The sequence below is a fragment of the Phyllobates terribilis genome, unplaced genomic scaffold, assembly GCF_046119375.1.
Source record: "Phyllobates terribilis strain yellow unplaced genomic scaffold, ASM4611937v1 Scaffold_3__8_contigs__length_932513732, whole genome shotgun sequence".
In the NCBI taxonomy this organism is placed as follows: Eukaryota; Metazoa; Chordata; class Amphibia; order Anura; family Dendrobatidae; genus Phyllobates; species Phyllobates terribilis.
In genome coordinates, this window is record NW_027362763.1 from 712,862,140 (window position 1) to 712,934,228 (window position 72,089).

Below are 72,089 nucleotides of genomic sequence, written 5' to 3' on the forward strand. Positions count from 1 at the left end.
GCACTCACTGCAATAACAGTATAGGAGACCCACTCTTTAGTAATGGGAACAATAAAACATAGCCGGCTGCTGGCCCTTTAAGAATAGTAAAGGCCACCTGATGGCCCTATAAAAATAGGCTTTGTGACTTTCGGAGTCCCTCCTTCATAAATGAAACACGATGTGTCTGAGGATATCTCACACACCACATGACCAGATAAAGTTGTAAAATGTGAAAAATGACATTTCCCATTTGTCATGGTTGAAAGCAATGCAAAAGTGAAAAAACGCATCAAAAACGCTACGTGCGAACATAGCCCAAGGTGTGGAGGAGCATTTTTGTTTTTGATTATTTATTTTGCGTAATATACAAGTTATTACCCTGGAAAGGATGTTCCTTAACATATTTCCCAGGAAAATGCTTTTTGGTTTCGTTTTGGTATGTTTTATTGTGAGTTCGTGAAAGTGGCATAATACCTCTGACAACATTGTTGACAGAATTGACCTGGGAGTCAGAAATGCTTCCAGGGGTCTTCCCCATGCTGTCCCCATGTCATTTGTGGACTGTTCTTACTGATCTGGGCAATTTTTAGGCCTTCTGCAGACCGCCAGGGGGAATCGGATGAAAAATGCTCGAGTTTCCCATAGACTTACATTGGGTTCGTTGTTTGGGTCGAGCATCCCAGTATTCCAATGTGCTCGACCCGAGTAACGAGTACCGGAGCATTTTAGTGCTCGCTCATCACTAGAGAGTACTGTCTTCCTGATGTATCTAACCTGAGCAGGTTAAAGGTCTGTTACCCGTTCAGAGATTTTGGTCGATTCCTGCAGGGCTATTGTTAAGGCTTTGAATTGTTCTTTCAATTCCTGTAGTTCAGTGTGTGGACGGAAATTCACGCTTTTGGTGATTGGTGCCGTCCCCCCATCCTCCAACTTTAACCTGGTTAGAAACTGTGTTAGCTCCTGGAAGAACGTCGTCATCACGTCTTCAGCTTCTTTCTCCCCCAGCTCATCCATTTTTGCTTTAATGGCAGCTAACAGTTGCCTGCGGTTGTGGTCTTTAGAAATCTGTTCTTTTGACATCTTTATATGTTCTGCTACTATTCTCAATTCTTCACAGGTTAACTGAAGAAATAGTTCACTAATTCTGTCCATTTGTATTTCCACATTCATTGCTATTAGTGAGTTTTCTTTAGGGCTGGTCCCCTTTAACTGGTGTAGCAGAGTTGAGTTGAGGTGCTGTGCTGCTGTGTTTTTCCCAGACACTTTTTCACTTCTCCCTCTACATGCTAATTCCCGCTCAGGACTCCCTGTACGGGTCACCAATGTTACACGCACGCTGCTAGGTACAGATAGAGCGAGATAGGTTTCATGAATTCGTTGGAATCCTGGGGGAACCGTTACTCAGGGCGACCATAGGCTACAGCTTCTCTCAGGCACATGATAGATTCAATTGCTGACCAGACACATCTGACAAGAGTCTTTTTCAACCGTTTAACAGTGGAATTTAATCTGAAGCACGGCCAGTGCCATTCAGGGATATTACAGCAACAATCTTCATTATAGTGCAGTCTACTAAAGCAGGCACAGTAACGTCAGTCTGTTCAGTAGCATAATTCAGCACAGATTAGATCTCTTAGCAGCACACTTCTATGCATACACAACCACAGGCTTTTCCTTCACATAGTACACGGCATCCTTTATCCTGCATGGAGATGGAGGTGGGGAAGGTTTGATGAGGGAGATGATCCCTATGACACGATTTCTTCCAGTCCTTTTCTTTCTGCCTTTTTTTTCTGCCCAACAAAGGCACTGATAGCTCAGGGAGTGTAGCTGACCTGTGTTTAGCTTCCCTCCTGACATGAATTCTGTTCCCTTGCCTTCTGTGAGATACAGATCACACACCACCTTTCTCTTTGGCTCCAGCCAGGCAGTAAACAACTTCCCCACATCCCCCTGGGGCTCTGCTAAACACTTCTTTTCTCCTGTGACTGTGTTAACCCCTCTAGTTGCTGGATGCTTCTGGAGCACAACAATTCCTGACTCCTCTGCTTGTGTTACTTCTAATAGTTGCTGGATGCTTTTGAAGCAACAGCACTACTTCTGTATGTCACATATACTGTTTTCATGTATATTTGCACACCTGGCTCTGCTTCAACTGGTGCTTCCTGCAATACTTGTCTGCTGCTCACCCTAACCTGCAGCTTAGATAATTCACTTTACCAAGAGAGCAACAAACAGATTTTAGGGGCAAATAATGACAACAGAACTTCATGCAAAATTAACTTAAAAATCATTTAATGATGAAATACCCCTTAATTTTCAAATACTTTATTTGGAACCAAGACTGAGGTTGAGGAACTCAGTCTTGGAGGAGAGGGATTCACATGTTAACTATGGCTAATGCACTCCTGACAGTTACTCACACAAAAGAGAGGTTGATGGAAGAAGGCTGATCAGTCCCATGTGACAATGTGTCTACCATAGATCAAGTATGGTGGATTCTATTTATTGCTCACCATTGATTCAATTCCCTTGAGTCACAACTTTCCCTTTCTCTAGTTCTTCTTAGTGCCATTTGTTCCTTCCACACACTAAACTACTTTCTGTCCCATCCCTCCACCTTCTTATTTTGCCCATCCCCTTGACTGCAATACACCATGCTTAATAAGGCTTCTAATCAGCCCTTGTTTCTTGTCTCCGCTGGTTGCTGTATACAAGACCTGAAAGGGTCTTACCCTGCATTTTTCCTAATTTACAGTGATAAGGCCATCAATCTGATACCAATAAGCATGTAAAATGGTTGCTTCCACAAACTTTGCATAAATCAGTAATACCAAAGAAATGTTGTCATATAACTTATGAAAGAAATCAGCTATTTCTCCACTTATGAGCCACTTCTTCCCTTTCCTCCTGCCTCCTGAACCTCTCATAGCATATCCACAATAAAAAAACAGCTCAAATTAATCATGATAAAGCGAGATGGACTGCCAACTCTCAGTGGCATGAGGTAACAGTTCTTAGGAAACTCTATGGAGAGAGGCGGGGATTGAAAGAGTGTGAAACCAGTTTTGACACCTTTTTTTGTGCTGTAGCTTCAAGCAACTATTTCACTGAAGGAGGACTTTTCACCACGGAAAAGTTGCCGTTTAGAGATATGGGCCTTATTTGTTAGTGCAAATTTTTATGGTCTTTCCAAGGGGCTGTGGCTCACAGGGTAATTATACAGTGCAACCTAATGATACACCCCAGAAAATTACTTGAGCTACAACTGACGCACCCCTGGGCCTGTGTCGCGCAGCGTTGCGCACGCGGGAGCTTACCCGGAGCCGGATCTCTTGAAGGTAGTAGTATCGTGGCGGTGACCCGGTCCGTGCCCAGGGGGTCAGACTAAGTGGCGCTGTTTTAGCGGTGATGTTGGACGACTACGCCACCCGTTGAGTGCAGCCAGGGAGCTGCTGCTGCAGGGCAGACCGCTGAGGCCGGTGGTAGGATTGTGCAGCGTGATAGTATAACCCCCAACGGGAGGGGTATGGCCTCAGGGCAGCCGACGTGGATGATGGGGGTAGCAGGAACCACTCGGAGACGGTACTGTGTAGTTCAGGGTCTTTACTGGTGACAAAGATAGACCCTCCCGGAGTACTGGCTAGCGATTGGGGCCTGGTCAGTCCTTGAGCAGATGGGATCTCCCCTGGCCAGGCGGAGTTGTAGGCCTCCCAAACTAACGATACTCTTCTGGCTACCTTGCTAGAGGCGGGTATAAGTAGCCCACGTCCCTGAGTGTACCGTGTGGTGCTCACCCGTATGGCCGGTGACTCGGGGCCTTCTAGTAGCTTCCGCTCCACGACGGTGGTGCTGGTCCCATGCGTGTGACCGTGCCTTCGGGTTTCTTGGCCAGAGGACCTGGAATCCCCTGCCTGACGGATTCTGCTGCTGGGTAGGAGTTAGTCCCCACAGCCTCGGACTCCAGGTCCGGTAAGAAATCTTCTCAGTCAGGGCGAGCTTTGCAGCTGCCAGCCCCTGACTCCTTGTAACACTGCTCCCACAGAGCTCCTGATGTTCTGTTCCTATATTTGCTTCTTTTCTCTGTCTCTACTTCTTCTCTACTCACTAACCCTGCCTCAGCCCTAGGTTTATATAGGGGAAGTTCTTCCCCTCCCAGGACTGGGCAGGAGGTGTGGCATGCATAGGATCCCTGACCAAGAGACCTCCCACCTGCTCTCAGACGTAATATCTCTATCACTGTGGCAACCAGACCCCTGGGGTGTCACATTCCCCCCTAGTGAAATTTAGTACTCCGGGACTAAACATATTTTTGGAAAAACATAACAAGGTATAACAATAACAATACAATAAAGAAACACATAAAGGTGGTCACGGCGTGTCCGCAACCGGGTGCAGTTTTTGAAGAAAAGCAAGGTGTCCATTTCACCAAAACAGGGAGACGTAACCAGGTAGGGGTCTGTCCTGCCCCGAGTCCTTAACAGTCTTTAGTCCGTCCTGGGTTACGCTCCAACTATGTACACAGGATTCCCGGTAAATCCACCAAAGACTCCTATAAACAACTAGAAACACATAATTATACACAAGCAACAAGAAAAACAGGTAACCACAAATAAAACAATTTATACATTTCAAATCCTCCAACGTGCGGGTAACTGGCCTCTAGTGGCCCTAGTGGACCTACGGAGCTGACTGTCTAGCCCTGAACTACAGGGTGTAGGAGCTGTCAAGGGTAAACTGGGCAGCTGTCTACCGGCTCTTTGGCTCACTAGGGGTACGGCAGGCTCACTATAAGCAGAGGGTTGATCCTCCTGTTCTGCTTGTGTGGAGTCTTCTGCCTCCTGGACCGGCTGCTCTTCCAGCTCTACCTGTCGCTCCGTAGGTGCTTGGGATGCTGGTTGGAGGAAGGTGAGTACGGGTACCACAACTGCGCCATTGACTTGAGTCCAAGACCAAGGGAAGTCTCCGAGCACAGTACTAACCATGTATTCCCTTTCCTCTACGGGTCGAGGGTCTTCTTGTTCCTCTTCAGGGTTCCGTAGCTGTTCGGGACACTTCTTCAGGTGATCCCGGGATACAATGGTTGTGGTTTCCCCTCCGCCTTTACTGATGGTACAGACCTTTGGGTTGTCGTGGCTTGAGGGCAGTACGGTGTACGGGTCCTTCTCCCACTGGTCGTCCAACTTGTGGAGCCGTCTTTTTGTCTTCAAGACCTGCTCTCCGGGTACCAGGGGAACAGCGGGAGCATACTGGTTGTAAGTTTTCTCTTGTCTTTCCCTAGCCTGACAGAGACTTCGCTCCACACTCTCCTGTACTCTCCAATACTGCTGCTGCCTCTCTGTGTCCCAGTCTGCTTCTGGTGAAGTGTCCTCGGGTGTCAGGACTCCCATTTCCAGGTCAACAGGTAACTTACCAGGTCTCGCCCTCATTAGGTAAGCCGGGGTACAGTTGGTGGAACCTACCGGGATGTGGTTGCATAGGTCCACCAGATCGGGCAGCTTCTCAGGCCACAGACTGCGTTCTTCCAGGGGCAACGTTTTCAGAAGATCCATTACCACCTGGTTCATTTTCTCACAAAGTCCATTAGTTTGCAGATGATAGGGTGTTGTCCTTATCTTCCGGCAGCCGTACAGAGTGCAGAATTCTTGGAAGACCTCCGCTTCAAAGGCAGGTCCCTGGTCTGTCAACACTTGGTCCGGGTACCCGTGTGGATGGCAGAAATGCTGCTGGAAGGCTCTAGCTGCTGTTCGAGCTGTTAAGTCCTTGACGGGGACGACAACCAAGAACCGGGAGTAGTGATCCACGATGGTTAGTGCGTAGACGTAGCCACTTCTGCTTGGGGTCAGTTTTACATGATCCAAGGCTACCAGTTCCAACGGCTGCCGGGTGACGATGGACTGCAGGGGAGTCTTCTGGCTGGCACGGTCCTTCCTTCTTAGGTTGCACGGGCCACAGTCTCTGCACCACCTCTTGATGGTTCCCCTCATGCCTACCCAGTGGAACCGCTCGCGCAGCAGGAACTCCAGCTTCTTCCATCCGAAGTGTCCAGCCCCGTCGTGGTATGCCTCCATCACCATGGCTGCGTCTCTTCGTGGCACCACTACTTGCCAGGTTAGTTCATGCGTCCGGGAGTTAACCATTCTGCGGCACAACTTCCCCTTGTAAAGGAACAGTCGACTCTTCTCAGCCCACAGTTGCTTGGCTTCCTCCGGAGCGTCTGGGTCAAGGCGAGCCTCTGGCCGAGTCAGCATCTCCTTCACCAGTCGGACGGCAGGGTCACTGTCTTGCGTTTAATCCCAGTTGTAGTGAGGCAAGGGGTTAAATGTAGCGGCTTGCTTACTCCCTACCCGGTGGGAATACTGGAGAGTCCCATGCCGGTGGAACGCGGGGAGTTCGACTTCTTCCAGTCCCTCTGGATCTTCTCCTACGTCCGGTAGGTTTGGCATCCTGGACAGGGCGTCCGCGTTGGTATTGGAGTGTCCTGCCCGGTATTTGATTGTGAACTCGTAGTTGGACAGACGGGCCATCCATCTCTGCTCTAGGGCACCGAGTCTTGCCGTGTCCAGGTGTGTCAACGGGTTGTTATCCGTGTACACGATGAACCGGGAAGAAGCGAGGTAGTGCTTAAAGCGTTCGGTGACTGCCCACACCACTGCCAGGAACTCTAGCTTAAATGAGCTGTAATTCTCAGGGTTTCTCTCGGTGGGTCGCAGTTTTCGGCTAGCGTAAGCGATTACTCGTTCTTTCCCCTGCTGGATCTGGGACAGCACGGCTCCTAGCCCGATGTTACTTGCGTCGGTGTAGAGGATAAAGGGCTGGCTGTAATCCGGGTACGCCAGGATTTCATCCCCCGTGAGGGCCATCTTCAGCTGGCGGAAGGACTCTTCTTCCAACTTCTCCCATCTGAAGGGCGGCTTCTGGTTCTTGGCCTTCCGGGACTGGCCTATCAGGAGGTCCTGCATAGGAGCTGCCTTTTTGGTGAAACCGGGGATGAACCTGCGGTAGTAGCCTACCAACCCGAGGAACTGCCGCACTTCCTTTACACTGGAGGGACTTGGCCATTCCTTAATTGCGGTGATCTTATCAGGGTCGCGAGCCACTCCGTCAGCGCTCACCACGTGTCCCAGGTACTGCACCTTTGGTTTCAGGAGGTGACACTTGGAGGGTTTCACCTTTAGGCCGTAGCTTGCCAGAGCTTCGAACACTTCCGCCAGATGTTTCAGGTGGTCCTCATAAGTCTTAGAATATACGATGACATCGTCCAGGTACAACAGGACCGTCTCGAAGTTTCTGTGGCCCAGACAGCACTCCATTAATCGTTGGAAGGTTCCTGGTGCGTTGCAGAGTCCGAACGGCATACAGGTAAACTCGCTAAGTCCCATCGGGGTGGTGAATGCGGTCTTCTCCCGGTCCGCCTCTGCTACAGGAACCTGCCAGTACCCACTAGTGAGATCCAAGGTAGAGAAGAAGTTAGCAGATCTTAAAGCAGCCAAAGACTCCTCTATCCTTGGTAAGGGGTACGCATCCTTGTGTGTGATACGGTTGATTTTCCGGTAATCTACACACATCCTCATGGTGTTGTCTTTCTTTTTGACTAAGACTAGTGGAGCTGCCCAGGGGCTACAGCTATCCCTGATCACCCCAGCCTCCTTCATGTCTCTAAGCATCCCCTTGGCGTGTTGGTAGTGTGCAGGGGGTACGGGTCGATACCTCTCTTTTATGGGAGGATGGTCTCCTGTGGGGATGTGGTGTTCTACCCCCTTGACTCGCCCGAAGTCTAACGGGTGTTTACTAAACACTCTCTCGTACTCTTGAACCACCCGATAGACTCCCTGTTTCTGGTGTGAGGGAGTGGAGTCAGTACCCAAATGTAGTTGCTGACACCAGTCCTCCATTGTTTTCTTAGAGCCGTTACCTTCCTCCGGGTGAGATGGAGGCAAGGGTTCCACAGATTGTATAGCATTTTGGTTAATGGTTTATAATTTGGCTAGCGTGGCATACCGGGGCAGGTACACTTCCCTCTTCCCGATATTCATTATGCGAACGGGCACCCTCCCATGGCGTACATTAACCACCCCCCGTGCTGTCAAGATGGTGGGCCTACTGTCTGAGTAAACTGGTTCTACCATTGCCTGGTAATCTCTACCTCTCAGACCAATAGCTGCCCGGCACCAAATCATCATTTCACTTTTTGGGGGCATGGCAATAGGGAAAGGGTCACACATTCTCACGCTACCAATCTCACCGCCGGAGAGTTCCACCTGTTGCCGTCGCATCAGTGCCCGGATCTCTTTTTGGAGCACTCGCTGCTCGCCGGAGCTGGCGTTCTTGGCAACCTGCTGTAAAAGGAAAATCACCTCTGCAAGACAATTTTCAATTACATTAGTTCCTAGAGTTATCTTTGGGTGACTCTCGTGTTTGTCAATGTCTACAATGATCAGTCCCTGTGCTGCCAGTTCAACTCTACCAATTTTAATGGTCACCTCTTTAAATCCGATCTGTGGCACGGGCTGACCATTGCTGGCGATGATACTCAAGTCGTCAGGGTAGCGGGTGATATCCGAGTCATTCCAGTACTGCTTGAAGAGCACGTACGGGATGGTGGTGACCTGTGACCCGGTGTCCAGCAGGGCACTCATAGGAATGCCATCCAGTACCACGGGTAAGACTGGACGTCCTCCCACATATTTGTCGCGCCAGTTCGATGGGCCTGGTGATCTTTTTCCTAGGGGTTGGCCCTCTACCCTAGGTTGTGCCAGTTTAAAGGACAGTACCTTGCCATATGTCCGGGTTGATTGCAGCGGCGGCAGATGGGTCGTCCGTCCTCGTTGTATCGGTCGCTGGGTCTTCCTCTGGCCGGTGGGGTCCTCCTTGGTCGACGCCACGGGATGTCCTCCGGTCCGGATGCCAGCTGGATCTTCCCTGGAGTAGAAACCTGTAAAGACTGCACAGTTCGGGTTAGCGCAGCAACGTTTTTAGCTAGCTCTTGGACCTGATGGTGCAGGTCTGGAGCCGGGTCATTGCTCAAAGCCTGCGCATCAGCTCCCACAGGCCCTGCCGACAAGGGCGCCGCCTCCTGGTGGTAAGTGGTAGTGGGGCGTCTGTGGGTCACAACGCCACCTGGTGCCGGTTCTCGGAGCACCCGGATGGCTCTGTCCTTGAACTGTGCAAATCCCAGATGAGGGTCCTGTAAGGCCATTGCCCGCAACTGGGTTCGGTGGGCATTGCAATATAAACCCTCTATAAAATGTTCAGTTAACAGCCTGTCCTCGTCTCCCACGCCGTCAGGGTCGGTCTGCTTAATGGCTCTCAGGGCCTCTTGTAGGTTCAGGGCATAGTCCCTTATACTCTCATGTGCCCGCTGTTTGCACCCGTAGAATCTAAGCTTGATCTCGGCTGAGGTGCGGGTATCAAAGGTGTCCCTCAGCCGGGTTAGTATCCCTGCGACAGTCCTCCCCCCAGGTGGCCAGGACTTTACCTCCCTTTGGGCTGCCCCGGTTAATTGGGCCACCAGGATGCTTACTTTTTGCTCTTCTGTGAGGGGGTACACCTGGAAGAGGCTATCCAGTTTTTCTCTAAAGTCCTGCAGGGTATGTGACTCCCCTGAGTACTGGGGTAGCCAGGCTGCCCCCGGGATATAGGGCATGGTGAAAGGCATGACCGCAACAGCGGTGGCGCTGGCGGGGGTTGGAGCGGTGAAGCTCTCCTCCGTATCCGACATCCTTCTCCCCCCTAGTGGACCGTGGCCTACCTTGCGATGATCCTCTTCCGTAGGCCGCGGCTCCGCAGTGGATCGTCAGGGTTGAGGACCTTCCGTCGCGCTCCTGTGACGTCGGCGTCTGCTGGGCTCCTTCCAGGACCTTACGCAACGTCCGGACGTGAGGCGGGGCTTCAGTTCTCGCGCGTTTTCGGAGTCCACGCCCCTCTTCTTCCCGCGCGGCGTCCTCAAGATGGCGTCCAATGGCGGGAAAACTCCACGGATGGCGGGAAGAAGGCCGAAGATGGCGCCGGATGGCGGGAAAACTCCACCGATGGCGGGAAGAAAGCGGAAGATGGCGCCGGATGGCGGGAATCTTCACCACGGGTAAGTTTTCACAGTATTTTTCAGGCACGCAGTACCCGGTGGTTGCGGGCACGAGATCCTGCCGACTACGCCAAAAGTTGACGCACCCCTGGGCCTGTGTCGCGCAGCGTTGCGCACGCGGGAGCTTACCCGGAGCCGGATCTCTTGAGGGTAGTAGTATCGTGGCGGTGACCCGGTCCATGCCCAGGGGGTCAGACTAAGTGGCGCTGTTTTAGCGGTGATGTTGGACGACTACGCCACCCGTTTAGTGCAGCCAGGGAGCTGCTGCTGCAGGGCAGACCGCTGAGGCCGGTGGTAGGATTGTGCAGCGTGATAGTGTAACCCCCAACGGGTGGGGTATGGCCTCAGGGCAGCCGACATGGATGATGGGGGTAGCAGGAACCACTCGGAGACGGTACTGTGTAGTTCAGGGTCTTTACTGGTGACAAAGATAGACCCTCCCGGAGTACTGGCTAGCTATTGGGGCCTGGTCAGTCCTTGAGCAGATGGGATCTCCCCTGGCCAGGCGGAGTTGTAGGCCTCCCAAACTAACGATACTCTTCTGGCTACCTTGCTAGAGGCGGGTATAAGTAGCCCACGTCCCTGAGTGTACCGTGTGGTGCTCACCCGTATGGCCGGTGACTCGGGGCCTTCTAGTAGCTTCCGCTCCACGACGGCGGTGCTGGTCCCACGCGTGTGACCGTGCCTTCGGGTTTCTTGGCCAGAGGACCTGGAATCCCCTGCCTGACGGATTCTGCTGCTGGGTAGGAGTTAGTCCCCACAGCCTCGGACTCCGGGTCCGGTAAGAAATCTTCTCAGTCAGGGCGAGCTTTGCAGCTGCCAGCCCCTGACTCCTTGTAACACTGCTCCCACAGAGCTCCTGATGTTCTGTTCCTATATTTGCTTCTTTTCTCTGTCTCTACTTCTTCTCTACTCACTAACCCTGCCTCAGCCCTAGGTTTATATAGGGGAAGTTCTTCCCCTCCCAGGACTGGGCAGGAGGTGTGGCATGCATAGGATCCCTGACCAAGAGACCTCCCACCTGCTCTCAGACGTAATATCTCTATCACTGTGGCAACCTGACCCCTGGGGTGTCACACAACCATTTGGAAAGACCATAAAAATTTGCTCCAAATAAAAATGCCAATATTTCCATATTTGTGGAACCATAGGGAGGAAGAAGCAGTGTGTTTCAGGTGTGCATTAAAATACATCCAAAGGTGTGTCTCTAATTAACTCAGATGTTGCCAAAAAAACTATCAGAAGCTTCCAAACACATGACATTATCATATGGGCAGTCCAGAACTGTTTAAAGGCATAGTAATCTTAGTGTGTGTAAACTTTTGACTTTGCAGTAAGTAATAAAAATGCCTTAAAACATTCTCTTTCTCTCATTATTCTGGCATTTGGCAAATATTAAAAATCATGGCAATCCTAATTGACCTACAATGGGAAAGGTTTATTCTGATTTCATGTCAGATATTGATAAAAACATGCATATGTGTCTTTTTATATTGTGTATGTAAACTTCTGGTTTCAACTGTATATGTATACAGTACAGAACAAAAGTTTGGACACACCTTCTCATTTAAAGATTTTTCTGTATTTTCATGACTGAAAATTCTACATTCACACTGAAGGCATCAAAGCTATGAATTAACACGTGTAATTATATACGTACAAAAAAATGTGAAACAACTGAAAATATGTCTTATATTCTAGGTTCTTCAAAGTAGCCACCTTTTGATTTGATGACTGCTTTGCACACTCTTGGCATTCTCTTGATGAGCTTCAAGAGGTAGTACTGTAAATATATTTACTGGTATATATGTTTATTATATCTGTAGCTTGATTGCCATAAAAGTAGGGTGAACCAAACACATTTCCTACACAGGAGCCAAAGCTGTCAGTGTCCACTCATACTGTATACAGGAAACTTTGTGGGGCCTCATACTGTTAACAGGGATGTGTGAGAGTGCTCATATTGTATATAGAGAGGTTATGTGGTGGCTCATACTATATATAGAGGGCTATATGAGGGCTGATACTGTTTACAGGAGGTTATGTGAAGGCTCATATTGTATATAGAAGACTATGTGGGGGCTCAAACTGTATATAGAGGCTATATGGGAGCTCATACTGTTTATAGGATGCTATGTAAGGACTCATATTGTATATAGGAGGCTATGTGGTGGCTCATAATGTATATAGAGAGGCTATGTGGGGGCTCATACTTTATATAGGGGACTGTATGTGGGCTCAAATGGCATATAGGAGGCTGTTTGCGGACTCATATGGTATGTAGGAGGATGTTAGCATACTTAATTATGTTGAATATTACTTGGTACAATTATTTTATATTAATACTAAATGTAATTAATATGTTAATATCAATATTGTACAGAATTATTTTCAGCCAGTTTGTTCAGCCCTCCACAACAGTCCCGGTCACTCATGTGGCCCCTCGGGAAAATTTATTACCCATCCCAGGTTTAGATCAAAGCATATTCATTTGTTTGAATGGCCCAGTCAAAGTCCAGACCTAAATCTCATTGAGAATCCGTGGCAAGACTTGGAAGTTGCCGTTCAGCAACGTCTCCACCCAATCTCACTGAGCGAGAGCGAGTATGCAAAGAAGAAGGGGCAAAAATGTCACTTCTAGATGTGGAAAGCTGCAGCGAAAGGTGGTCCTACAAAGTGTTAACTCGGGTGGGGCTGAAAACACATGTACGTCATGTCTGTAATTTTCAGCTTTATATTTTCAAAATTGAATATTCAAATGGCATGATTTTTTTACATTTTTAATAGTAGACCCTAAAAAAGAGAATATTTTAATTTCATTGGCTTCTTAAACTTCCACAGTGAATATTATCAATACAGTATTCCTGTGGTGCCACATATACATGAGATTTTGCAGAATTTTTCCAAGTCCTATTGGCTGTAGTGAACGATGAGCTCATAACCAGGTTCCCATGAAATGGCTGATGACATCACAGAGATTAGAATGTTAGGATCATGAGTGTTCCATAAGAGACATTAATCTGGTGAAGATAATCTGTGAAGACATCCTCAGGAACTTCTGCAAGTAACACCATGGACATTACCGCAAATAGTCTGAGTACTTGTGATGATCAAAAAGTTATCATCACTGACAGCTCGCGTCTATTAAAGGAGAATGCTGAATTGCGCAAACAGATGGGGTTAATGCAGGAGGACGTGGAACTTTGCATGATTTTAAAAAACCATGAGAAAACAGCACAAACCATGACTCCTGCACAACAACAAAAAGACGACCACAAGACTGGTAAGGCTGGGTTTAAGACTGGGTAAGAGTAAGACTGGGTTTACACATATGGATTTCCCCTAAATCAAAAATTGCAGTGTAATGTTTGACGTTTTCTAAAAGAATTGGTGTAATCTCAATGGTGCAGCCACACGTTGACAGGAAGGTATATATTCATTGCATGTGTTCCTATATAAGTACACATCCCTGGTAAAATTACACTATAGATTGGCTCATAAAATCAACCTGTGATCTGCAATAAATCAGAATGATGGAAATTAAAATGTAGGAGAACTTTCTTAATAAAACTGTCAAGAATTCTCCATGAAATCAGGTTTTGTAGGCCTACTATTAGTATTATAGATGACTTTTTTTTTTGCATATTCTAGACAGGAAACAACCGCATGAATTCAACTATGAATGCAAGTTATTTTTCCTACACCAGTATTTTCTTAATATGTGGTATTCCGATTATTACATTAGATGTACATCTATGTCTGTTTACTAGTATCCTTTCTCACGATGCCCTCAAAGCCATGGAGCTAGAAGTTATAGCCTTCATAATGCAGACATTCATAAAGAAACCTCTCGAGTTTAGAGAAATCTTAGTAATTTAGGATTTATGGAACAGATCATGCACCATTTATATTATTTTGTGGCAGAGGAACTTTTAGGAAGGGACCTAGCTCTGTCTCTCAGTGGTTCGCAATCACAGTGTAGTCTATATAGAGTAGAGATATGCCTTGTAACCAGTGGTCCAGGTATGCACCTTTCATGAGGCCAGGTGTGACCCTTCCCTCAGGAGGCAACCTTTTATGCATATAGGATTTGGACATTGATATATGGAAAACATTTTATTTGACTATTCCAGAAATCATAGACAGAAAACAAAAGTCAGACTCCTACTCACAGCTAGGTAAGTAGTTGGATATTATTATTACCCCCTAGGCACATGGTGCCAGTTTCAATTTGCATTGATTCAGCAATTTTTAAGCTTTTATGTGATTTTACTAATTCATTTTGAAAACCCAGAAGAAGTGAAGAAGTTTCAGCGCATTGTCGGAGAGATAGCCTTTCAGTTAGACCGCCGGATTCTATGTACCATCTTCCGGGATCAAGAACGACTGTACGGATACCGCGTGGCTGATATAGAGGAGAAGATTTTACAGGTGACAAACCTAAATTACTATTAAATACTTATTTATTTTAGAGAGAAGTTTATCAATGTGTGAGTTCCAGATAGATTGTACCAACTATGTTACAGAGGCGCTAGATATTAATATAATACTAGTTGTTACAAATAATATCCGCCTATGGAATTGAAGGGAATTGTCCAGGGAATAATTGATAATTAATATACCTACCCGTTAATTCCTCCACAGTCACAGCACCAGCTCTCCAAAGATCTCTGCTGGTCTTTGACGTGCCATAAATGCACTTTCTGCAGGAAATCGCTCTCTGTGACGATGCCTATATGTGCGACAGTTGGTCTTGTGCGCATGTACAGCACATGATCACTGCAAGACAAGTCAGCAGACCGGCGAGACCACCAAAAGTGATGGTGCTGGAATTCATAGGAGTTGAAGTTATGTTATTCTTTTACAACATTTATTGCTAATAGTAATTTGGCAAATTTTTAAGCTCTAGTGAAGTGAGAAAAATACAAATGAATGAAAAAGGGGAAATAAAAAATTCAAAAGGGCTATGCTAAATGTATATTGACTGTTGATTTCATGATTACAGGTGACCACATGTCCACGAACCGGCAAAGTTGATGAGAATTTAAGATCCGAGCTGCATATGCGCTACCATCATACAATGAGTCAGCTGAAGAAGTTGGGCTATGACCCCGCAGTGCATGTCCACTTAACGGAACACCTAGTAAACACTTACGGGATTGTGAAGGACTTACACGCCAGAATTGATGACCTTGCCTCAATTAATGATCCAGAATACCTGAGCAATATGGTAATGGAGTGCATGCCATGTGAGGCGAAAGCGAAGGACATCCTAATAATTCTCAACTGTCTGGCATATTTAGCCAAAGAGGATGGAAAGTCCCTGCTCATTTGGTAATTGTGACGCTGACTTTTACATGCATGGCCCAATCACAAATAAATGTTGCCAATGTCAACCGAATAATGAGTCTCGTTCATTGGGTTCTTTCTTTCTGCTGATTTATATTTGTTATCATTTTGGCTATGAGATCAGGAGATCTAATCCTTCCTTACAGGTTGACTGTACATTAGAAAGTTGTAGAGCTTGTGACTTAAAAAAACAATGATTACTAGTGATGAACGAGCGTGCTTGCTACTGCTCGGTACTCCCCCAAGCATCTCACAACTCCAGATTTCCGGGGTTGCTCGGCAGGAGCTCGGGTCCCCTCCCAGCATGTTTGGCACTCTTGAGAGCCAATAAACATGCAGGGATTGTCTGCCACACACTGTAACACATTGTAATGCCGTAGCCATGTTGGTTGTGGCATTACAATGATTGGCTGACTGCACAGCGTCATCAGGTCTATATCAGACCTGGCGCCACCATGCTCGTCACAGTCTACTCCGGAATCAGGCAATGTAGGGAGAGGTGCTGCTTAGCTAGAGAGAGAGACGCTCGTTAGTGTAGGTATACCAAACTACACTACTCAAAAAAATAAAGGGAACACTTAAACAACAGAATATAACTCCAAGTAAATCAAACTTCTGTGAAATCAAACTGTCCACTTAGGAAGCAACACTGACAATCAATTTCACATGCTGTTGTGCAAAGGGAATAGACAATAGATAGAAATTATTGGCAATTATCAAGACACACTCAATAAAGGAGTGGTTCTGCAGGTGGGGACCACAGACCACATCTCAGTACCAATGCTTTCTGGCTGATGTTTTGGTCACTTTTGAATGTTGCTTGTGCTTTCACACTCGTGATAGCATGAGACGGACTCTACAACCCACAGAAGTTGCTCAGGTTGTGCAGCTCATCCAGGGTGGCACATCAATGCGAGCTGTGGCAACAAGATTTGCTGTGTCTGTCAGCGTAGTGTCCAGAGGCTGGAGGCACTACCAGGAGACAGGCCAGTACACCAGGAGACGTGGAGGGGGTCGTAAGAGGGCAACAACCCAGCAGCAGGACCGCTACCTCCGCCTTTGTGCAAGGAGGAACAGGAGGAGCACTGCCAGAGCCCTGCAAATTGACCTCCAGCAGGCCATAAATGTGCATGTGTCTGCACAAACAGTAAGAAACCGACTCCATGAGGGTGGTATGAGGGCCCGACGTCTACAGATGGGGGTTGTGCTTACAGTGCAACACCGTGCAGGATGCTTGGCATTTGCCACAGAACACTAGGATTTGCAAAGTCGCCACTGGCGCCCTGTGTTCTTGACAGATGAAAGCAGGTTCACACAGAGCCCATGTGACAGATGTGACAGAGTCTGGAGATGCCGTGGAGGGTGATCTGCTGCCTGCAACATCCTTCAACATGACCGGTTTGGCAGTGGGTCAGTAATGGTGTGGGGTGGCATTTCTTTGGAGGGCCACACAGCCCTCCATGTGCTCACCAGAGGTAGCCTAACTGCCATTAGGTACCGAGATGACATCCTCAGACCCCTTGTGAGACCATATGCTGGTGCGGTTGGCCCTGGGTTCCTCCTAATGCAGGACAATGCCAGACCTCATGAAGCTGGAGTGTGTCTGCAGTACCTTCAAGATGAAGTCATTGAAGCTATGGACTGGCCCGCCAGTTCCCAGACCTGAATCCGATTGAGCACATCTGGGACATCATGTCTCGCTCCATCCACCGACGTCACGTTGCACCACAGACTGTTCACGAGGTGGCGGATGCTTTAGTTCAAGTCTGGGTGGAGATCCCACAGGAGACTATCCGCAACCTCATTAGGAGCATGGACAGGCATTGTAGGGAGGTCATACAGGCACGTAGAGGCCACACACTATACAGAGCCTCATTTTAACTTGTTTTAAGGACATTACATCAAAGTTGGATCAGCCTGTAGTGTGTTTTTCCACTTTAATTTTGGGGGTGGCTCCAAATCCAGGCCTCCATTGGTTAATAAATTTGATTTCCATTGATGATTTTTGTGTGATTTTGTTGTCAGCACATTCAACTTTGTACAGAACAAAGTATTCAATGAGAATATTTCATTCATTCAAATCTAGGATGTGTTATTTGAGTGTTCCCTTTATTTTTTTGAGCAGTGTATATTAGAGACACATATCAATCTCAACAAACAGTCCTTCTAAGGACTAATCAAGCTGCATAGATATCAGTGCTAGGCAGGCAGTGTAAGTGGCAGACTGCAGTGCATATAGTAAGAGGGTCCATTCCAGTTCTGTCTGCTGGTGCTTTTACAGATATTTCTAGAAATAGCCTCAGGTATCAGGGGCCAGGAATAATTTTTTTTGGATCTTAATCCTGATTATTTTCTTAAAAAGCAATCCAGAGAACACAGTTTTTCTGCTCCATTTGCTTGTTGACACTGAAGAATACAGCCAGATCCTTTCTATATTACAGCGCTAAAAATTCATCTATTGAAAACTGTGGTTTGTCCATCACACGGATCACATATAAGTGTGCTGAAAATTCTGCCATTTCTGGCCTCCATTACAATTTTATTGCAGTGTGTTAGCTAAGTTATTGACACCAGTTCAAACTAAAAATACTAAAACTAAAAATAGTTACCTACAGGCCAGCTATTTAAAACTGTGATTTGTTCGTCACACTGATCACATATTAGTGTGCTGAAAATATTTCCATTTCAGGCCTCCATTAAAATTTTATTTCAGTGTGTCAGTGAAGTTATTGACACCGGCTTGCTGTTAAAAATAGTTACCTACAGGCCAGCTATTTAAAACTGTGATTTGACACAGATCACATATAAGTTCGCTCCAAGTTCAGCCATTTGTAGTGAGCGTGGAAGATATTTAAAATGGGTAAGGCACGTGGCAAAGGACAGGGAACTGGACGTGATGGTGATGGCGCATGCTGAGGCCGAGGCCATGGGCAAGCTGAAATTGTGCCACAACAAACACCCACATATTCTCACTCGACCTTCCTGTCCCAATTAATAGGGGACTGCAGAACACCACTATTGAACACAGAGCAGTGTCAAAAGGTTATTGTTTGAATAGCAGATAATGCTTCTAGTCACTTAGCCACCACCACCACACCCACCACCTTGTCTTCCACATGGTCAAGTCTCAGTAGCCGAGAGTCTGGACCTCATATTCCTCACCCTGATCCTCCTTCCTCCCACCATGCACAGTGCCCAGAGACAACTGATCCCACATTTGGAAACTCCGAAGTGCTGTTCACTTTTCCATTTATAGATTCGGGCCTCTCTCCTGGTCCACTTGAAGTGGAGCAAGAGGAGATCGCATGTAGTGAGGCTTAAATATTTGAGCAGCCACGGTCACACAAAGGCGATGGTGGGAAAGTGTCAAAAGAGGTGGACGATCATGAGACACAATTGCCAGAAAGTCAGGAGGAGGACCATGGTGTGGAAGTGGAAAACGAGGTGGTGGATGATATAGTAACTGACTCAACCTGGCAGGAGGACATGCAGAGCAAGGACCGCAGTACACTGGGGGAGGGAGGCAGAGCACCCCAACAGGCAGGAAGAAGCAGTGAGGTGGCCGTAGACAGAAGGCTGGCAACCATCCCCGTAACACCAACACGACGGACGTTGCCAGTAGAACTGTAAGATCTTCTCGAGTCTGGTTGTTTTTTAAAGACTCTACCGATAACCCCAAAAAGGCCATTTGCACTACCTGCCAGGCCAGCATCAGCAGGGGTAGCAAAACTAGCAGCCTGACCACCACCAGCATGATCAGGCACATGGCAGCAAAGCATCCGACTTTGTGGGCCGAACCCCAGAGTCCAGGAGTCCAGGAACAGTGTCTGCGGGTGATACCACTGCTTTTTCCGCTGTTGTTCATGCAAGACAATCCCCTGTCCATAGTGCATGCGAAGATGCCTCCTACCCTGTACCTGTCATTGCACACTCTCAAATAGCACCATCAGCAAGCATGTCCTTGTCACAGCGCAGTGTTCAGTTGTCCATACCCCAGTCCTTGGAACTGCTTGAGCTCGAAATTTTGCTTTTTAGGCTCTTGGAGACAGAAGTTGTCCGCAACCTGATGGCGGTGGCCGTCCCTCGGTACTCGGTCCCCAGTCGCCACTATTTCTCCCGGTGTGCCGTCCCCGCATTACACAAGCATGTGTCCCACGAAAATTAACCGTGTCCTCAACAATGCAATTACAGGGAAAGTCCACCTAACCACGGACACGTGGACAAGTGCTTGAGGGCAGGGATGGTACATCTCGCTGATGGCACACTGGGTTAACCTAGTGAAAGCCGGGACCCAGTCAGATCTTGGGACAGAACACATCCTCCCGACGCTGAGGATTGCGGGCCCTAGGTCAATCAAGGTTGCCCCCAAAGTCTACAGCTCCTGCACCTCATCTTCCTCAGCATCTTCCTCCTCTTCAGCCTCCATCTCCGAAATGACCACATCAGTCACAAGCTGGAAGCACTGAAGCACTGCCTCGGCCAAGCATCAACAGGCTGTGCTGAAGCTAATATGCTTAGGAGAGAAACTGCACAATGCTGAAGAGTTGTGGACAGCTCTGAAAGAGCAGTCAGATCTGTGGCTGACACCGCTGAACCTGGTCGTGTATGACAATGGCAAGAACCTGTTGGTGGCTTTGATGCGAGCTCACAGATGTACCATGCCTGTCCCATGTGCTTAATCTCGTGGTTCCACAGTTTCTCAAAAGCTACCCATAGCTGTCGGATCTACTTGTCAAAGTACGCCGCCTGTGTGCCCTTTTTAGAAAGTCAGCTACAGCTTCCGCCACCCTTGCCGTGCTTCAGCAGCGTTTGCACCTTTCGGCTCACCGACTGGTGTGTAATGTCCCTATAAGTTGGGACTCTACACTGCAAATGTTGGGAAGGATTTGTGAGCAGAAGAGGGCAATTGTTGACTACCAGCATCAACAAGGCCGTCGGTATACAGTTCAGACTCCACACTAGACCTCAGGAGTGGACATGGATGTCAGACATATGTAACATCATACAAAACTTTGAGGACTCCACCAAGATGGTGAGCGGAGATGACGCCATAATTAGCATCACCATCCCACTTCTCTGTCTTCTGAAACACTCTCTGCTCACAATCAAAGAGGATGCATTGGAGGTGGAGCACGATGAGATGGAGCAAGGAACAATACAGGGTGATTACCCACAGGCCAGCCTCATCTCATCCCAACGTGGATTGGGTGACAATGAGGAAGATGAGAAGGAAGAACAGGAGCTAGTTTCATGCGCTATAGACTGTACTACCTTCACAATTGTCATACTGTCTGTTCAGTGTGGATGGCCTGAGGACAGGGAGCAGGAGGAGAGCATGATCAGTCGTTCTCTTGGTGAGGACACGGAAGTCTTGCCTGTTAGCAGTCTGGCATGCATGGCTGAGTTTATGTTAAGCTGCCTTTCCCGTGACCCTCGCGTTCTCAAAATTTTGGGTGACAGTCATTACTGGTTGGTGACACTTCTAGACCCACGCTACAAGGAGAACTTTATATCTCTTATTCCTGAGGCGGACAGGTCTGCAAAAATGGGGCAGTACCAGAAGGCCCTTGTTGCGGAACTATTAAAAAAATTCCCATCTGAAAACGCTGGCGGCAGAGGTCACAGTTCATTGGACAACCAAGGAGTACAGCCGAGAGAGACACAACTTCAATCCAGCAGAGGCAGGGGAACACTTTCAAAGTTCTGGGAGAGTTTTCTCAGCCCCTTTAATCCCACATGCCCTGAGGAGTGGGGTACTCTCACAAGGAGGGCAATGTTTGAGAAGATACTGAGGGAGTACCTTGCCAACCATACCAACGTCCTCCATGATTCCTCTGTGCCTTATAATTATTGAGTATCCAAGCTGGACACGTGGAATGAACTGGCTCTCTACACCTTGGAGGTCTTGGCCTGCCCTGCCGCTAGTGTTTTATCAGAGCAGGTTTTTAGTGCCGCTGGTGGAATTATAACTGATAAGCGCGTCCGCCTATAAACTGAAAATGCTGACAGGCTGACTCTTATAAAAATGAACAAGGGCTGGATTATGCCAGACTTATCAACACCACCGAATGATAACAGCATAACATAAACTCAAATCCAGTCTCTTTTTTTGGGAGGTTTATTCCCATGCACCTTTCCACACCCAGACATCGGTATACGCTTCCTGATTTTGGCTATTTGTTCTTGTCCTCAGCCTTCTCCTCATCCTCATCCTCCACCACCATATCACCAGGGTGACCATGGTCAGTGATGCAACACCCTCATAATTATTTTAAAGGGTGTTTATGATGCCCATAAAAATTTTTTTTTTTTACAGTACGTTCATGTATATCCCCCAGGGGTAAATGTTTGTCAGCCCATATACTAAGTGCATGGGCATTACAAGTATAGGAGACACGCTCCTTTCTAATGGGAGCATTTTTTATGAGTCCCTCCTCCACGTCTCTTCCAAGGGGCATTGGAGTGCCTCCAAATTTTTGGCAACCCTTGCATTCACTGCATAGGCAAACACTATGGGAGACCCACTTCCTAATAATGGGAACATTGATTTCAGGAGGCCCTCTGACCTCCATGTCTCTTCCAAGGGGCATTGGAGTGCTTCCAAATTTTTGGCAACCCTTGCATTCACTGCATAGGCAAACACAATGGGAGACCCACTTCCTAATAATGGGAACATTGTTTTCAGGAGGCCCTCTGACCTCCACGTCCCTTCCAAGGGGCATTGGAGTGCCTCCAAATTTTTGGCAACCCTTGCATTCACCCCCCAGCAGGGCAGGCCAGGACCTCCAAGTCATGGAGAGCCAGTTCATTCCACGTATCCAGCTTGGATGGCCAATAATTATAAGGCACAGAGGAATCACGGATGACATTGGTGTGGTCGGCAAGGTACTCCCTCAGCATCTTCCCAAATTTTGCACTCCTTGTGAGAGTACCCCATGCCTCAGGGCTTGCGCGATAGGAGGGACTGAGAAAATTCTCCCAGAACTTTGACAGTGTTCCCCTGCCTCTGTTGGATTGAAGTTGTGTCTCTCTCGCTTGTACTCCTTGGTTGTCCAATGAAGTGTGACCTCCGTAAAAGGCGCCAGTTCTGTGCATTTTTAATGGAAATGGAATAAAAGAAGATTTTTTTTTACATTGGTTTGCCACCTCGCTTTCTTCATGTATGAAGTGTGACCTCTGCCGCCAGCGTTTTCAGATAGGAATTTTTTTAATAGTTCCGCAACAAGGGCCTTATGGTACTGCCCCATTTTTGTAGACCTGTCCGCCTCAGGAATAAGAGATATAAAGTTCTCCTTGTAGCCTGGGTCTAGAAGCGTCACCAAGCAATAATGACTGTCACACAAAATTTTGAGAATGCAAGGGTCATGGGAAAGGCAGCATAGCATAAACTCAGCCTTGCGTGCCAGACTACTAACAGACAAGACTTCCATGTTCTCACCAAGAGGATAACTGACCATTCGCTCCTACTCCTCCTCTCTGTCCTCTGGCCATCCACGCTGAACAGACGGTATGACAGCTGTGCAGGTAGTACCATCTATAGCGCATGAAACTAGCTCCTGTTCTTCCTCCTCCTCTTCCTCAATGTCACCCAATCCACGATGGGATGAGATGAGGTCGGGCTGTGTGTAATCACCCTGTATGGTTCCTTGCTCCATCTTATTGTGCTCCGCCTGCAATGCATCCTCTTTGATTGTGAGCAGAGAGCATTTCAGAAGACAGAGAAGCGGGATGGTGTTGCTAATTATGGCGTCATCACCGCTCATAATCTTGGTGGAGTCCTCAAAGTTTTGGAGGATGGTACATATCTCAGACATCCATGACCACTCCTGAGGTCTTATGTGTGGAGTCTGAACTGAATACCTTATGGCCTTGTTGATGCTGGTACTCAACAACTGCCCTCTTCTGCTCACAAATCCTTTCCAACATCTGCAGTGTAGAGTTCCAATGTGTGGGGACATCACACACCAGTCAGTGAGCCGGAAGCTGCAAACGCTGCTGAAACACGGCAAGGGCGGCGGAAGCTGTAGGTGACTTTCTAAAATGGGCACACAGGCGGCGTACTTTAACAAGCAGAACTGGCAGCTTCGGATAGGATTTTATAAACTGCTGAACCATGAGGTTAAGCACATGGGCCAGGCCACGGACGTGTGTGTGCTCGCCTCGCCTCAGAGCCCGCACCAGGTTCCGGCCATTGTCACACATGACCATGCCTGGCTGTAGGTTCAGCGGTGTGAGCCACAGATCTGCCTGCTCTTTCAGAGCTGTCCACAACTCTTCAGCATTGTGTGGTTTGTCACCTAAGCGTATTAGCTTCAGCACAGACTGTTGCCGCTTGGCCAAGGCAGTGCTGCATTGCTTCCAGCTTGTGACTGATGTGGTCATTTCGGAGATGGAGGCTGAAGAGAAGGAGGAGGCTGAGGAGGATGAGGTGCAGGAACTGTAGACTGTGGGGGCAACCCTGATTGACCTAGGGCCCGCAATCCTTGGCCTCGGTAGGTCTGAAGGTCCGACTGGGTCCCGGCTTCCACTATGTTAACCCAGTGTGCCGTCAGCGAGATTGTCCCTGCCCACAAGCACTTGTGCACGTGTTCGTGGTTAGGTGGACTTTCCCGGTAACTGTGTTGAGGGCACAGCTAATGTTTTGGGACACGTGCTTGTGTAATGGGGGAACGGCACACCAGGAGAAATAGTGGCGACTGGGGACCGAGTACCGAGGGATGGCCACCACCATCAGGTTGCAGAATGCTTCCGTCTCCGCGAGCCTAAAAGCCAACATTTCGAGCACAAGCAGTCGTGAAATGTGAGAATTTAGTAGTGTGGCCTGTGGGGCGTTTACTGCATATTTGCGCTTGCGTTCCAAGGACTGGGGTATGGACAACTGAACGTTGCACTGGGACAAGGGCGTAGACGTGCTTCCTGATGCTGCTACCTGGGAGTGTGCAACGACAGATGCAGGGCAGGAGGCATCTTCGCATGCACCATGGACAGGGGATTGGCTTGCATGCCCAATAGCGGAAGAAGCAGTGGTGCCACCTCAGACACTGTTCCTGGACCCTGGGGTTTGGCCCACAAAGTCAGGTGCTTTGCTGCCATGTGCCTGATCATGCTGGTGGTGGTCAGGCTGGTCGTTTTGCCACCCCTGCTGATGCTGGCCAGGCAGGTGGTGCAAATGGGCTTTTTGGGGTTATCGGCAGAGTCTTTAAAAAACAACCAGACTCGAGAAGAGCTAACAGTTGTACTGGCAACTTCCTTCGTGTTGGTGTTACGGGGAACGGTTGCCTGCCTTCTGTCTGCGGCCACCACACTGCTTCTTCCTGCCTGTTAGCGTGCTCTGCCTCCCTCCCCCTGTGTGCTGCTCTACTCGCTCTGCACGTCCTCCTGCCAGGTTGGGTCAGTTACTATATCATCCACCACCTCGTCTTCCACTTCCGCACCCTGCTCCTCCTCCTGACTTTCTGGTAATTGTGTCTCATCATCGTCCACCTCTTGTGACGCTTTCCCACTGTTGCCTTCATGTGACCATGGCTGCTCAAATATTTGGGCATCGCTACATGCGATCTCCTCTTGCCCAGCTTCAAGTGGACCAGGCGAGAGGCCCGAATCTATAAATGGAACAGTGAAAAGCTCTTCAGAGTGTCCAAGTGTGGGATCATTTTTCTCTGGGAACTCGGCATGGTGGGAGGAAGGAGGATCAGGTTGAGGAATATGCGTTCCTGACTCACGGCTACTGAGACTTGACCGTGTGGAAGACATGGTGGTGGTGGTGGCTAAGTGACTGGAAGCATTATCCGCTATCCAACCAACAACCTTTGGACACTGCTCTGTGTTCAATAGTGGTATGCTGCGGTCCCCTAGGATTTGGGACAGGAAGGTCAGGCGAGAAGTTGTGGGTGTTTGTTGTGGCAAAATTTCAGCTAGCCCACGGCCTTGGCCTCTGCATGCACCATCACCATCACGTCCACTTCCCCGGCCCTTGCCACGTGCCTTGCCCACTTTAAATGGAGGACAATATCTTCCACGCTCACTACAAATGACTGAATTTGGAGTGAACTTATATCTGATCCGTGTGATGGAGAAACCACAGTTTTAAATATCTGGCCTGTAGGTAACTATTTTAAACAGCAAGCCGGTGTCAAAAACTTCGCTGATACAGTGAAAAAAAAATTGAATGTAGGCCAAAAATGGCAGTATTTTCTGAAAACGTATATGTGATCCGTGTGACGGAGAAAACACAGTTTTACATAGCTGGATTTTTAGCGCTGTAATATGGAAAGGACCTGGCTGTATTCTGCAGTGCCAACAAGCAAATGGCACAGAAAAAGAGGGTTCTCTGGATTGCTTTTTAAACAAATAATGAGGATTAAGATCCAAAAAAAATTATTTCTGGCCCCTGAGACCTGGGCCTATTTCTAGAAATATCTAACAGCAGCAGAAGGCAGAACTGGAATGGAGCCTCTTGTGCTATATGCACTGCAGTCTGCTATATACACTGCCTGCCTGCCTATATACACTGCCTGTATATAGGCAGGCAGGCTGAGGGGCGGTACCGCATGGTGCCATTCACAAAGCTGGACCAATAATGCAGGTATTAAATTATTTTTTGTTACTGGTTATAATGTCATGGACCTAATATAGGTATTAACATCCATACATATGGAGCATACCTGTCATTTACCTGTTCTTCAATTTTTGCTATAATTTTCCTTTGATGTTGAGTCCAGCACAAGGATTGTAGTGTGATAGTTACAATAATGTATGTTTTGCATTTTGTTTTTGGCCCTACAGTGCGGTCATGCTTGTGCATATAGTGTCACTTAACCATTACTTCAGAATAAAGTTTTTTTTACGAAAAATTAATTTGTCTCTTTTGGACCTATCATTCGGTGGTTCTCTTCTTGTCATCTATATACACTGCCTGCCTGATATCTCTGCAGATGAATTAGTCCTCAGAATGACTGTTTGTTGAGATGGATATGTGTAATTGTGGCACCCTGCTACACACAGGTACTACAGGATCCAAAAGGGTACATGAACGGACTTCTCCACAAGAGGCCCTTACTACACACAGACACCTCCACCCTTCCACCTCATACCACCAGAGGGAGCCCTGTTAGGGATATATATATACTGGAGGATGGAGTTAGGTAGGGAGAGTGTGCTGGCACATGAGATCAGTGAAGAGGCAGCATCTGTTGAGCTGCTGTGCTGAGGGCAAACCAAGGCCTAAAGCACATGCTGAAGCCTGAGAGCCGAGAGTGTGGCCGGAGGCAAGGAGAGGAGAGAGGAGTTAAGGGGGCAGAGGAGCATCTTAGCTCACCCCAGAACACAAGCCGGACACCGGGTCCTCTACGCCCAGTAGGAATAACCGGTATACCAGGAGGATTCCAGACCCCTGGTCAACCTGAAGATACAAACATCTACAGAACTAGGAACCACGAAGGCCCCAGCGTCCAGGGATAGTGGTAGCCAGAGAAAAGTTCTTACTACCAAGCAGACAGGTGAGAGAGTGAAACAGTACAGAAGCTAGGCCTAGTTCTAGGCTGGTCAGGAGCTTCAGAGAGAGAGAGAGGAAGAAAAGGATCAGGAGGCCTACTACCCGCTCACTGGGGAGAGTCCAGAAGTGCACCCTTCCTACTAAGTACCCTAGACCATACCTGCCGTTTACAGCAGTAAAGGTACTGAAGCGAATCCCCTGTGTGCGTGTCCGTCATTTCCCCTGACCCAAACACCTCTCACCTGCATCCCTTTCATCAACCCTGCCCCAGGGGGGGCCCGCTCCACCTGTGGGGAGCAGAGACATTTCAGCTGCCATCCCATCACCGGTGGAGGTCTGCAGCAGCACAGGTACCCATGACGTCCCAGGTGGCGTCACGAGACAAAACTGTTATTCATCCATTCAAGTAACAAACCCCTTTTTTAAAAAGTTACCCCAGGGTACGGGCCCGTGACATCCCACAGAAGGTCAAGGCCTGGGCACCGAGTTTTCCCCCTATCCTCCTGGGTGAGTCATAATGTATGTGTTTTGTCCCTACACTACCTAATACACAATGAAATCTCTCCCTAGCTCAGCAGCACCTCTCCCTACTATGCCTGATTCCGGAGTGACTGTGACTAGCACAGCGGAGCCAGGTCTGATATAGACCTGATGACGCTGTGCGGCCAGCCAATCACTGTAATGTCACAACCATCATGGCTGTGGTATTACAATGAGTGGCAGGCAATCCCTGCATGTTCATTGGCGCTCTAAAGATCGCCAAACATGCAGGGAGGGAACAGATCATCCGCCCGAGCATCTCGCAAGTATTCGGAGAGCTCCGAGCATCTCAAGTACTGAGATGCTCGGGCGAGTACCGAGTACTTGCAAGTATGCTCGCTCATCACTAGTATGGAGGAGTATTTTTGTTTTTTGTTATTTATTTTGCCTTATATACAAGTCATTACCCTGGAAAGGATGTTCCATAACATATTTCCCAGGAAAATCCATTTTGGTTTTGTTTTTGTATGTTTTATTGTGAGTCCGTAAAAGTGGCGTAATACCTCTGACAACGTTGTGGACAGCAGTGACCTGGGAGTCAGAAATGCTTCCAGGGGTCTTCCCCATGCTGTTCCCATGTCATTTGAACACTGTTCCCATCGATTTGTGAAATTTTTAGGCCCTCTGCAGACCGCCGGGGGGAGCCGCCTGAAAGATGCTCGAGTTTCCCATAGACTTACATTGGGCTCGTTGTTCGGGTCGAGCACCAGAGCATCCCAATTTGCTCGTCCCGAGCATCGAGCACCCGAGCATTTTAGTGCTCACCCATCACTAATCGGCTCCTTTTCGGGTCATGGCAGGGATAGGAGTGGTCAGAGTGGAGAAGTGAGGAATGAATTGTCGATAATAGTTAGCAAAGCCAAGGAATCTCTGAATTGCTTTGACTCCAATGGGCAGCGGCCATTTAAGGATAAAAGAGACTTTCTCAGGATCCATCCTGACTCTGGTATCTGAGATAATGTAACCCAAGAAGGCAAGGATGGACTGTTCAAAAACGCATTTCTCATACTTGGCATAGAGTCGATTCTCCCTAAGACGCTGGAGAACTTGCCAAACTGCTCATCTGTGGGAGGCCAAATCCGGGGAAAATACCAAAATATCTTCCAGATACACAACAACGCAGGAATAAAGCAGGTCCCGGAAGATATCATTGACAAACTCTTTAAAAACTGCCGATGCATTACTGAGACTGAAGGGCATCACTCGGTATTCATTATGTCCGTCCCTTTCTCCAGTCCAACACACGTTCGTGTTGTCGTAGCCATGGCAGACCTAAGAGCAAGGCGTGAGACATGTGGGAAAGAACATAGAAGACTATCCTCTCAGCATGAAGCATCCCAATACGGACCTCAAGCGGCTCAGTAGCCAGATGAACCATCTCCCGAAGAGTTCTCCCATCAACAGATGTTATTGCCAGAGGGTTTTGGAGCGGATGTGCTGGGATTTTGGAACCATCTACTACAGCCTGGAGAATAAAATTCCCTGCTGCCCCGGAATCCAAATATGCTGTCACAATAAACTGGCATTCATCGGTTGTCACAGCCACAGCAAGGGGCAGGGTTAGAGAGATGTCTTTTCTATCTAGGGAGGCCTCTCCTACCGACCCTAGATGCTGGAGTTTCTCCGGCTTCACCGGCCAGGCTTGAATGGAATGACCCATGTCTCCACGATATAGACACAGGCCTTTAGCGCGGCGATCCCTCTGTTGCTAACTGACGAGGGCAAAGTGGTCGGCCTGCATGGGTTCAGGTGAGACCACGACAGGGGAGGGCAAAGGAATAAGCGGCCTTTGAAAGGACGGAGCCAGGCGCCGCGATCCTCTTTCACGTGCCATGCTCTCAGAAACAAAGGTCTATATGGATGGTGAGGGAGATCAGGTCATCGAAGGTAGTTGGTAGGTCTCGACCGGCTAGCTCATCCTTAATGTTTACGGAAAGCCCCTCCCAGAATGTTGCCAACAAAGCTTCATTATTCCATCCGAGTTCGGACGCTAGAGTGAGGAAGTGTATCGAATATTGTCCCACAGATGAATTGGACTGACGTAATTGGAGAAGAGCGGAAGCTGAAGAAGTGGTTCGCCCGGATTCATCGAATACTTTGCGAAAAGCCTCCAAGAATAATGGCACATTGGAGATGATCGGGTCCTCTCTCTCCCATAATGGGTTCAACCATGCCAGGGCCTCTTCTCCAAGGTGCGGCATAAAGAATGCTACCTTTGCTTGGTCCATCGGGAAGTGGTGAGGAAGAAGTTCAAAATGTAGCCAGCACAGATTGATGAACCTGTGGCAGAGCTTCGGATTGCCATCAAAGCGTAGCAGGACTGTGAGTCGGGGTCTGACCCTCGAACTAAGCAAACAGTCTGCGAAGTTTCCGGAGAAGACACAGCTGCTTGAACATGAGGGGACTCTGAAGAGATGTTTAAGGTCTCCAACTTGGTAGTCAGGGACTGCAACTGCATCGATAACTTCTCCTGCTCGCCTTTCTGTCGGCAGAGCTCTTGGTACATGGTCTGACCAGGTGGGATCTAGGGTCCAGCGGGGTCCTTGGCCCGAGCAAACTGTCACGGATGTGGTTTGTGCCACAGACCGCGGAGAGCCTGGAGGGGCGTGACTAAGCGATCACCTGACTGTTCACTAGAGGCTCTGATGGTGAGGTTAGACTTGGCTTCCAATGAATGGCAGGTGCCACTCCAGGACAGACCAACGGCCACGCAGCAGCTGGACCCAGTAGGACAGACTGAATGAAGCAACAGGCTGAGTTTGCATCAGAGTGCAGCAGGCAGAGTTTGCATCAGAGTGCAGCTGGCAGAGTTTGCACCACAGTGCAGCTGTAAGAGTTTGCATCACAGTGCAGCAGGCAGAGTCTGCACCAGAGTGCAGCAGGCAGGGTCTGCACCAGAGTGCAGCAGGCAGGGTTTGCACCAGACTGGTATGCAACCTTAACAACTTAGACTGCAGAACAGGAAGATTGCTCAGGCACCTCCCCAGTGGGGAGGAAGCAATATATACACAATACCCCACAGCCATTGGCTGGGGAGGAAATAGCAAGTGCACGCGCTGGTCCTTTAAGAGGGTGGGAGAGCGCTCGCGCGTGCCCTAAGGACATGGCTGGAAGCCCTGCTAGAAGCAGGCAGAGCATGGGGAAGGGAAGCACCGACTGCAGCGCGGGTGAGTGAAGTGACACGCCGGAGACCCTGCCTGTCAGAGCAGGGATCTGGCGTGGTGCTAACAAGATGGTGAGGGAGTACCTTGCTGACCATACCAACATCCTCCGTGATTCCTCTGTGCCTTATAATTATTGGGTATCCAAGCTGTACACGTGGCATGAACTGGCTCTCTACGCCTCGGAGGTCCTGGTCTGCCCTGCCGCTAGCATTTTGTCAGAGCGGATTTTTAGTGCTGCTGGTGAAATTATAACTGATAAGCGCATCCGCCTGTCAACTGAAAATGCTGACAGGCTGACTCTTATAAAAATGAACAAGGGCTGGATTAGGCCAGACTTCTCAACACCACCGAATGATAGCAGCGTAACATAAATTCAAATACAGTGTCTTTTTTTGGGACGTCTATTCCCATGCAACTCTTCACATCTACACATGGGTATACACTTCCTGCTTTTGTCTATTTGCTCTTGTCCTCCTCCTTCTCCTCATCCTCCTTCACCATGTCATTCACCACCATATCAACCGTTTCACCTCCTCTACGTGTTTTGCAAGGGGCATTGGAGTTCCTCCAAATTTTTGGTAGCTTTTGCATTCACTGCATAGGCAAACACAATGGAAGACCCTCTTCCTAATAATGGGAATATTCTTTTTAGGAGGCTCTCTGACAGGGCCGGCTCCAGGTTTTTGTTGGCCCTGGGTGAAAGAGTCTCAGTGGGCCCCTTTAACACATACCACGATTCATGATGCACAGATACCGCACAGAAATATATTTATATAGCACAATGCCAAAGATTTCACTTCTTACATTACATGACTGATATCTATTGTAAATTCCACAATAGCTCAGAAACCGGAGAATCGCTCCATACAGAATACTGGCCCCCATAAAATGCTCCATAAAGGATACTGGCCCCCCCATATAACACTCCATACAGGATACTGGCCCCTATATAACGCTCCATACAGAATACTGGCCCCCATATAATGTTCCATCCAGGCTGTGCCCTCGCATAATGCCTCAAGCAGGCTGTTCCCTCCACATAATCTTCCATGCAGGCTGTTCCCCCTTATAATACCCCATGAAGACTATTCCCCCCATATAATCCCCCTTGCAGGATGTCACTCCCCCCCCATATAATGCCCCATGCAAGATGTCACTCCCCCCCCTTTTAATGCCCTATGCAGGATGTCACACCCCCCTCCCTTAAAATGCCCCATGCAGAATATCACCCCCCCGCCTTTTAATGCCCCATGTTGGATGTCACACCCCCCCTCCCTTATAATGCACCATGTAGGATGTCACACCTCCCTCCCTTATAACGCCCCATGCCTCCATACATTAAAAAAAAAAAATCAAATACCTAACTTCTCACCTGCTGCCGCTGCTCTGGACTGTAGCATCGCCGGCGTCTTTCTGCTCTGCGCTGTGACAGCTCAGGAGAGAGCACGGTGATAACATGACCGTGCCCTCTGACCTGAGACGTCACAGTCAGAAGACGTGGAGGAGACCGGAGCTGCTGCGGAGGCACGGGGAGAGATAAGTATTGTTTCGCCAGCTGCCGGGGCCTGAGCAAGTGGGGGGGGAGCGAGCGCTGATACCGCTCTCCTCCACTCACGGGTCCCATACCACTTGCCCGGGTGTGCAGACCGCCGAGGGGAGCCGCCTGAAAAATGCTCGAGTTTCCCATAGACTTACATTGGGCTTGTTACTCGGACCGAGCACTCAAGCATTCCAATTTGCTCTACTCTAACAATGAGTACCCGAGCATTTTAGTGCACGCTAATCACTACTGGTGACTCATTATCTCTCTCCCGTTTACTTGGAAACCGATTTTGGTATACATAAAGTAGTATTCTACCAATTATCTGATCTTCCCGTTGTGCTCTATGGATTTGGTAGTTGTTGAATGGACAGGGGGTGATCCTGTTCTCTCGCTTTTATGGTGGTTTCCACCATCAACGGGACACCACAATGGTGTGTCTTCCTCTTGATAAGCTTGTACTGCTTGGGTAGTGCTCTCAATTGCTTTCAGACTGACTGCCTCTAAGCATTCTTGCATGAACTCCTCAGGCTCTAGTGGTATTCTCAACAATCAGTCAGCATCCGCATTGCATTTTCCTGGCTCGTACTTGATGCTGAAATTTAAGTCAGCTAGTTCAGCGACCCATCTTGGACCCGTTGCATTCAGTTTGGCTGTAGTGAGAACATTGGTCAAAGGTTAGTTGTCAGTTGAAATCAGGATATCCCAAGATGGGTGGTTTTACCAGGTAGTCTACTAGTCCTTCCAATACCTCCTGGTGGTCTGCTGTCCAGAGAATGGGCTGTTGGGATGAAACGGCACTGTTTCTTTTAAGCCCGGTCCTACCCGCTTTCTTCTTTTTCTCTGTGGGTGTTGTTGACTCTGTCGTCACCTCCAAGAGGAGGTATAGTGGGGCGGCAATCCTGGAGAAGTTACGATAGTAGGAGAGGAATCCTAATATCTGCCTCAATTCCCCGACAGTAGAGGGCCGCTTGTTGTTTAAGGTCAGTACAGGAGCGATTTCTGCTGGGTCCATGGTATATCCTTCTCCTGATACAATTTTCTCTAGAAATCGGACTTGCCTTTTGAACAGTTCACACTTCTTTGGGGTCAGCTTAACTCCGTGTTGTTGATACTGCTGTAATACGGTCCTCACGTGTTCAACATGCTCCTGAAGGTTTTGCTGTGTACCACATTGTCATCCAAGTAGGGATGGCAGATATCGTCCCTTCATCCTTCTAAATATGTCTCCATGCTCCTCTGGAATTCTGCTGGAACTGAACTGAGCCCAAAGGGTATGCGGATTCACTCATATAACACCCACGGTGTGATGAATGCTGTCAAAGGTCTACTGGACTCTTCAACAAACCCTTGATGCTATGCTTTACCCTGATTGAGGACAGAAAACCAGGTACTTCCTGATAGACTATCCAGCATATCTTGAATATTTGGTATCGGTTGATGATCAGGTACTGACTTTCGGTTTAGTTCCCGGCAATTACAGCAGAGTCTCAATGTACCGTCTTTCTTCCTAACACAAACAAAAGGAGAGGAATAAGATGACTTCAACTTTTGGACCCAACCTCTGTTGATTAGGTCTTGTAAATACTCTTTCACTTCACGTTGTAATGGTTTCAGCACAGACATGTAACTCCTGGTTACTGGGGTCTTGTCTTTCAAATTGATTTTCAACGATGGGATACAGTCTAAATCAGAGTCATCTTTGGAGAATGCATGACACTCTTCTTTCAGCGTCTGCTATGCTACCGCTCGATCTTCAGCACACAAGTTATCCAGGGGTACTGGGGGTTCCCAGGACCTCGAGGTGGGTCGTGCAATTTCCTCTCCTGTTCCTTGGTGGGGAGACTGAATTCACGGTAGACCCCTGGGCAGGTCTCACACTGGCTGGATATACCGTTTTAACGGTTTCAATGTGACCTAACACAGTCTGTATCCAGTCTAATTTCGTGTTTCGTAGTATTCATCACCAGTACTGTCACTCGAGAAAACCCACCAGTAGGAATCGTAGGTACAGTCTCACCTTGAACTAGGCCTTCCAGAAGTTCTGAGGAGTCTTTTGGCATGAACAGTCTTTTCTGGACTTTTCTTCCCGGTTCTACCCGGACTCCACACCTCACCCCCACCATTTGGTTTGCAGGGATGATGGTTGGGTGCCAGCCTACCTTGATTTCTTTTAGGTCCATTGTATTCTGTGCTTTCTTTACTCTATGAATCACATTTTCCGCCACGGCGTTGGGTATGGCAAGCAATGTTTCAATTGCATCCACCACCAGTGTCCCTGACTTGTGTTTTCTGATGACCTCACTGATTACGTTATAACCCAGGATAGGATCCTCTGCCACGTTCTGATCACTGGTCACGAGAAAAGGTACCAAAATCTCAATGATGTTGCTTTTCTTCGTGACCCTCAGTTGGAAAGTCACTTCGACCTAGCCTATGAAAGGGATTTCGGTCTGGTTCACAGCTTTTCCGTGGAGTTCCACTGGTCCTAAGAATTCTTTTAGCGACCGAAGGCAGGCATGTGGCAGGTAGCGCTTCTCCATTCTTCATTTAAAAGGCTCGCTTGGGCTCCTGTGTCCCACAGTGCTTTTACCAGGAGTCCATCTAGCTGGCACTGTATTAAGCACCTTTCACCGATTAGGCTGATGAGGCTATCTTTACTGACCGAGGAATCCTCCTCCCAGGAGTACATCTTTTGACCTCCGCACTGGGCATTAAGTAACAGATGCCCCTGTCTTTCTTGCAGCTGTTCTAGATGGGAACACACTTGGGGATAGTACTGACGCAGACATTTTACCTCATACACCGTTCTGGGAATTAGTGAGATTTGTATTTGCTTCTGGGGCCTCCTCCATGTCGCGGTTACTTGTCGCCTCGCACTGGAAACCTCCTGTCTTTTAACCCAAACGACCATGACCATTGGCATTCCTTGGCATAATGTCCTTCCTCACCACATCTTAGACAGTGGACACACACCGTACTCTGATTTGATTAACGGCACGCTTCACATGCCAGGTATCTTTTGTTTTGGAACCCACTCCTGTGTCTGTGGGATATAGGTTCTGGCCTGGAATGAATCAACTTTTTCACCTCAATCAACTTGGCTCGCAGTTCTCCTATTACTTCCTCCCAGTCAGCGCTGGCAGTTCTCTCTTTTGTTGGTGATTTAAGGTTCCCTCTCGGAGGTGGTACAGGAGGATCTCCATGATGATCTTTGGACTGGTCTCCAACTTCAGCTGACTCATTTTGGTGATTTTAGGAGCAGAGCCTGTCTTTAACTTCTGTTCGCTCTCTGACTCCAAACTAGCTGCCTCATTCATTTTTTCAATTAGGACTTCGTTCAGAATGCCAGGATCTTCTAGGTACTGTTTCAGCTGCAACTTGATGTCTTGATGCAACTTGATGTCTTTGCTGATTAACCCCGTTGTCAATGATCTCAAGAACTTCTTCTGGACTAATCCAGCATCAAATGGGAATAGAATTAGACCTACCAAAAAAATACACTGTTTAGGTTACGCTGCTATCATTCAGTGGTGTTGAGAAGTCAGGCCCAATGTAGCCCTTGTTCATTTTTATGAGTCAACCTGTCAGCATTTTCAGTTGACAGGCGGATGTGCCTATCGGTTTTAGCACCGGTGGTGCTAAAACCCGCACTGATAAAACACTAGTGGCAGGGCAGGCCAGGATCTCCAAGGTGTAGAGAGCCAGTTCATTCCACGTGTCCGGCTTGGATACCCAGTAATTATAAGGCACTGAGGAATCTCGGAGGGCGTTGGTACGGTCAGCAAGGTACTCCCTCACCATCTTCCCAAACTTTGCACTCTTTGTGAGAAAACCCTGCGCCTCAAGGCCTGTAAGATGGGAGGGTTTGAAAAAACTGTCCCAGAACTTTGACAGTGTTCTCCTGCCTCTGCTGGATTGGAGTTGTGTCTCTTGCCTGTACTACTTGGTTGTCCAACGAACTGTGACCTCTGCCGCCAGCTTTTTCATATGGGAATTTTTTTAATAATTCCACAACAAGGGCCTTCTGGTACTGCCCCATTTTAGTAGACATGTCCGCCTCGGTAATAAGAGATAAAAAGTTCTCCTTGTAGCGTGGGTCTAGAAGTGTCACCAGTAATGACTGTCACACAAAATTTGGAGAACGCGAGGGTCACGGGTAGTGTTGAGCGATACCTTCCGATATCGGGAAATATCAGATCGGATTAGATCGGACCGATACCCAAAAAATATCGGATATCGCCGATTCTGATACCGGAAACCAATGCAAGTCAATGGGACACAAATATCGGAATGAAAATAAACCCTTTCTTTCCTTGTAGGTTAATTCTACATGAAGGAAAACAACTAAGAATAATGGTAATGGCAATTCAGCAGCGGCATACACCTATACCCGACAATTTAGAACAGAAAGAATAGAGCATCACACATAGATTAGATAGATAGAAACATGTCAGTCACATATATAATAAGCACAGTGATAGTGTTGTTTACTGTACTTGTCATTTAGTGTTAAAGGATTTATTTAAAAAAATAATAGTGTTTTCATGCACCGTCTCTTTAAAAAAACCCAGCCCTATTACTCCACTGCCACCGCTACAGGGCAGTGGGAAGAGCGAGGCTAAGTGCCAGAATTGGCGCATCCTATGGATGCGCCATTTCTGTGGCGGCTGACGGCTGGTGTTTCTAGCCTGGGAAAAGGCCAATATTCATGGCACCCTTCCTGGGCTATTAATATCAGCCCCCAGCTGTCTGCCTACCCTTTGCTAGCTATTAAAATAGGGGGGACCCCACGTCATTTTTTGGGGGGTCCCCCATTTTAATAGCTAGTAAAGGCTAGGTATTCAGCTGGAGGCTGATATTAGTAGCCTGGTAAGCTCTGTGGGTATTACCCCCTTCCCAGGCTTCAAACATCTGCCCCAGCCGTCTGCTTAACCTCCGCTAGAGCCTAAAATTACAGGGAACCCCACGCCAATTTTTTTTTAAATAAATCCTTTATTTTAACACTAAATGACAAGTACAGTAATCAACACTAACACTGTACTTCTTATATATGTGACTGACATGTTTCTATGTATCTAAACTATGTGTGATGCTCTATTCTTTCTATTCTAAATTGTCGGGTACCGATGCTGAATTGCCGGACGGCTTTTTTTAAAGAGATGGTGCATGAAAACACTATTATTTTTTTTAATAAATCCTTTAACACTAAATGACAAGTACAGTAAGCTGAACGCTGCCATCCAGCTTGTCATCCTTCAGAGACACTGCAGAGCGCAGGCATTATGGGAACTTCCGATTCCGGTATTCGATATTCTAAAAGTATCGGAACTCAGTATCGGAACTCCGATACCGCGAATATCGGTCGATACCCAATATTTCAGTATTGGAATGCTCAACACTAGTCACGGGTAAGGCAGCGCAACATTACCTCAGCCATGCATGCCAGACTGCTAACAGACAAGACTTCTGTGTCCTCACCAAGAGAACGACTGACCATGCTCTCCTCCTCCTCCCTGTCCTCAGGCCATCCACACTGAACAGATGGTATGACAGTTGTGCAGGTAGTATCGTCTATAGCACATGAAACTAGCTCCTCCTCCTCTTCCTCATTGTCACCCAATCCACGTTGGGATGAGATGAGGCTGGGCTGTGTGTAATCACCCTGTATGGTTCCTTGCTCCATCTTATCGTGCTCCGCCTGCAATGCATCCTCTTTTATTGTGAGCAGAGAGCGTCTCAGAAGACAGAGAAGTGGGATGGTGATGCTAATTATGGCGTCATCGCCGCTCAACATCTTGATGGAGTTCTCAAAGTTTTGGAGGATGGTACATATGTCTGCCATCCATGTCCACTCCTGAGGTCTTATGTGTGGAGTCTGAACTGAATACCGATGGCTTTGTTGATGCTGGTAGCCCTCTTCTGCTCACAAATCCTTCCCAACATCTGCAATGTAGAGTTCCAATGCGTGGGAACATTACAAACCACTCAGTGAGCCGGAAGTTGCAAACGCTGCTGAAACACAGCAAGAGCGGTGAAAACTGTAGGTGACTTTCTAAAATGGGCACACAGGCAGCGTACTTTGACAAGCAGATCCGGCAGCTCCGGGCAGGTTTTGAGAAACCACTGAGCCACAAGGTTAAGCACATGGGCCAGGCATGGTAAGTGTGTGAGCTCGACTCACCTCAGAGCCGCCACCAGGTTCTGTCCATTGTCACACATGACCATGCCTAGTAGTAGGTTCAGCGGTGTTAGCCACAGATCTTCCTGCTCTTTCAGAGCTGTCCACAACTCTTAAGCGTTGAATGTGGGGGCAGCCCTGAGTGATCCAGGGCCCGCAATCCTCGGCATCAGGAGGACGTGTTCTGTCCCAAGGTCCGACTGGGTCCCGGATTCCTCTATGTTAACCAGTGTGCCATTAGCGAGATGTACTGTCCCTGCCCACAAGCACTTGTCCACGTGTCCGTAGTTGTGTGGATTTTCCCGGTAACTGCGTTGTTGAGGGCACGGCTAATGTTGTGGGACACGTGCTCATGTAATGCGGGGTCGGCACACGGGGAGAAATAGTGGCAGCTGGGGACCGAGTACCGAGGGACGGCCGCTGCCATCAGGTTGCTGAAAGCTTCAGTCTCCGCGAGCTAAAAGGCAACATTTTGAGCGCAAGCAGTCACAACTTGTGTGAATTTAGTAGTGTGGCCTGTGGGGCGTTGGCTGCGTTTTTCCACTTGCGTTCCAAGGACTGGGGTAGGGACAACTGAATGCTGCGCTGGGAAAAGGACGTGGACGTGTTTGCGGATGGTGCAAGTTGACAGTGTGCAATGACAGGAGCAGGGCAGGAGGCATCTTCGCATGCGCCATGGACAGAGAAATGGCTTGCACACACAACAGCTTAAAAAGCAGTGGTGCCACCAGCAGACATTGTTCCTGGACCCTGGGGTTCGGCCCACAAAGTCGGGTGCTTTTGCTGCCATGTGCCTGATCATGCTGGTGGTGGTCAGGCTGGTAGTTTTGCTACCCCTGCTGATGCTGGCCTGGCAGGTGATGCAAATGGCCTTTTTGGGGTCTTTATGGTTGCCCGCCTTCTGTCTGTGGCCACCACACTGCTTCTTCCTGCCTGTTGTGGTGCTATGCCTCCCCATGTGTGCTGCTGTCCTTGCTCTGTATGTCCCACTGCCAGGTTGGGTCAGTTACTATATCATCCACCACCTCATCTTCCACTTCCGCTCCCTGGTCCTCCTCCTGACTTTCTGGCAATTGTGTCTCATCATCGTCTATATTTTGTGACACTTTCCCACCGTCACCTTCGTGTGACCGTGGCTGCTCAAATGTTTGGGCATCGTTACATGCGATCTCCTCTTGCCCTGCCTCAAGTGGACCTGGCGAGAGGCCCGAATCTATAACTGGAAAAGTGAACAGCTCTTCAGAGTGTCCAAGTGTGGTATCAGTTGTCTCTGGGCACTCAGCATGGTGGGAGGAAGGAGGATCAGGGTGAAGAAAATGCAGTCCACACTCATGGCTACTGAGACTTGACCGTGTGGAAGACAGGGTGGTGGTGATGGTGGCTTAGTGACTGGAAGAATTATCTGCTATCCAACCAATAACCTTTTCACACTGCTCTGTGTTCAATAGTCGTGTTCTGCGGTCCCCTATTAATTGGGACAGGAAGGTCGAGGGAGAAGATATGGGTGTTTGTTGTGACAAAGTTTCAGCTAGCACACGGCCACGACCTCCTCCTCTGCATGCACCATCATCATCATCACGTCCACTTCCCCATCCCGTACCACGCTCCTTGACCATTTTAAATGGAGGACAATATTTTCCACGTTCACTACAAGTGGCTGGATTTGAACCGCAGTGATATGTGATACGTGTGATGGAAAACCACAGTTTTAAATAGCTGGCCTGTAGGTAACTGTTATTAACAGCAAACTGCTGTCAATAACTTCGCTAACACACTGCAACAAAATTTCAATGGAGGCCAGAGAAGGCAGAATTTTCAGCGCACTTATATGTGATCCGTGTGACGGACAAACCACAGTTTTAAATAGATGAAAACTAAAACCCCAGCAAAACATAACCCAAAAACCCCAAGAGGTCCAAAGATTCCAAAATTTTCCAGAGTCCAAAAAATAATACATAACAGACACACAGAAGTGTCCTCGCTTTCCTGAGGACCCCCCCAGAAAGGAAAGACCTTGACGTACTTTTTTGACCAACCTCACCTGAAGGCTCACAAAACACCCAACATCCACCCACATTCATACCCGCACATTCACACCTAACCTCTTGGCAAAAGGAAAACAAAAAACTGACCCATAGCCCAAAATAAGAGATAGGCCACCTGGTCAAAACTTAACTCTATACACACGGAATTTATTTTTTTTTAAACTACCCACAAGGTACCACGAAAGACTGTGGCCTTACCACAACAAGGTCCCACTAAAGTTTGTGGCCTAATATTTTTCCACACAAAAGGTCCTTTTTGCCTTTTTCTGGCATCCCGCAGGATGTCCAATTTTTCCACCAAACCACCAAAACCTCTCCCCCCCTAAAACCCACAACCAACCTACACTAACCTCCCCCACACGCAATATAGTACACATACCATACAATATACATACAATAAACAATATGCAACCTAACAATACATAGAACGATTTACACGCAACATAACGAAGCATTCTAACAATACAACAACTTACCCTAAAAAACAAAATCAGACCCAAGTTCAGTGCTTGCAAGCGCTATATTCCGGTTTTCAATACCACAAAACAAAAGACTACAAGTGAGGGTAGCAGCCCACCACCAGGAAACTGGAGACTATAGAGGCTCTCATCCTAATCTATCACACAACACTCTGTCCCTCCGTAATAAAGAAAAAGAAAAACTGTCCCTACCGCCCTACCAAACTTTCTCTACCTCTCACTACCTGTCCCTCACTTGCCCTCACTACCAACCTAATGCTAATTACCTATCCCTAAAGACTGTCCCTATCTGTCCCTCCCTGACCCTACACAACTATCTGACCCTACAAATAAATATAAAAGACTAAGCTCACCCTATCACAAACACACAGAACCAAACTCTCCGTAGGGCACATTAAATGAGAACCCCCTCCATAGAAGGGAAGCCCTCCCTGCACCCAGCCTCTCATACGCAAGCAAGCGCACTTTGGCCAGGTCACCCAGGATGTTCCTAATCACCTCTTCCCGGAGGAGGGCTTTCTGCTGGGTGGACACTAAACACTGTGCGTTCCACGTGTAGAACCTAGTCACTAAGCTAACTAAGAAAACCGTGCCCCGATCTCGGCCACCAAGGGACCTGAATGCCCCATAGGCCTACTCCGCATAGGAAAGGCCAGCCAGCCTAGGCCAGCCAATGGAAGCACCCACCCTACTGTAGACCTCTGTATTGAAAGGACACCGAAGCAGGAAATGCTCCATGCTTTCAAACATGCCACCACGCTCCTGGCGGGGACAATCCCGGTCATCAGAGTTCCTGTACTTCTGGTTGTCCCTCACATACAGTCTCCCATGGAAGCAGCACCAAGCCAAGTCCCAAAACTTCAAGGGGATCCGCTTAGAGTGTAATAACCCAAGCCCCACCTCCAGATCCCAGCTTGGGCAATTCTTGAGCTTCAGGGGTTTCTGAAAGTGGGTCAACAGGACTCTATTGTCAAGTAACCTCCTTGACATGGTCCTGATCTCCCACACTCCCAGACCCCTCCGGCGGATCACCTTCAGAACTGGGATAGCATAAGCCGGAAGATGCCCATGAGGCGTTCGAAGGTCCTTCACCTGCCCTCCTGTCTCCCATTCCTGGAAGAAAGACCGAAACCATCCCCTACAGGAGAATACCCACGGAGGAGCCCTCTCTAACCAGAGGTTGGCGATGTTTGCCTTAAGAAAAGTGTTTACTAGAAACACCACTGGGTTGACCATACCCAACCCTCCTTGTCTCCTCGTGCGGTACGTGACCTCCCACTTGATTAGGTTCAGCCTATTCCCCCGCAATAATTGGAAGAACAGACTGTAGACCAGTGTTCAAAGAGGCTCCGGCAAGATGCAGACACTGCCCAAGTATATTAATAAAGGGAGCAATTACCCTTTAGCCAGGCTAACCCTTTCCCTCAGGGTCAAGGACCAACCCTTCCACTGATCCACCTTCTGGGTGGCGATCTTATGTCTGCCCTCCCAGTTTTGCTGGGGATAGTCCCCTGGGCCGAAACTGATGCCTAATATTTTTGGTGTGGCCTGAGGCCCTGGAAGGGTGTCCGGGAGATCAAAACTAGGATCTCCCCCTCCCAGCCACAGACTCTCACGCTTATCCCGGGTGATCATGGACCCGGATGCCACCGAGCAACGCTCAACCTCAGACATGACCCAATCTGCCTCCCCTCTCGAGGATACAAAAAGGGAGATGTCATCGGCGTACGCCACTACCCTTAAGGCGGCCTCTGGCTCCACCTGGTCCATCCCGACTCCCACCAACGGTCCACGCTCCACCCTCCTTAGAAGGGGGTCAATCGCGAACACGTATAACAGTGGGCGCAGAGGACAGCCTTGGCGGACACCAGACTCCACCTAAAAAGGGGGTCTGATCGAACCATTCACAAGCAGAAAAGTCTCTGCCCCATTGTATAAAACTCTCAACCAATCAACAAACCTCCCGCGCAGACCGTACGTCAGAAGGACGGACCAGAGGTACTCATGGATAACCTGGTCAAAGGCTTTCGCCTGATATAAGGACAGCAAGTACCACTTCTAATGACCTGCCCTGCTCTGCTCCACTGCCTCTCGGACACCGAGCACAACACTAAATGTACTGTGGCCTGGAACAGAGTAGTGCTGGGCCCCCGAAAGGAACCGGGTTGCAAATTTCACCAACCGATTAAAAAGCACCTTAAATAGAACCTTTTGGTCCGTATTGAGAAGCGCTATGGGATGCCAATTCTCAATACGGGACGAGTCTTTACCCTTTGACAGAATAATCAAGGCTGACTTCCTCATTGAACTGGGCAGAGTGTCCTAGGAGAGACACTCATTAAACACCTCAGTCAAGAGGGGGACCAAAGAGTCCCTAAAAGTCTTGTAAAATTCGGGTATTAAGCCATCCGGACCAGGTGACATTTTGGGCCGAAGCCCATCAATCGCCCGTCTCACTTTCTCTTCCCTGATTGCCTGATTGCTTCTGCCAAAACATGAAGAGAGGGGTCATCCCCTGGCTCAGGGATGGTCTCAGCCAGGAAAGCCGACATCTCAACCCGATCAAGTTCCCTCCTCCCCAAGAGGTGCGAGTAGAAGGATCTGACCACCTCCAGGATCCCTGATTTGGATCTGTTCAGGGACCCCATACTGTCGATCAGTCCTGTCACCACCTTACAACTCACTGACATCCTGCAGTTCCTGTAAGGGTCGGGCGAGCGGTACCTCTGAAATCCCTCTCATACTGGCAGCCCTTGAGCAAGGTCTTTACCCTGGAGATTTCCTCATAGTCCCCTCCAGTCGAGACGAGCTGCTCGAGTTTCCTCCCCAGATCCCGATACAGGCGATACCTGTTCAGGCCCCTGAGGCTCGAGAGCTGATGGGAGAACCTGGCGACCCTTCTTTTGAAGATCTCCCACCACTCAGACTAATTGGTACAGAGACCCAAGATAGGTACAGTACCTGGCTCTGAAGAAATTCCTCAAAGGATTGTCTTACATCCGCTTCTTCCAAAAGAGATGAATTCAGCTTCCATAGGCCTCTCCCCATCCGAGGGGTCTCTGTAACATTCAAGAAAAAGAAAATGAAACAGTGGTCATAGAATTCCACCTCAACAGCAGACACCGCAGAAGAGACGGTTTCCTCCTTTAAAAAAAACCTATCTATCCTAGACCTATTGCTACCCCTATGAAAGGTGAAACCCCCGTGACCTGGGGTGTGCCAGATGTGGACATCCACCAGGCGAGCCTCACTCACTATGCTATTAAGAGAATTATTATCATAAGCCAGCCGGTCTCTGGGGCCTCCCCTATCACTGGATCTAGTTATAGTATTAAAATCCCCACCGAAGACCACCTGCTGGCTTGTAAAAAGATAGGGCTTGACCTTCAGGAAGATACATTTACGGTTACACTTAGACTGCGGGCCTTAGATATTAATGAGCCGGAGCTCTTGTCCCCTCATGAAGACGTCAAGAAGCAAGCACCTCCCCATTTCTACCTCATTCACCCATCTGCATTCCACCGAAGCTGCCTTAAAAAGGACCGCTACCCAGCTATACAGCTCGGCCGCAAGAGACCAGTATGAGGGCCCACACCTCCATTCCCTCTTTGCTTTGTAAATGGCCCCCATGTCCGTTAGTCTGGTCTCCTGCAAAAATATAATGTCAGCCTCAACTCGGGTGAAAAAATCAAAGGCTGAAAATCTGGCTTTATGCTGGCGACATTAATCGACGCCAGAGTCAGCGGGGTAGGTTCCGCCATCATGGGTGAATGAGTTAGACGGCCTTCTTTTTCACTGTACCCCCCGATTTCCTCTCTCCCTCTGAGGAGGAGCCCGACTTGCCCCTCCTCTTTAGCGACACTGAAGTGTTGATGCCCACCCCTCCAGCATCGGACGCCTCCTTCCCAGGGCAAGATTCCTCACCTCTGGACCCCGGGGCAGTCCCCCCCCAGGGGAATGTGAGTCCCCCGGAGGACGGACCCCGTCGCTCCCTGAAGGCACCCCAGATGTTACCACTGGCTCCTCACCCCTGACCTCCGACAAAGCAGAGTCATCGAGGTCTTGGAATCGGTTGGAGATGGGGATCAGAGGGGAGCCGGTGAGCCCTTCTGTAGGCACCTCAGTGGCCATGGGGGGGCTTTAGATTTTTTTGCCCTTTTCCTGTTCTTCTTCCGATTCTTACCGGTACTTTTGTCACCCATTTTTTTGGGCTGCTCCACCACCTCCTCATCCAGACTTTCATAATGGGAGGAGTTATTGGAAGCAGCCGCCTCCTCCCTCTCCATCCTCCTGATCTCCTCGCTCACCGCTTTCTACCCAGGGCCTCAGAGGCTCCAGCTGCAGCCTCCAGGGAGGGGACAATCATCACCCCAGTCGCCTGTGGCTAATCCTGCCCCCTGTCCCCTCGGCGCCTCACCTGTTGCCACTGGTGGGCAGGTGTACTTGCCTCGCCTTTCCTCACTGAGCCCTCAGCTCCCCTCCTACCCCCATCTCCAGGTCCAGCAAAGGATGCACCGCTGGGAACCCCCCCACGGCTCTCCCCCGCCTGGCCAGAGATGTGTTAGAACTCCCTGTTAGGTTTTTTCTAGTATGCTGGTCACATGACCATTTTTGCCTATTTAATCCTGCTCCGCCCTTCTGGCCTTGCTGGACTTCATTGTAATTTCTACTCTTAAGCTAGCCAGGTGCTTTGTTACCTTTCTCAGTCAGTTTAGCTAGGTCTTTTTACCTCTATGTTCTATGTTGTTTGTATGTTTTTTACTGCTACAATTTCTGCTAGGAGGTGTCCATCTTTCTCCCAGTCCCTAGTTCTTGTAGGGATCCCTCCCTCACATCTATAGGTCTTCATTCAGACTAGCTGAGGACTTTAGGGGGTCTGATCGCAGGATCAGGTTCCCCGTTACATTGTAGGGATCTAGCTTAGTTCTATTGTAGGGACAGATCTCCTGTCTTTCCTTAGTGCTTGTAGCAGATCATAACAGTAAGTCCAGCCCAAAAAATTTCTCTAAGGAAAGACATTCAGTTTCCATCATGGTGTCGGTTCAGGATTTGGCTCAACACCTGCAGGGACTCTCTCTGTAGGTGGCCGAGCTCCAACAACACGTGAGTAGTTGTTCTGGAGCGCATTTTGTGGATCCAAAGGTACGATTGCCTGATTTATTTTTTGGTGAACAACAAGATTTTTTTTCCTTTAAAAATGCTTGTTTATTGTATTTTCGTTTGAGACCCAGATCCTCTGGTGATGAATCACAGCGCATAGGGTTCATAATGTCACTTTTGCGCAAAGAACCTCAGGGATGGGCCTTTTCTCTCCAACCTAGTGATCCGTGCTTCAGATCAGTGGATAGTTTTCTTTCTGCTTTGGGGTTGTTGTATGATGATCCTGATCGTGTCTCATCAGCTGAGACCGAATTGAGACATTTGAGGCAGGGATCAGGTAATGTGGAAAATTATTGTACTCACTTCCGTCGGTGGTCTGCTCAGTTGGGGTGGAACGATTCAGCTCTGAAAAGTTTGCTTCTTGCTGGGCTAGGTGAAAGGGTTAAGGATCTGCTGATTGCTTATCCTACACCTGGAAACTTGCAGGAGGCAATGCAATTAGCTATACGGGTGGACAGAAGACTGCGTGCAAGGGTTAATGAGAGTAAATCCTCTGCCATGTCAGCTCTGAGTCTTGAGAGGGTCTGTACTGACACTGGAGAGCCGATGGAGATTGGGGCGATGTCACCCCGCTCTCAGGAAAAAGACCGCAGGTTTTCTGAAGGTTTATGCTTTTATTGCGGCAAATCTGACCATTTCATTAAGAACTGTATGCTTCGTATGAACAAAGAAAAAAAAAAGGTCAGTTACGTCTGTATAGCCTGTTTAAACACTAAGGGTGTATTTCTTTCTGCTACTATCGCAGCTCAGGAAGACTTAATTGAATTTCGGGTATTTGTGGATTGTGGTTCAACTCTGAATGGGGGATTCTTGGAAAAACTTAATTTAAAACCCAAACCTTTGTCATCGCCTATTGCCGTGGTTTCTGTCGATGGCTCTCCCTTGAAATGTGTTACTCACAAGGTTTATGAATTTCTCCTCACTATTAATGGCATTCACCAAGAAAATTTGGATTTGGTGGTATTAAATAATTTGCCTTCTCCAGTAGTTTTGGGGTTGCCCTGGTTAAAATTGCACAATCCTGTACTGGATTGGTCTTCCAATGAAATTAAGTCCTGGAGCCCTAAGTGTTATGACAAGTGTTGTAACGGGCGCATTGCTGCTGTGGATAAAGGGGAATTACCTGAACCTATTCAGGATTTTTGGAAAGTTTTTTCTGAGGAGGAGTCGCAAATTTTGCCTCCCCATAGAGACTACGATTGTACCATTGAATTTGTCCCTGGAGCGACTTTTCGTAAAAGTCGTTTATTTAATCTGACTATTCCTGAGAGAAAGGCTTTGGAGGAATACATACAGACGAGCTTGGCCGCCGGTCATATCAGACCCTCTAAGTCACCTGTGGCTGTTGGATTTTTTTTTGTTAAAAAAAAGGACGGCAGTTTACGTCCTTGTTTGGACTTTCGCGAGATTAATAAAATTACTGTACGCAATCCCTACCCACTGCCATTGATTCCTGATTTGTTTAACCAGTTAGTGGGGGCCAAGTGGATCTCTAAAATTGATCTCTGGGGGCATACAATTTGTTGCGCATGAAAGAGAGTGATGAATGGAAGACTGCTTTTAACACTCCTGTGGGTCATTTTGAGAATTTGGTTATGCCTTTTGGTCTTACCAATGCACCAGCATTTTTTCAGAATCTTATTAATGATATCCTTAGACCTTTGATCGGCAAAAATGTGGTTGTGTATTTGGATGACATTTTGATTTATTCGCCTGACCTGGAGTCTCATTGGCTGAGCGTACGTGAGGTATTGCAGTTATTGATTGACGATTCGCTTTTTGCTAAGCTGGAGAAATGTGAGTTTGCTGTACAGAGAATTAGTTTTTTGGGCTACATTATCTCCAGCGAGGGCTTTGAGATGGACCCGGTGAAAGTTCAAGCTGTGCAGGAATGGCCTAGGCCTATTGGTTTGAAATCGATACAGAGGTTTTTGGGTTTCGCCAATTATTACAGAAAATTCATTAAAAATTTTTCTATTATTGTTAAACCACTGACCGATCTCACCACGAAAGGTTCTAATACGGTTCAGTGGACTACTGAGGCCATTGAAGCTTTTGTGTTTCTAAAGGAGAGGTTCAGCTCTGCCCCCATCCTTATGCAGCCTGATGTGACTAAGCCGTTTTTGGTTGAGGTTGATGCTTCTTCTGTGGGGGTCGGTGTGGTGTTGTCTCAGGAAAACAAGGATGGAGTACATCCCTGTGCCTTTTTTTCAAAACAATTTTCTGAGACTGAACTTAATTACGATATTGGTAATCGGGAATTGCTGGCTATTAAACTCGCATTTGAACACTGGCGTCATCTCTTGGAAGGTGCTGATTTTACCATTCAGGTTTTCACTGATCATAAAAATCTGATCTATCTTGATGCTGCCAAGCGCTTGAATGCCCGTCAGGCTAGGTGGGCACTTTTTTTTTCGCGGTTTAATTTTTCCGTTACTTACATCCCGGGTACCAAGAATGTTAAAGCTGATGCTTTGTCTCGCAGCTTTTCTCCCATGGTCGGTGCTGAGGAGGAGGAGGGCATTTTACAAAAAGGTGTTGTGATTGCTGCATTGGACTCCGTTTTGGAAGATGAGATTCTTAAAGCACAGGAGAATGCCCCATCTAACACTCCCCATGGGAGGTTGTTTGTGCCTAGGACCTTTAGGAAAGATTTGTTTGTTGAGAGTCATGAGTCTCGGGTGGCAGGTCATCCTGGAATTTCTGAGACCAAGAGACTTGTGGGTCGCAGTTTTGGTGGCCTGGATGGCAGAAGGAGGTCATTAAGTGGGTGCGTCAATGTACTGTGTGTGCTAGATCTAAGTCTTCACATACTCCTGCTGCGGGGTTGCTTTGCCATATGGAGGTTCCTAGTGCACCTTGGACACATCTGGCTATGGACTTTATTACTGACCTTCCCCCCTCTGAGGGTTTCACGGTCATCTGGGTGGTCATGGACCGTTTTAGCAAGATGTGTCACTTGGTTCCCTTCATCAAACTGCCCTGCGCTAAGACACTCGCTAAGGCCTTTGTCAAGGAGATTGTCAGACTCCATGGTGTTCCTACTGACATTGTTTCTGATAGGGGACCTCAGTTCGTGGCTCGTTTTTGGCGTGCCTTTTGTGACAGGTTGGGAGTTCATTTGTCATTTTCATCTGGATATCATCCTGAGTCTAATGGCCAGACAGAAAGGAAGAACCAGGATGTTGAGCAGTTCTTGCATTGTTTTGTGGCAGACAATCAAGAGGGGTGGTCTGAGTTTCTGCCGCTTGCTGAATTTGCTCTTAACAACCATACATCCTCTTCTGCTGGGTGTTCGCCTTTTTTTTGCTGTTCTGGGAGACATCCGTCTTTTGGGTCATTCTCCAAATTGGTATCGGCTGTGCCTGAGGAGGAGAGTTTTTCCGGTGATTTGGAAAGAGTTTGGACGAATGTGCGTGGTAATCTTCAGGAGGCTAGCAAAAAATCTAAGAGGTACTTTGACAGGAAACGTCAAGAGGTTTTGTTTACGGTTGGTGACATGGTTTGGTTGTCCTCTAAGAATCTGCGGTTGAGGATTCCTTCTAAAAAATTGGGTCCCAAGTTTGTAGGGCCCTTTAAGGTGCTTCAGGTAGTTAACCAATCTGCTGTTAGGTTGGAGGTTCCTACCACCTGGAAGATTAATCCGGTGTTTCATGTTTCTCTATTGAAAATAGCTTATGTATGAGATAGAGACGCCACTGCCACTGTTCCTCCGGTGCTGGAGGACGGGGAATAAGAAATTTCCCGCATCCTTCATTCTAGACGGTATAGAGGGAGTTTGCAGTATCTCGTCGCTTGGAAGGGTTTCGGTCCCGAGGATAACTCATGGGTGAGGGCAGATGATGTTTCTGCTTCCAGACTTGTCAGAGCGTTTCACAAGATGTTTCCGGATAAGCCTGGGCCTAGGGGATCCGGAGGATCCTCATAGAAGAGGGGGTACTGTTAGAACTCTCCTGTTAGGTTTTTTCTAGTATGCTGGTCACATGACCGTTTTTGCCTATTTAATCCTGCTCCGCCCTTCTGGCCTTGCTGGACTTCATTGTAATTTCTACTCTTAAGCTAGCCAGGTGCTTTGTTACCTTTCTCAGTCAGTTTAGCTAGGTCTTTTTACCTCTATGTTCTATGTTGTTTGTTTGTCTTTTTAAAAAACTAGATTAATTTGCGCTGCCCTGTGGGCTAAAGTAATTAGATCTCAGGTGTTAGCAGGTATATAAAAGCGGCTGAATAACAACCTAAATAGATTGGTAAATTAAAATAACAATTTAATGGTAAAATTTAAAAGGACAATGACAATAGAAATTTAAAAGTACAACGAATATAAAATATTAAAATGGCTAGAGGTAATGACAATGATTGAGATAAATGGTGGGTATCGGCGTGGAATAAAAGGTGCAAGTGAAGTCCTTGTCAGATCCTGGTTAGTCAGCTGGTTAGCAGTTCGTAAGAGTCCGCTTGTATAATAGTAGGAAGCGGGGGCCAAAGTATGGGTGACAGCCCAATTGCTGGGTCTAGAAAAAACGGAGGAGGGGGAAATTAATAAAGGGAAGGTAACTGATGTAATAGCTGAATAGAGATGAATGGTAGTTACCTAAGGTACTAGGTTTGGTGTAAGTACTCAAGTGGCGGGAGGCCTTGTGAAGACACTGTGAAAGGTATAAACAAGAAAAATCAGTATAATGCTAGCAAACAAATAAGTGGAGTGTAAATGGTAGTTACCAGTAAAGATGGATGTGAGCCTTGTTAGGTAGGATGAAGAGTGAGCCCACTAATAGATGTTAAAAGGTTCTTTGGAGACCTGTGTAGATGGGAGAATACAAGGTGAAAATAGGGATGAGGTTGATTGTTGATTCTAAATGATGGAGGTAGAGGTTATTACTTGCTTGAATGGGGAACGTGTGTGGTCCCAAAAATAGGGGCACGCTCCTAGGTGGTAAAAGGACCGATGTTCTGGCTGGGAGGGGGGGGGGTGGGTATGACCCCCAAAGTCCAATTGGCTGTTATGATCAATAGGATGATGCTTGGATCACTTAGGTGATCTGAGGAGGGAATAAGAATGGAGGTTAAAAAAAAAAATAAAAAATTGGCACTGAATGTTAGTTCACTTAATGTACTGAGGGACTTGGAACAAATAGGGTGAAATCTGGGGGAGGGAAAAGAGAGTGCCGACTATATTGGTTGTTTATGGTAGGCTAGAGCGTCGGAGGTTTTGCAGCCTACCTCCTTGGTAGAAGAGATCTTTGCTGTAGTGGTCAGTGCGCGTTTCTTGAATGATAATGATGAAGCTTGATGGTAGGGGGTTTTGGGGCTTACCTTCTGGATGTTGAAGGTGGAAGCCTGCGTCTTCGAGTGTCCGTCTGAGCGGAGATGAAAGGGCGGTTCTTACCTCCGTTCCTATGGTGGAGTCCCCCGGGTGGGTAGCTGGAGAGGAGGATGGGCGGGGGATGCAGGAGCAGAGTCCCGGCCGGCGACTACTGCTCTGTACCTTACCGCACGTGTAATTGTGGAACTGGTGCAGGACTTAGGAGGACCTGATGTGACGTCACTGTCACGTGTAGATCACGTGATTCAATGGAAGACGGTGTGGCAGAAGGACCAATTCCTACTAGTTTCGAAAGCTCTGGCTTTCTTCATCAGGGATGGTTGTTCTTCTGCCCATGGTCCTTTTTATACTTGATGGTTAATTGATAGAAAAAAAAAAAAGGGCTGGAACAGCAGTCAGTCTTCGTTAAAAGCAAAGATCTCAATCTCTGCATTAAGTCCCTTAGGTTTCAAAGTGTCCAATTCAAAGATCCAGAAACTTTCTCTCTTTGACATCATTTTTATGTAGTTGCCTTTTCTCCAATTTTTTGGAACAGTCTCTAAGCCTACTATTTTGGTGCCTGTAATTTTTCCTCCGTGTATTTCAGCATAATGAACTGAAAGGGGGTGTCCTTGAAATTGGTTTGTAATGTTCCTTAGGTGTTCATTTATGCGTTTGAACATGGGACGTGTAGTACGTCCTATGTACACCTTATCGCATGGACATTTTAAATAGTAAATGACACCAGGTGTGGAACATGTGATAAAGTCATTAATTGTGTATTCCTTATGTGGTATGGTGATATTTGTTTGTTTGGACGTGAGTGAGTGTTTGCAGGCTTTACATTTTCTACATGGAAAAAAGCCTCTCAAATTTTTTAGTGAGTGTATTGGAGTGATTATAGTGCTTGGGTGGATTGCGCACAGAAGGAGCAATTAAGTTCCCCAAATTTTGGGCTTTTCTAAAGACGAATCTCGGGGTTGGCGCTAATTTGCTCCCTAAGATTTTATCGTCTCTAAGTAAGTCCCAGTGTTTTGTTACAATTTTACGAATAAAATGCATATTTGAGTTATATTGTAAAATTATGGGGATGTCTATAATTGTAACGTGGTCAGTGGATTTGGGATTAGGCTCTTTGTCTTTCAGTAGCCTGCTCCTAGGGATTTTTTGGATTCTGTCTTTTGTTGTTTCCAAAAATGTGGCTTGATACCCTTTTTCCAAGAATTTTTTTGTGAGAGCATTTGCTTCAATTTCGAAGACTTGAGATAGAGAGCAGTTTCGGTGGAGCCTAGTATATTGACTTTGTGGTATATTAAGCAACCATTGTGGTAGATGGCAGCTATCTAATGGAATAAAGCTGTTAGCGTCCGTGGGTTTAGAGTAGGTTCGAGTTTGTAAACATCCTTTGTCGATGTATATATCTAGGTCTAGGAAGTTAATTTGGTTGGGACTAATATGAGATGTAAATTCCAAATAGTAATCGTTTTTAATAATATCTAGCAGGAACTGATTGAGTGACATTTGATCTCCTGACCAGATGAATATGATGTCATCAATAAATCTGTACCAGAGAACCAGGTTTGTGCGTAGTGTGCCTCCAGAGTAGATGGCGGTTTCTTCCCATCTACCTACGTATAAATTGGCATAACTGGGGGCAAACCTGGTCCCCATTGCGGTGCCCCATTGCTGGGTATAGTAGTGCTCGTCGTGTACAAAATAGTTGTGTGTCAAAATGAAGTACATACAGTCCTTTAGAAAAGAGATTTGTTCTGATGGTGTTTGACTGGAATGAGATAAGTAGTAGGTGGCTGATTCACATCCTTTATTGTGTTGTATAACCGTGTAGAGAGCAGTAATGTCCAGGGTACCCAGTATATAGTTGTCCTTCCAAACGATTTTCTGCAGTAGTTGTAATAAATGTTTGCTGTCCTTAATATACGAGGGGAGTTTTTGGACAAGGTTTTGGAGGTGATGGTCCACAAATCTTGATAAATTAGAGGTGAGGCAATGTATGCCGGATATAATCGGTCTCCCTGGAGGATTAGAAAGGGATTTGTGTATCTTAGGTAAATAATAAATGTGTATCTTTTTACTGCTACAATTTCTGCTAGGAGGTGTCCATCTTTCTCCCAGTCCCTAGTTCTTGTAGGGATCCCTCCCTCACATCTATAGGTCTTCGTTCAGACTAGCTGAGGACTTTAGTGGGTCTGATCGCAGGATCAGGTTCCCCGTTACATCGTAGGGATCTAGCTTAGTTCTATTGTAGGGACAGATCTCCTGTCTTTCCTTAGTGCTTGTAGCAGATCATAACAAGATGGTGTTGGAAAAGGAGCGGGGGCAGCGGCTATACGGGTGACCTAGATCACCACACAGGTGACACCTAATGTCACCACAGGCCGTGGCCAGATGACCTACCCTTTGGTTGCCCCTGACAGAAGGTCAGTGATGTGCCCCCTGGGCCGGGGGGTACTCGTTGCCGGGCCGGTAGGTGCTGGAGGAGATGTCACAGTGGCAGTGACCCGGTCCGTGACCCAGGGCGGTCAATAAAAGGGGATTATAGAAAAGGAATTTATAGTTTTTGAATAAAGTTCGTGATGCCACCTGTGGTATGCGGATACAGGGAGCCGCCGCTGCGGAGCAGGTCCTCTGGAGCTGATGTTAGTGCAGCAGGGTTGGTGTGGCTCTCCACAGGTAGAGCTTAGCTCCAGGGCAGTGTAGATGTTATAGGTAATGCTGGGCGTTGTAGTGCAGGGGCTGATGGCGCAGCAATAATCAGTCCACAACTTAATGGCGGTTTCCTCTTATCTTTACTGGTGGTGATTAGACAAGCTGGGACTAGGGTACTGGCTAGAAGTGGAAGTCCGGGCAGCCTGGAAGCAAGTAAAGAATCCTCCTTGCCAGGTGAAGTTGGAGGCCTTCCCTTTCCACTAAACTCTTTGGCCCTGCTGCTTGTAGCTGTGCTGTGGCCCTCGTCCCTGAGTGCAACATTTCTGTGCTCACCCGTATGGCAGGCAACTCGGGCCTTACTGGTGCGTCGCTCCCATGTGGCGGTGCTGGGCCCTCTGTGCTGCTGAGCCTCTGGGCGTCTGATGGGGCCAGGAGACCTGCAGTCTTCTGCCCTCTGGTTTCTGCTGCTGGGCCTTCAGTGCCCCACAGCCTCGGACTCCGGTGTCTGGTTCTTCTCTGCTGGTCCTTCTGGGGTGAGCTGCCGCCCAGCTTCCGTCCCCAGCTCCTCTCTAATCGACGTCCTCACTTCAACTCTTCACACTAAGTCTAACTAACCCCGCCTCCAGATCCCAGTTGTCAAGGGGAGGAACTCCCCTTGCTGGTCTGGAGCCAGGACAGTGTTGCATGCTTAGCAAAACCTGATTAGGAGACTCCTGCTGGCTTCCAGGCATGGCATCACCTCTTGTGAGGGAGGCAATGCCACTGTGGCAACCGGACCCCTGGGGTGCCACATCAGCATTCTGTCCCTCCCCAGAAAGGCTGAGGAAGGGATGTGGGTGACAGTACCACCTGAAACCTTCAACTTCATCATGAAGGTCCAGCCCCCTGACCAAATGCCGAACTCGTCCCTGTTCTTTTTTGGGACTTTCATGACTTCCCCATAGCGAGAAAGCCACGTCATTATATCAATCCCTGAGAGTGACTTGTTATTTGTCAGAATGGTCACCCTCTTTACGCCATTTTGGCGAGACACCGCCTGCACAGCAAAGTCTCGCCAGCCGGGCTCCCCCTTCACCAGTTCAAAATTCGACCAGAAGAGCTCTAAGCCCTCCGGCCGAACAAAACTGATGTAGAAGATGAAGTTACCAAAAGGATGGATCGGGGCAAAGATGTCAGTCGCCCTGAAGTCTATCTTCAGGAGGAGCTCCACGACCCTCGCTCTTGGCGGGCACGCTTCACTGCCCCTTCCCCGAAGACGGACCACATTCCTCCTGGCCACCACCTGCCTGACTGTCAGGAGGGACCATTCTGTTTCACCCTCCCTTTTATCTTGGAAGGCAGCCTGGCTGTGTCTGTCCAGCCAAAAGGCCAGGTCCACCTCTCTTCTCTCTACCATGATGGTCCGTTCTTGAGGGCCTCCAGGAAACGGCGTCATAAGTCACCATCCCTGAGGTCCAGAGGCGAGGAAACCCCCCGAGAAGACCCCGGGGCCCCGGCCAATACCCCCGCAAAACTCCACGGACCTGCGGCTGGGGGGGCAGATGGACCAGCCCCCACCCCATGCTCCCCGCTATCAACAGACACTCCATTCACGCACCCTGCCGCAGACACACCGCCATTTGCATCCTCAAACACAGACACGTTCATACCCACACCATCCCCATTCATGTCTACAATCACCCCACTCGTCAATCACCCCACTGGCCCTGCTCCCACTCCCATGCGCACTGGGGTCACTGTTTTTTCCCTTTTGGGTGCACTTTCTGTGCTCCGTTTCCTTTCCACCGTCCACTTTACCTGTAATGCTGGTACTGCCACCTGCTGTTGGCGTCTTCCCTGCCTGGGGGTTCTGCACTCTGAGCGCTGTTGGCCCTTTAAGGACCACGCTGCAGGGCTTAATCAGTGCAGCACCACTGTTCCTAGCATTCCTGGAGCTTCCTGCCTTACTTGCAGGAAGAGAGCCAGGAGTAGCTCCTCCCCCAGCACCATCCAGCCCTGCTGCAGCACCTTTGGACGCCTGCACTGCGGGAGCCCCTGCCCCAGGTAAGCCCCCAGACACAGGGGACCCCGACAGGCAGGCACCCCCATCAGCCACAGCCGCAGCACCCACACTCGCACTGACTGCAGCCGCGGTCTCCACTGCACCAGGAGCAGCCGCCGGCGCCAAGCCCCGCCCTGGCTTAGTCACGCACATACAGGCAGAGCCCATCTGTGAAGCCACGCCCCAAGCACAGCACAACTCTCTGGAGCTATTCCCACATGTGCGTGTAGCGCCCCTGAGGGTTCAGTCACCACAGAGGTACTGCACCTCACCCAGAGGTGTGGTATCTCCTTCTCTCATGTAAGGAGGGAGTGCTGCCCGGAACCCCAGCACCTGCATTCTACACTACACTGCTCCAGGCCGGCAGGAAGGGCAAGATGCAATGTGTTTTCCTGCTGAGTCCTGTCCCTTGCTGGAGTGGGGGAAACCCAAAGGTAGGGGGGAACCAGTAGTGGGTGTGGGTAGAGGATGCAGTTTAGGGGAGCACCATAGAAGGAGGTATATAAAGGGAAGCCATCTTAGGGTGGCAGATTAGTCAGTGGGTGAAGTCAGTCAGGGAGCAGAGTCTCTTTAGGAGCTCTGCTCCACCAGCAAGGCCCAGTCCTAGAGGCCCAGGAGGGGAGCAGAGGAGTAGGCTCCAATCTAAAGAAGGGATCCTAGGGGGTACGGCAAGTGCAGGACGGCACCCGTACGCCCCGAATATGTCAGAAAACAGAGGGATCGTAGGCAGCAAGAAGGCGACCGGCCCCTGGTCCAGCCGTGTTACTCTAAGTCTCGGCTGGGAAAATCGGAGGCTCCTGGCTTATATAGTCAGTTGCCGAAGCCTCATTCTAATCCCCGTGAGGGTCAAGCAGATCCGGGAACTCCAACCAGACAGGAGGGACTTCAGAGCACCTGAGCGGGATTGAGAGTGGGAAGCGCAGGGCAGGAAGAAGAAAGACCCAGCGTGAAGACGGTCTAGCTAGGAACACAAGAAAGTGGGGTTCTGTCAGGTGCTCCTAACCTGCCTGAGGAAGAGCTGAACCCGTGCCTGGTGAACGCAGCGCGACTTGGGAGGCTGGCAAACGTACCGTGCACCAGTGGAACTGTCATAAGAACTGTGAGTAAAAACGTGGATGACTGCACCGTACTGCCTCCGTCCATTCTTTAATCTGCGCCCTCTTGCCTCAGGGCACTACAATGCCCAGCGCAACTTACACATCCTACACTGCCCTGGAGCTAGCTCTACCTGTGGAGAGCTACACCATCCCTGTTGCCGTAACACCAGCTCCAGAGGACTGCTCCGCAGCGGCGGCACCTTTTAGCCGCATTCCACAGGTGGCGTCACGAAAACTTTACAAATCGCCTATAAATAATTCCCCTTTTTATTGACCACCCTGGGTCATGGACCGGGCCTGCCACCGTGATATCGCCCATACCGGCATCTGTGACGCCCAGCTGCGCTTGGTATCACAAATCCTAGAAGGGTGTATTGATGGATTCCTCCACAAGAGGCCCCCATAACCATTCACACATCTCCACCTTCCACCTCAGACCAGCAGAGGGTGCCCGTTAGGGATAGATAAATAGGGAAGGTGGAGCCAAGCAGCAGTTAGTCTAGACTGGAGTCGACAGAGAGCAAACCTGTTGAGAGAGTTCCTGCAGAGTGAGACACAGAAAGAGGTCAGTCTGCAGTGGAGCTTATCCAGACCAAGACTCAGTTGTAGCTCAGAGTAGTGAGCTTTAGGTGTGCCGGCGCAAAAAGATTGGTGAAGCGCGGCAAGCTGCCGTTAGTGTGAGTAGCCTAGTGAGGGCCCGAGTAGGTCGAAGGAGAGTGGAGAGTTAGTACATAGGGGGCAGAGGAGCTTAACCAGCTCACCCCGAAAAAGTTACCAGACACCGGGTCCGAAGCTTACCGGGATCTCCACGACCCAGTAAGATATAACCGGAATCCCTGGAGAACTACAAGTCCCAGGATCGCTAAAGTGCTGATACGTAACAGAGCCAGGAGACACATAGGCCCGCAGCTAAGGTGCGTGTACTCCAAGAAAAGGCCCTACCACAAGGTCAGCCAGCGCAGGACAGAGACAAAGTTAGGCCTAGCTCCAGGCAGGTCAGAAACTTACTACGCAGAGGCAAGAAACAGGAGGCTCAAAACCCGCTCATTGGGGAGGATCCTGATATGCACCCTTCACCCTACAGTGCTCCGGGACGTGCCTGAATTTCCATCAGTAAAAGGTACTGAAGTGACTATCCTGTCTGTCCCTGTTCTTGCCCTGACCCGGCTAGGTCTCGTCTGTCCTGCATTCCCCTTCATACACTGCCCTGAGGCCTAGCTCTACCTGTGGGGAGCCATACCATTGAGCTGCCTTATCATCGGCCTCAGTGGACTGCGCAGCGCTGGTGATCCTCACCAGAAACCACAGGTGGCATCACGAACTTTTATAAACTTAACAAATTATCCACCCTTTTTAAGGAGCGACCCCAGGGTACGGGCCCGGGAGCCGACCACCGCGACATCCCTAAAGGCCAGGCTAAAGGCCCGGGTACCGAGTCATCCCTATTCCCCTGGGCTAGTCATCTCCAACTTGGCGTCACGAACAGGATCAAGTGCCCGCTGCAACAACTGAGTGTTGTGCCCGTTGCCACCAGGTACTGTGCGCCTTTATTCTGAACTGTGTATGTAAAGTTGTGGTGAAGGTTGCCGCCATTGTTGGGCCGCTGAGCGAGAAGAAGGGCGTAACCGCGGGAAAATTAGGGGCATACCTGCAAAAGAGAGCGAAGCCCCGGACACGCCCCACGCCTCGACGTCAAATCGGGAAGCGCCAGGTCCTGTAAGGAGCATCGCTGAACGCACTTACATAGGACGCAAGCGACGCAAGGTCCTGTAGACGACCGTCACCTGCGGAGCTGCAGCCTACCGGAAGAAAAACCAGAAGGTAGGCCACGGTTAACTAGGGGGGCGCTAAGATGTCCAATGAGCAGCAGAATGCCGACATGCCGGCCAACGTCCCTGATGTTCAACCAGCGCCCGATGATGAGCAGGCCGAAGTGGCTGATCCACCAGCAGCGCCTGTAACACCTTGTCGTCACTGCTTTCTTGCTCCTTCCATCCTTTGGTATGCGGTACCGGAGAGAATAAGACACAAGACAGGTAGTATGCGTCAACAGACTCTAACTTTATTACAAAGCATAGGGTTTATATACACCCTGGAGGCAGAAACGGATTTACCATATATGGTCCGATCATACAATTTAGCTGTGCAAACAAAAACTGGTTTCTGTTCCAGTGACGCCTATGTTTGTAGTTGAAACATTTAATCAGGCGCATCTGATTTCACCCGATGACTAGCAAGGACACGTTAGTTTCTATTGATACAAGGAAGGAACATTTAGTTGTTGTTGTTTTTGACCAAAGGTAACCGTCAGACTTATATAACATAGATGGGGTCTTTGAACTTGAGGGACCTCATCTTCTGCTATAACATTCCGTCCTTTTGTTCCTTCATTTATCAATATGAATCTCTATATTTTCTTTTCTTTTAGTACAACGCTGAATACACATTAGAAAAAGCTTAAAAACCAAATAAACCGCAAGACACATTAGCAAAACCTGAAAAAAAATAGCTTGCACTATACGAGCCAACCACCCACCGATACCTTTAAACCAATTAGCGTGATTCAGAAAGGAAAAGGTGTTTGCCCACCAGGAATCCTGGTTCTTGAGGTTGGCCTCATCATAAAGCTTTCTTAATTTTACAACGTCGTTTAATTTATGTTTGAGTGTCAATACACTAGAATTATCTATATAGTGGCAACATGCGGGCCCTATTATCTGGCACATTCCTCCTTGTGCTGCCGTCAAATAATCTAGTACAAGGGTATGTTGGTTCGTGACAACAATCAATTGATTCTGTACTGCAAGAGACCCATTAATTATTTCTAAAACATACCAGATTTGATCATCCAGATAATCTGTAGCCTCAACTAATTTATCCCACATTTGCGTCAGCATAGGGTATATAAACAATGCACTGAAAAACTTGTTTACCCCACCCATTTGAACTATGTGGGGTCTCCCATTTGGCCTGGGATTATTATCTGCCGCTCTTTTATGTAATGTATGTTTCGGGATAGACAAGGGATCTAGCTGGTCTGGAGTAACAATATAAGTTGCGGGTGTCAATCTGGCTAAAGTACAAGTTTCTGTCACTCCTACTGGGAGCCACTTGAATGCTTTGTCTCCATATACCCAATACATGGATGAGGGAAGATCCCATAATGCTGAATGTTGCAGTATTAAACGGTGGACTAAATCAACAAACTTGGAAACATTAGACATCATACACCATCCAGGCTGCTGACCTAAGGGGGAACAATAACCTGCGTTGGGCGCACCACAAGTGGGGGCACCCTGCTCATAACTTGAATTGTCATTACATTGTAGATTGCCAGGTACGTCGGCACAGGTATCACTTGTCCCGTTTTTAAAATAAACATTGTTCACCCAATCAGGGGTGTGTACATATCTTTCCAACAGGGAAGGTTTAAATGCATCACTACTGTCTGAGGTGGGCTTGAAACTTACTTTTAACCCTTGTTGAGGTATCTTACCAAAATCAGTAATTTTTGTTTTGTTTCGGGGTACCCACTCCCCTCCTTTAAAAGCTAGATATAACCTGGGGATTACTTGACCTGTCAGGTTCCCTTGCCACCAAGGAAATTCTGTCCACCCTACTACAGGAATCCCAACAGTGGTATTCCATTATCTCTGTGTGGAATTATTGGTCCAAGTATCTGAACAGTTCATCCAAAAGTTTATCTCTTCCCATGAGACTGGGACAGCGAGAAAGGGTATGCTAGTGGACGTCACAGGGGCATGTGTACATATCCAACAATTAGCAATAGTCTGGTTCTGCTCCTTTAGTCCATCGATTAGAGCAAGATGGTGTTTAATGAATCTATTGTCATCTCCATCTGTTGTGCCTAACTTAGTCCACGCACCTGTGGTCGCAAGGATGCAGATAAGTATAGACAATGTCTTCATTCTTTGTCCGCTGGTTCTCCTAGTATCTTTTTGCAATGGGAGGCGTGGATCCAGGCCTCTTTTCCCTCTAGCTTAACGGCTGTGCTTGTGGTCAGCAGAACTTGAAAGGGTCCGTCAAATCGTAGATCTAGGCTTTTCCTCACGTGTCTTTTTATAACCACCAAGTCTCCAGGTTGCAGCGTATTGCTGCTAGAGTCTTGATCTGGATCTGGAAGAGAACTGAAAACATTATCATGTATTTGCTTAATCTTTTTGTGTAAAGCCCTCACGTAGGAACTTAACACATGGTTGTTCATTTCTAATGCTTGCGGATAGAAACACCCTAGGCTGGGTACGTTGCCAAACAATATCTCATATGGAGAGAGTCCAGTCTTTTTATTGGGCGTGTATCTTACTGAAAACAGAGCAAGCGGTAAACAATCCGGCCATGGTTTTCCTGTCACAGCCATGGCTTTCTGAATTTTTAATTTCAATGTCCCATTCAGTCTTTCCACTTTACCACTACTTTGTGGGTGTTATGGGGTGTGGAATGCTTGTTGAATTCCTAGAGCTGACATGACTTCATTCATTATTTCACCCGTGAAGTGTGTACCTCTGTCACTCTCAATTACCTCCGGTACCCCATACCTGCAGACCACCTCCGCAAGCAGTTTCTTTGCGGTTGCCGCAGCCGTGGCTTTGGCAATCGGGAAAGCCTCTGGCCATCCTGAGAACAAATCAATACAGACCAACACATACTCCCATGATCCTGACTTCGGCAGCTGAATATAATCAATTTGCAGTCTCTGGAATGGATAGAGGGGCCGGGGGGTGTGTTTGGGTGTTGTTTTAACTACTCTACCCTGATTATGTGTAGCACATATTATGCACCCTTTTATCAGTTGTTCAATACAGGTGGAGAATCCTGGTGCCACCCAATGTTTCTGCATCACATTCATCACAGCCGCTTTAGATTGGTGTACCGGCCCATGCAGCATCTGAGCAGCCGCTGGGTACAGTGCCCTTGGAAGGCATCGTCGTGTCCCTTTCCCCCATACCCCATTTGCTTCATTCAGGCATGCACCTTCCTTCAACCACTTATCAACTTCCTCCTTCAGAGCCTGAGCCTGCATTTGGGATAAGATGTCCTCCGACACAAAGGGGTTTTTAGGGGCACTTAACTGACGTACTGTTGACCTTTGTTGCGGCTTGCAGGCTGCTGTTTTTGCTGCTGCATCAGCCATCGCATTACCTCTGCTTACCTGGTCGGTGCGTCTGGTATGTGCTCTTACCTTTATGACAGCTACCTGTTTGGGTAATTGTAGCGCATCAATTAACTGCTGGACCGCATCAGCATTCTTTATGGGGTGTCCTGCTGCCGTCAGGAAACCTCTTGATTTCCATATTGGAACAAAATCATGCGCTATACCGAATGCGTACCTAGAATCCGTGTAAATGTTAACAACACTACCTTCTGCTAGTTTACAGGCCTCGGTTAGGGCCCTAAGTTCGGCCTCTTGAGCAGATTGGTGTGGGAGCATTGGTTCTGCCTTGATTACTGCATTGAGGGAGACAACTGCATATCCAGTATGGAAAGTACCTGAATCGTCCTGATGACGGGATCCATCTACAAAAAATTCAAAATCTGCATTTTCTAATTCATGTTCAAATACAGTAGGTAAATCTGCCGTTTCTTGTGCCATCATTTGCACACAGTCATGAGGAACATCTCTTGGATCTTCCTTAAATAGCACAGTACCTGACTCCTCCTTCAGATCCGAGAGAGGTAACAAAGTTGCTGGGTTGAAAGTAGTACACCTTTGTAAAGAAACATTGGGAGGCATTAACAGTTCACATTGTAACCTGAGATGACGTACTGCTGAGAGGTGAGTGGGTTGCACTTGATTCAATATAGTATAGACATCATGAGGTGTTAGCACGGTGAGCGGATGATCTAGAACAATGTCTGCAGATTTGTGGAGAAGCAGTCCAACAGCATGCAGAGCACGTACACAGGATGGTGCACCTCTGGCTACCGCACCTAATTTGCCACTAACATAGGCAACAGGTCTCTGATTGTCGCCATGTGATTGAGTTAAAACTCCTGCTGCATGTCCAGCTTGCTCGTGAAGGTACAGAGTAAATGGGAGCTCATAGTTAGGTGTACCCAAAGCTGGAGCGGCCAAAATACGTTTTTTGAGAGAATAAAAACAGTCTATTGCCTCTGGTGTTAGTACAAAAGGTGTTGGGGTAAGACAGTCATAGAGGGGCTGCATTAAAACAGAGACGGCATGAATCCACTGTCTGCAATAGGAAACAAGTCCAAGAAAAGTTCTGAGGGCTGCAACATTAATGGGGACAGTGAGTGCCTGTACTGCTAGTTTAAGTGCATTTGTCAAATGGCGGGCTCCTGGTGTAATGCAATGTCCCAAAAAGGTGACTGAAGATTTACAAAACTGAAGCTTATTTTTCGACGCCTTGCAGCCAGTGCGATAGAGAAACAACATAAGCGATATAGTTGCATTATGACATTGTTTCCTGGAGGGGGCACAAATGAGCAGGTCATCGACATATTGCAGAACAACGATATGTGGTTCAGACCATCCATCTAGTATTTCCTGCAGACTTGCAGTGTACATTGTGGGTGAATTCTGGGCACCCTGTGGCAACACTGTCCATGTATATTGACTGCCCTGGAACGTGAAAGCAAACAGGTACTGGCAGTCAGGATGTAATGATACACTGAAAAATGCATTTGCCAAATCGACCACTGAAAAACAAAGAGAGTTAGAAGGTATCTATGATAGAAGAGTATGCGGGTTGGGCACAACTGGTGTTAGAAGTTCTGTGGCTTTGTTAAACAACCGGAGGTCAAGGACCATTCTATATGCGGCTGGTTGTCCTGGCACGCTCTTTTTCTTTACTGGGAACAGGGGAGTGTTGTAAGGGGACTGGGTTTTGACTAGGACTCCCCTATGTAGTAATTTTTGGACTTGCTGGGCTATGGCATTCTCCTGAGCCGAGCTAAGGGGATACTGCTTCTGTTGAGGCAAGATGGCTCCTGGTTTTAGATTCACCATTACTGGTTGAACTCTTAACCTACCAACATCAGTGTTATCTGAGGCCCAAAAGTCGTATGGTACAGCCTGCTCCAATATCAGGGGAAAATCGTTTGTCTCTTCTATGCTGGCAATATCTAGTGACGTAATTTTGCAAAGGGTGCTTGGTTTTAAACCTGGGGTCATGGTGACAGTGCCATCAGGATGATATTCGATATGTGCTTGTAATTGAGACAATACATTGTTTCCCAAAAGGTTACATTGGTCTCGGGGCGATACCATGAGCTGGCTCTGTACAGTAGCTCCTTGAATTTGCAGGGGAATTTATTTAGTGACAGGGAGCAGGACAGACGGGGAATTGAAAGGGGTGGCAATTAGAGATGAGCGGTGTTCGACTAGAACTGTTCGCCAATCTCAAATTCGAGCTGTTTTGGGCGGTGTTCGAGTTGTTCGACGAACCCGAACGATTTGCAAAAAATTCGGCTGTTCGAGGTTATGTTCGATAACTGTTCGTGCACCAAAAGCGTGTCCTGCATGTCTGGCGCTATATAGAGCACCAATCATGCAGGGATTGTCTGCCACTCACTGTAATGCCACAGCCATGGTGGTTGTGGCATTACAGTGATTGCCCAAATCGATGGGAACAGTGCCAACAGTGAAACATGAAAAGCCGGCAATTCAGCAGCGGCATACACCTGTACCCGACAATTTAGAACCGAAAGAATAGAGCTTCACACATAGATTAGATAGATATAAACATGTCAGCCACATATATACGAAGTACAGTGAAAGTGCTGCTTACTGTACTTGTCATTTAGCGTAAAGGATTTATCAAAAAAAATAATAGTGTTTTCATGCACCGTCTCTTTAAAAAAGCCGGCCGGCAATTCAGCAGCGGTACCCGACAATTTAGAATAGAAAGAATAGAGCTTCACACATAGATTAGATAGATAGAAACATGTCAGTCACATATATATGAAGTACAGTGATAGTGTTGGTTACTGTACTTGTCATTTAGTATTAAAATAAAGGATTTATTATTAAAAAAATTGGCGTGGGGTTCCCCTTAATTTTAGGCTCTAGCGGAGGTTAAGCAGACGGCTGGGGCAGATGTTTGAAGCCTGGGAAGGGGGTAATACCCACGGAGCTTCCCAGGCTACTAATATCAGCCCCCAGCTGAATACATAGCCTTTACTAGCTATTAAAATGGGGGACCCCCCCAAAAAAATGACGTGGGGTCCCCCCTAATTTAATAGCTAGCAAAGGCTAGGCAGACAGCTGGGGGCTGATATTAATAGCCCAGGAAGGGAGCCATGAATATTGGCCCCCTCCCAGGCTAGAAACACCAGCCGTCAGCCGCCCCAGAAATGGCGCATTCATAGGATGCGCCAATTCTGGCACTTAGCCTCGCTCTTCCACGCTGCCCTGGTGCGGTGGCAGGGGGTAATAGGGTTGGGGTTGATGTCAGCTTATAATGCCAGCTGACATCAAGCCCAGGTTAGTAATGGAGAGGCGTCTATAAGACACCCCCATTACTAACCCCATAGTCAAAGTTAAAAAAAACACAAACACCCAGAATAAAGTCCTTTAATTGAAATAAAGACACAATCCTTTATTGTTCTAAATTAAACCATACTTACCGTCACGCCCATTCCAGCTGAAGCCAACGATCTCCTGCAATAAAAGAAAAATAATAAAGCAACCTCATCCTTACCTTTCCATGGTTCCCACGACAGCTTCAGCTCTGCTACATCGAGATGACAGGCTGGACCGCAGCAGAACGCTGCCATCCAGCCTCTCATCCCGCAGACACTGAGAAGCGCAGGCTTGCTTGCGCTGCTCAGCGTCTCTCTGTGACGACATCCAGATGAGCCGAGTTCATGTCCAATGAACTCGGCTCACCTCATGCACGTCACTGACAGCGTGGGAAAATTCTCACGCTGAAGCGGTGAGTGCAGGAGAATTCTCCCACGCTGTCAGTGACGTGCATAAGGTGAGCTCATGTCCAATGAACTCAGCTCACCTCCTGCACGTCACTGACAGCGTGGGAGAATTCTCCTGCACTCAGCGCTTCAGCGTGAGAATTCTCCCACGCTGAAGCGCTGAGTGCAGGAGAATTTTCCCACGCTGTCAGTGACGTGCATAAGGTGAGCTCATGTCCAATGAACTCAGCTCACCTCCTGCACGTCACTGACAGCGTGGGAGAATTCTCCTGCACTCAGCGCTTCAGTGTGAGAATTCTCCCACGCTGAAGCGCTGAGTGCAGGAGAATTTTCCCACGCTGTCAGTGACGTGCATGAGGTGAGCCGAGTTCATTGGACATTAACTCGGCTCATCTGGATGCCCTCACAGAGAGACACTGTGGAGCGCAAGCAAGCCTGCGCTTCTCAGTGTCTGCGGGATGACAGGCTGGATGGCAGCGTTCTGCTGCGGTCCAGCCTGTCATCTCGATGTAGCAGAGCTGAAGCTGTCATGGGAACCATGGAAAGGTAAGGATGATGTTGCTTTATTATTTTTCTTTTATTTCAGGAGATCGTTGGCTTCAGCTGGAATGGGCGTGATGGTAAGTATGGTTTAATTTAGAACAATAAAGAATTGTGTGTTTATTTCAATTAAAGGACTTTTTTCTGGGTGTTGTGTTTTTTTTAAATACTTTACTAGAAATTCATGGTGGTCATGTCTAATATTGGCGTGACCCCATGAATTTCGGGCTTAGGGCCAGCTGATAATGCCAAGCTGGCCCTAACCCCTTTATTACCCAGTGAGCCACCGCATCAGGGCCCTGGATGAGTTGGGTACAGCGCCAGAAGATGGCGCTTCTATGAACGCGCCATTTTCCGGGGTGGCTGCGGACTGCAATTTGCAGCGGGGGTGGCCCAGAAAGCTTGGGCCTCCCTGCGCTGCGGATTCCAGACCCCAGCTGCCTAGTTGTACCTGGCTGGACACAAAAACAGGGCGAAGCCCCACGTCAATTTTCTTTAAATTATTTCATGAAATAATTAAGAAAAAAAGGGCTTCCCTATATTGTTGTGTCCGGCCAGGTACAAATAGGCAGCTGGTGGTTGGGGGCAGCCCGTTCCTGCCTGCTGTACCTGGCTGGACACAAATATAGTGCGAAGCCCCACGACAATTTTTTTAAAATTATTTCATGAATTTCCTGAAATAATTTAAAAAAATTGAAGTGGGGCTTCGCACTATATTTGTGTCCAGCCAGGTACAGCAGGCAGGAACGGGCTGCCCCCATCCACCAGCTGCCTATTTGTACCTGGCCGGACACAACAATATAGGGAAGCCCTTTTTTTCTTAATTATTTCATGAATTTCATGAAATAATTAAAAAAAATTGAAGTGGGGCTTCGCACTATATTTGTGTCCAGCCAGGTACAGTAGGCAGGAACGGGCTGCCCCCAACCACCAGCTGTCTATTTGTACCTGGCCGGACACAACAATATAGGGAAGGCCTTTTTTTCTTAATTATTTCATGAATTTCATGAAATAATTAAAAAAAAAGTACGTGGGGCTTCGCCCTATTTTTGTGTCCAGCCAGGTACAACTAGGCAGCTGGGGGCTGGAATCTGCAGCGCAGGGAGGCCCAAGCTTTCTGGGCCCCCCCCCGCTACAAATTGCAGTCCGCAGCCACCCCGGAAAATGGCGCGTTCATAGAAGCACCATCTTCTGGCGCTGTACCCAACTCATCCAGGGCCCTGGTGCGGTGGCTCACTGGGTAATAAAGGGGTTAGGGCCAGCTTGGTATTATCAGCTGGCCCCAAGCCCAAAATTCATGGGGTCACGCCAGTATTAGACATGACCGCCATGAATTTCTAGTAAAGTATTTAAAAAAAACACAACACCCAGAATAAAGTCCTTTAATTGAAATAAAGACACAATTCTTTATTGTTCTAAATTAAACCATACTTACCATCACACCCATTCCAGCTGAAGCCAACGATCTCCTGCAATAAAAGAAAAATAATAAACCAACCTCATCCTTACCTTTCCATGGTTCCCACGACAGCTTCAGCTCTGCTACATCGAGATGACTGGCTGGACCGCAGCAGAACGCTGCCATCCAGTCTGTCATCCCGCAGACACTGAGAAGCGCAGGCATGCTTGCGCTCCTCACTGTCTCGCTGTGACGGCATCCAGATGAGCCGAGGTCATGTCCAATGAACTCGGCTCACCTCATGCACGTCACTGACAGCGTGGGAAAATTCTCACGCTGAAGTGCTGAGTGCAGGAGAATTCTCCCACGCTGTCAGTGATGTGCATGAGGTGAGCTCATGTCCAATGAACTCAGCTCACCTCCTGCACGTCACTGACAGCGTGGGAAAATTCTCCTGCAATCAGCGCTTCAGCGTGAGAATTTTCCCACGCTGTCAGTGACGTGCATGAGGTGAGCCGAGTTCATTGGACATGAACTCGGCTCATCTGGATGTCGTCACAGAGAGACGCTGAGCAGCGCAAGCAAGCCTGCGCTTCTCAGTGTCTGCGGGATGACAGGCTGGATGGCAGCGTTCTGCTGCGGTCCAGCCTGTCATCTCGATGTAGCAGAGCTGAAGCTGTCGTGGGAACCATGGAAAGGTAAGGATGAGGTTGCTTTATTATTTTTCTTTTATTGCAGGAGATCGTTGGCTTCAGCTGGAATGGGCGTGATGGTAAGTATGGTTTAATTTAGAACAATAAAGGATTGTGTCTTTATTTCAATTAAAGGACTTTATTCTGGGTGTTTGTGTTTTTTTTAACTTTGACTATGGGGTTAGTAATGGGGGTGTCTTATAGACGCCTCTCCATTACTAACCTGGGCTTGATGTCAGCTGGCATTTTAAGCTGACATCAACCCCAACCCTATTACCCCCTGCCACCGCACCAGGGCAGCGTGGAAGAGCGAGGCTAAGTGCCAGAATTGGCGCATCCTATGAATGCGCCATTTCTGGGGCGGCTGACGGCTGGTGTTTCTAGCCTGGGAGGGGGCCAATATTCATGGCTCCCTTCCTGGGCTATTAATATCAGCCCCCAGCTGTCTGCCTAGCCTTTGCTAGCTATTAAATTAGGGGGGACCCCACGTCATTTTTTTTGGGGGGTCCCCCATTTTAATAGCTAGTAAAGGCTATGTATTCAGCTGGGGGTTGATATTAGTAGCCTGGGAAGCTCCGTGGGTATTACCCCCTTCCCAGGCTTCAAACATCTGCCCCAGCCGTCTGCTTAACCTCCGCTAGAGCCTAAAATTAAGGGGAACCCCACGCCAATTTTTTTAATAATAAATCCTTTATTTTAATACTAAATGACAAGTACAGTAACCAACACTATCACTGTACTTCATATATATGTGACTGACATGTTTCTATCTATCTAATCTATGTGTGATGCTCTATCTTTCTGTTCTAAATTGTCGGGTACCGCTGCTGAATTGCCGGCCGGCTTTTTTAAAGAGACAGTGCATGAAAACACTATTATTTTTTTAAATAAATCCTTTACACTAAATGACAAGTACAGTAAGCAACACTATCACTGTACTTATTATATATGTGACTGACATGTCTCTATCTATCTAATCTATGTGTGAAGCTCTATTCTTTCTGTTCTAAATTGTCGGGTACAGATGCTGAATTGCCGGCCGGCTTTTTTAAAGAGACTGTGCATGAAAACACTAATATTTTTTTTAATAAATCCTTTACACTAAATGACAAGTGCAGTAACCAACACTGTCACTGTGCTTCTTATATGTGTGACTGACATGTTTCTATCTATCTAATCTATGTGTGATGCTCTATTCCTTCTTGTCTAAATTGTCGGGTACCGGTGTATGCCGCTGCTGAATTTGCCGGCCGGCTTTTTTAAAGAGAGTGTCTTCTGAGCAGTTTGTCAGCTTTTGGACACCTTTGCAGGTGTTTTCTATGTGTTTCTATGTGTTTTTGTTTGCCTGCCATTGGTTTTAACGGTGTTCGACGGTGTTCTAAGGTGTTCGACGAACAGTTCGACGAACAGTTCCTCGAACATCCCGGTGTTCGACGAACCGAACCGAACCCGAACACTACGGGGGTGGCTCAACACTAGTGGCAATGACATGATGTGAAAAATCAGTGTCAGTGTATGGCCAATCACCTCGTGTAATTACTGAATTGTCGGCCCCCGTATCTACTTGGAAATCGATTTCATGTCCCCCTGGTAGGTTTACCTGCACTATACAACTGGGAGTTGGGGGTAAGGAGATGAGGGGGTTCATGTGCAAGCTAGCCTCATCCTATGGGGGCGTTGTTTGGTTGACTGGAGGACCCGTACTCTGAGCATCTGGATACGGGTTGGTCCTACAGTCCTTTCTAAAATGTCCTGGCTTTCTACATCCGTAACATAGTCTCTGTCCCCCTCCTGCAGTCCGTCCTCTGCCTCTGTTGTTTCTGGGGGTCGTCTCTACTATGTGTATTCTGGCAGCTCTTTTTGCCTGTATTATGTCATGCTGTGCCCCCTGAGCTATCCTGGCCAAGTCCTCTGCCTTCACTGATCTCCACTCTGGTCTACTTGCTTTTACCTTTTCTGCAATCTCTTTCTTTAGTCCGTTCATGAAAGCACTTGCTAATACCCTCTCACTAGTCTTATTTTCAGGAATGAACCCCATTTCCGACCAAGTCCTCCTTAGAGCCCAAAAGTAATCTTTGGGGTCCTCTTCTTTACCCTGAACTCGGTCTTCTAGTGTAACCTGCCTGTCTCCCTGCCTGTCTCTACATGCCTTTACCAATGCTGTTGTGAACAGGACTCCGGCCGCTGCGTTATTGGGTTCTGCGTCTACGGGTCCGGTCCTATTGTCATACTGCTTGTACATTTCGTCTATCAACCTATCATAGCGGGCTTCATCTGCCAATTTTCTCTTAATTACCCCTTGTAAATCCAACCTAGTTGCATTATACGTATCCTGTATGGTTCTTATCATTCTGGCAAAACCCATCGGGGACTGGGACGGATCTGGCAACTGGGAAATCAACGTCAATTGTTCTGAGGCACTCCATGGTCTATACATTAACATTGTACGGGCTTCTTGACCTGGAACAACTGCGTCCCCTACTGCTGCTGCTGCGCCTGGTGCTCCTGGCACAACTACCGTTCTCATTGGGAATAGTCTAGCTGGGTGGGGTCTTGGTCCTCCGCATGCCACACAGATATCTACAGTCAAGGGATTCTGCTGTCCACATCTGGGGCAAACCCAGCAATTGGGTTCCTGGGAATTCTGGTACTGGGGTGGGGGTGACGTCGGGGGCAGATAGGGAGGAAAATCTGTCATTCCGGTTTTTGTCAGTCTGTAACATCCGTTTCCTAATTTTTCAATTCTTCCTTCAAAATGAGCGAATGCATTCTTCCATACATCCACTGTCTTCAACAGACCCTTATCTTTCAGCCATCCATGATATGAGTTAAAGAAGGATTTCTATTTCTCTCCGTTCATCTCTCCATTTTCATTCATTCCCGCCTTACACAATATTTTGTCAATTCCAATCAGTGCCTGTTTCCCTTCTCTGCGTACTACTAAGTCTTTGGCTGTAACGCCTTCTTTGGCATTTTGGTTCCCCATTCTTTCGGTTCTCCTCACTCAGAGTAGACTCCTTAATCACTTAGACAATGGGCCACAAAGATTTCTGAACCACGCCACTACTTGCCCTCCAGGACTTATACGCCAACCAGAAAAACAGACCCAAAACACCGATCCCGAGACACACCCACAACACAATCATCGGATCCATGCTGTCATTCTTAAGTTCTCCAAAGGATAGAAGGCAGGACTGACAATTTATCTGAGGGGATTCTACTGGTTCAAAGGGACCTGAGCCAGACAACAATCTGTGAATTACCTGGGAGCCGACCGCTCGGGGGTGAGGGAGTCTCTTCTATGTAGTGATATAATTTAGGTAGAATATAACAGTTATTCTTACCTCAGCGCTGTATATATCACCAACAGAGAGCTTCGCTTGTCCCATGTCTCGGACCGGTCGAGCACCCCTGTGCAGATTAACT